This window comes from Ahaetulla prasina, chromosome 1, assembly GCF_028640845.1.
Source record: "Ahaetulla prasina isolate Xishuangbanna chromosome 1, ASM2864084v1, whole genome shotgun sequence".
In the NCBI taxonomy this organism is placed as follows: Eukaryota; Metazoa; Chordata; class Lepidosauria; order Squamata; family Colubridae; genus Ahaetulla; species Ahaetulla prasina.
Window position 1 is genome coordinate 153,841,412 of NC_080539.1, and position 65,156 is coordinate 153,906,567.

The following is a 65,156-nucleotide window of genomic DNA, read 5'->3' on the forward strand; positions in this document are numbered from 1 at the left end:
ATCATATGGCATCTTCTCATAGTGATGTGTTTTAAGCCAGCAGATCACAAGGATTGTCTGGCTGCCATTGTGGAAGAATTAGCCGACTCTATGTCGTTGCCCAGGAGATGTCCCAGTTTAGGATTCCTACACTCTTTAGGGAGGCATCTATCTTGTCTCCTGAGAGTACAGCAGACTCACTTAGATACAACTTTCTATTCCAATCTCCTGAAATCAGTACAGATGCCTATTCTGGCCACTGCTGGTAAAGGTGGGCGGAAGGTGGGGAATCTAGAAGCCATTTGCTGTCCCCTTTCCCTACTTTTGTGATAAGGCAAAAATAATCAGGGCTGGTGCCTGCCCTTGAAGAAGAGAGAACTAAATGAGATACCAGCATTGGATGTGGTTATTCACTAAACATTACTAGATTTCTATGGAGAATCTCAGTCATCCAGGTCATGGTTGTCCCAAAGGTCATTTTTCAAGAGGCCACTGGACTTCAGAAAGTCCAGTTGTCTCTTGAAAAAGCACCTTTGGGATAAACATTACTAAAGAATATACAGTAGGTGGATTTCAGGAAATCCTACTTTTATGGTATGCTGCTGTCTCTTTCTAATCCTGTGTTTCCCCGAAAATAAGACCCTGTCTTATATTTTTTTGAATCCTGAAATAAGCGCTTGGTCTTATTGTCATGCGCTCAAAAGCCTGATTGGGCTTATTATCAGGGAATGTCTTGTTTTGGGGGAAACAGGGCACGAAACCAATAATGGGAGTCCCTGACGGTTATTTAAGAAATTGTATGTTAGAGTGCGCATGAGCGTTGCATGTGTCAACTAACAAGTTGAAAATAAATCAGATTAGTCTTTTGCAGGCTTCACAGACATTTGCTTGTCATTTTAACTGTGACCCATGTCAATGGATGTTTTGGGGTTTAGTTTGCTTTGATTTTGCAAGATCTGGTGGCTCACAATCATTAAGGGAACAATGGATTCTGGATGGGAACAGTACATTCTACAGGAGAGTATAAGAATGTGCATAATTAAAGCTTAAACCAGTGTGAGACATACAGCATCCTAAACACACAAATGATTTTACAACAAAATTGCTGAAGTAGAAGAAACATTGCATCATGGAATAGCCAAATCAAAGCCCTCATTTGAATAAAAAAAAAAAGTGGCATCACCTGAAAAGCTCCTGCAAAGTAGCAAACTATTGTATTATCGTCAGGAAATGGGTTGAAAGTTTGTTTAACCAGAACCTCATTATTAAAAAATAGGATTTAGATAAAATTCAGAGACTATTGTAGGTATGTACTGCAAGGTTCTTTTCTTTTGCTAGAATAAACATTCATTTTAACATCATCGGTTGGGAAGAAGTGAAGCAAATGTTATCTTAATTGCTTGGTTGCCCAAATACCTATCAACTAGGCTGTGTACTATTGTTCATATACCATAAAAATATAGTAAAGTTTTCCAATCCTTAAGAATTAGAGCCATTTGAAGTATCACAATATTATTCATGTTTATTCATGTTCACATAGAATGTATACCTATCAGCCACCACACACAAAGGTTATACAATAACCAGCTGCTATCTCTTCAGAAACATTTCAGTAATGTGTCTGGTGCGAACAGGAGATCCACTATCCTTTCTCACAACGTAATTGGGCTATGGATTGTCTTCCTCTGTCACAATGGAGAACAATCCACTATTAAAACAAATTTCTGAGTCCCCAAAGGAAAAAAGCCAAAGTTCTCCATCAATGGAAGCGTCGCCTGTTTCCCTGTTTACTTCTGAGATGGCCAGCGGACCGCCTGAGTTTTCTCCTCTCTTCATGATGGAGTTTCTCTGCTTCTTGCTGCTTTTTATGGTGCTCGGACTGAAAAAAAAAATACAAAATGAAAGACAACACAGTAGTTAATATCCAATGGGGTCCATTCTACTTTTAGTGGAGGGAAGAGACAAAGTGGTGCCCTCCTCCTTCCATTTGTATCTTTCCCCTCCTCTATCTTCACTTATGGGTTGGGAGACATATGGAGAAAGGGAAGAGAAACCAAAAGCTTTGGGGATGCGAGTTCAATCATTAAATTTGCAAGTAGCTTCATATTCCCATAAAAGAGATATGAAGAAATAGTATAAAATGTGCCAAAATAAAAACAAAACTTAGTGAAAAGTTTATTAAGAAACATAAATGAGTGGATAACTTTTTTTAATCTGCTCATAATGTTAAGCTTATATCCTAAATGGTTTCCCCCCCCCCCCATGGTTTGGTCCATTATGGGAAAAACAACAGAACTGCTTTATTCTAGAGTGTCAAATGGGCCGGATGTGTCACGTGCTGGCCACGCCCATGACTGGTTTAGCGAAAGGGGAAAATATGTGATATATCACGTGACGACGCGAGTTTGAGACCCCTGTTCTAGAGATAGACAAAAGTGCAGTTTTCCCAGGCAGAAATACAGGTGTGGCTGGGGGAGAAAATGTGAAAATCTCAAAGAAATTGTGAAAACCATCTCCTCTTCCACTCTCTCAGAACTGACCAAAACCTTTCAAGATATCTACAACTGCAACTTAGCTGTAGGCTGAAAATTCCTAGGTTAGTTACCAAAATACTTCATAGAAGCTAGTTAATTCGCCAAACCATCTGGATAAAATTAATAGAAGCAAAATTTATTTTTTTGATGCAATACTTTAAAGTCTTTTTGGATACCTTTTTGATGCAGTACTTTAAAGCCCTTTTTAGTTTTCTAAACAAATCTAGCTTTTTAATTATGAAGTCAGTCCAAAAAGAGCATAAATTATGGCCTGGTTTCTAAGAAACTGCTAGTAGTTTCTATTTCCAATTCCTTCCTCCTGCCGCCTTGCCTATGTGCTTTCTGTGAGTGTGGGATGACACCTGCAACAATGACGAAAGCAAAGGTGGTGGGAAGGGCTGTAAGAAAATTGGAGAGCCCTACAGGCAATGTGTGTGGAGGGTGGTGGTGGTGGTAACATGAAAGAAAATAAGATCTATCCAATTCCCATTTCTGGTTTGGTTAGACTTCTCCAGCAGCCAAGTCAATACCCAGCAGAAGCATAATGCTATATGGATTTAGCTGTCACAACACAATCTGACAAAGATTTAGTCCCCCTTCCACAGATAGTGGCAGCAAATTCAAATGTGCAAAGCAAAAAGAGAGATGCAAGTCTGGCTGACCCAGCATAGACAATTCAGAAACAGTAGTCCATCTGCAGTACGCAGGAGTGAAGCAGTTTCATCCGAAGGGCCACTTAGTACTTCTGCTGCATTGGTCTTTAACAATTCTAAATTTAGGACTGATGTTTACCTTTTTTAATTTAAAAGTAACTTGTTTACTTCCTACAGTGGTATCATGTACACTAAGTGCACCGACTCTCTCTTCAAGTTGCAAGCGATCTCCAAGTGACTTTCTGCAAAAAAACCAAAACAAAATGAGAGTATAAACAGCATCTACTTTCATGATCAGCACATCATCTCCCACAGTAATTGCTTTGAGAGCAAATGAAACAGAAACGAGGAAGAGATGGAGGCAGGAATCAAGCTACTTAAAGTATCTTGAGAAAACTTTAAAATGATCTTTAGATTAGGATAGGCTAGTGGGCTGACTGGCTAGTAGACTACGGATCCTATAACATATCAACCTAAGACTATATCCAGATTTAAGGGTCCATGACACTGGCACAATGATGCCACATTGGTCTTGTGCCTCCCTATGCTCAGCCCATCAAAATTTCTAAGTAGTCAATGGAAATTGTAGTTGCACCTCCTTTTTCAAATTGGTATGCAAATGAATGGGTGAATTAAGAGAAACCTCTTCATTATATCTGCCCTATGAAATCAACTGCCTTTAGCAGAAATCTGAAATCATCACAACTTAATCATGAGCAATGAAAAAAAATGAGGACAAATCACTAGAATGGAATAAAATCGCGGTCTTACTTCATTAACTTTTGCTTTTGGGCAGTGTCTTGGAAACTTCTAAATTCTTCCCCAGCTTTAATCTCAAAAAACGTTGGTTCCAGGACTGTTTTCTGATCCTCCTTGAACCTTTCCTGCCGTTTTACTTTTTCCTCTTGGCGTAAAAGGCTGCGCTGTTTCCTGACCTCTTCAACCCATCCTTTTTCATCATCTGAAGACTCCGAACTTTCTGCATCACTTGGTTTTCCTTCTGGCTCTTCCTCTTCTTCCTGAAGATAAAAATAGTCAGTTAAAAAAAAGAGAGAAAAGCATTAACGAACCATTTACCTAATTAGGAGTACGTGACGCCTCACAGATGCACTGTTTGGAAAGGACTTTAACACAAGATCAGGCAAGATATTTTCAACAGAATGTCTTTACGGCTAATTACCATTGCCAATAATATGCTTCATATTCTTAATCTACAATTCTATCTGTAACTATTAAAATATCCTCCCCCCAAAAAAGGACAAAATATACCCAGTATCAATTAAATTTAATATTTCTATTGCTGAAAAGAGACAAAAAGGATCCAAGACTGATAGGAAGCAAAACATGTGCTACATATGTCCTCCATTTAAGAAGCCAACATTTGAAATTAGGAACCAACCTACCATGAAGCAGAGAAAGGGAAAATGGAAGAGGTCCACTCCTTGAACTTATAATAATTCAACAAAACAACAACAACCCTTTCCAAAGATAAAAAGTGGCAAGAGAAGACCAGGATAAAAATATGCATTCTTAAACAACACAAAAATTTTCAAGAGGTGGGGATCTGATGTACATAGGAGAGAAAACCATTCCACAGCATACCGGTACGTGCTATCAGTGAGTAACCCTGCCTCCATCATATCTCCCAGGATCAATATGCAAAATTATGACATAAACAACATGGCCTCATCCCAAGACTGCCTGATGTATCTGAAGATGCTTTTTAAAATAGTCTACTACTGAGCTTGGTGGCGAAGTGCCTGCCAATTCCAATCTTTTAACAGAGGGATGATTGCTTCATGTTGAGGCACTCTAGTCTTCAACCTAGCCATTGAATTCTGCACCAATGGTACCTTCTGCACTACTCAGAAGGCCAGTCCCATAAACAGCAATTATAGTGGACCACGCTTGAGGTTGCCTATGCAATGAATTGCTGTGATTAGGGAATTCTTCCTGAGGACAGAACAGAACTAATCTACCAGTTTAAATTGACTGTTGTGTCTCGTCCGATCTCACCACAGCCGGGGTCTTCTTATCTGCTTCCGAACACGGAGGAATGTTCTAGTATGCCTCCCGGCCCCAGCCCTGGCTCCATGCCCAGACAGGCTGAAGAGGAAGAAATACCTCCAGCCCCCAGCTCTGGCTCCATGCCCAGGCAAACGGAGCAACTAGACCCCTCCCCCTCCTCCACAGCATGTGAGCCTGAGGAAGGTCAATTACCAACAGCTGCAGACTGGAGTGACCCTTGCGTCAGAAGACTTGATAGGCGGAGGCAACAGAAGGAAGGGAGGGGCAGGCCTGGATAAGTGCTGAGTCATGGAGCCACACCCCATGGCCTATATAAAGGATCTGCTTTCTGGCATTCTCTGAGTCAGGCAAAGTCTAAACATATCTTGCTGAAGTCACTTTCTGGTCTCCTGCCTGCCCTAAGGACTTTGCTAGGACTTTGGCAGAGCTGCAGAGGCACGCCTGATTCGGATTTCCCTGACCCGGCCGTCAGCGGAGGAGTGGGACACGACATTGACAATATGCTTCCTAGCCATGAAGGTAATCATCGGTAGATCCAGAAACAATCCTAAACTGCATATTTGTTCCTTTGGGGGAAGCCAGTCTAATCTAGAACAAGACCCACTAGTTTCTATATGAATTATAATTGCCTTTATCCTTCTCATCTTTCCTATAACCTTCTCCTATTGGTATCTTATGATTTATCACTTTGTTTTTCTTATGTACACTGAGAGCTTATGAACCGGAGACAAATTCCTTATGTGTTCAATCACTTTTGGCCAATAATGAGCATTATATTCTATGAAGCAGATACTCCTAATGCTTTAAACTTATGATTCAACAATATTTTCACTCCTGGTAAAAAATTTAAGACCATCTCCTACTTGCATGTGATCAGAGTTCATGCTACATTCCCATTTGAAAAATCCCACTGCATTTTTCAAGGTTTTGTGCTCAAAGAACAAATACAGGATAAAAGGGAAAAGGGAAATGCCATTTGCCATGTTTTATTGGCTATCCATGTGTGCCTGTTATAATTATTGGCTATCCATGTGTACCTGTGATAATTATTTGGAATAATTATGTTGTGCAAAATGCACAACAGAATTATTCCAAATCTTGCTAGGGATTCTTAGCACCCAGTAGCTAAACAAGTGGTGGGGATAGAAAGGTTAAGAAAATATGGTTCTACTGAATCCTCCTGGGATCCTTCTCAAACAGTAGACGGGAATCGCATCTCCATTTTATAAACAGCTATTGGAGAACACTAAAAAAATCTCAAATTCTCAGGTTTTACCTCTCCCAAAGCTTCTTGGTATTCCAACATCTTTAACTTCTTCTTCCTTTTCTCACTTATTTTAGAAACAAGTGGATTAAGCAGCCTAAATTCTTCACTCTTCTCATCCACCTGGAAATCAGGATTCTCAAACATGACTTTGAAGCGGTCATCAGTAAGGATGTTGGGCATTTTCTGGAATAAAAATGAAAATGAAGTTGAGAAATGGTTCCCTTGCTTAACGTTTTCCAACTTTATCTGTTAAACACATTAGAAAGACTTTTTTGCACAGCAAGAAGCAGCTTTGTGAAAGAAACTTAATTTTTTTTCTCCAATTAGTTATCTATTTATACTATTTATTTAACAACCTGCTAAACCAACTTTTTCCTGCTTTTTAATAGTTTGCTTGGAGGACTATAATTCCTTTTTATATATTCGCTATCTGATGAGTTTTTATGTTTAGTTTTTCTTTTACTGTCAGTTGTCCTGAGTGTCATTTTTGGTAGAAAGGGAGGTTGTAAGTTAAATAAAGTAAAACAAATGCAATTTGCAGGTTTGCAGAGGAAGAAGGAAGCTGCCAGGCAGAATGATTTATGTGTTTTCTTCCAAATTCTTCAAAAGTCCTGAAATGTCCACATTACTTACCTAATATGCTGACTTAGACTTATTTATCTTACTTTAGTTTATTTTTATTTTATTTGTTTTCTTATTTAACTGGTTTTAATATACCTGTTTGCCCTTACACATAATTCAAGATAAAGGTTATTTTAAGATCACAGCGACAGAAAGGATGGGAGATTGCTGCATTAAATGTATGACTTACAGTTCTCAACAGAATCCTTTGGGGATGGAATAAATAGACATTTTCTGTCATAACTCCATTGCTTGGAGAACATCTTTCTGAGGAAATCCATACATCCCTTACTCAACTTGGAGAACATCTTTCTGAGGAAATCCATACATCCCTTACTCAAAATTGGCCTAAGGGCCTCTGGTGGCTCAACCAGAGTAATGCAGTCTGTTATTAACAGCAGCTGCTTGCAATTACTGCAGGTTCAAGTCCCACCAGGCCCAAGGTTGACTCAGCCTTCCATCCTTTAGGTAAAATGAGGACCCAGATTGTTGGGGGCAATAAGTTGACTTTATATATAATATACAAATGGATGAAGACTATTGCTTGACATAGTGTAAGCCGCCCTGAGTCTTCGGAGAAGGGCAGGATATAAATGCAAATTAAAATAAAAAAATAAAAATAAAAATAAAGAAATAGCTGGTGTTTGGTATGTAAGTGAGATTCTTCTAATATCATAAAGTGTCACACTTTTGATTTCATAGTGATTTCCTTGATAGTGTGGTTTTTATTGCTAGATTTTGAAAAATAGCATACATACATCAATTGTGTCTTGTTATATTACTCACAATAGCCCCTGTCTGCTTGATCAGCTTTAAGACTCCCACCTTTACCTTAAGTAGATTTTGTTAGAAAATCTGAAGCCCAGTCTATTGGTCGAGGTACTCAGGATTTAAGTTGAGGTTAGGGTTCACTGTCTCATTTACTAGGTAATTAAAAGGAAGTTTCACCTTTAAAGTGAACGATAATTTTGATTAAGATTACAATGTTCTGACAGAGCTATTTCATCACCATTTGCATTTTAGGAGTTAGAAAAAGGTCATTTGAGCCTGGCTGCTGGAAAAATACTAGCACCTGGGAACTAGTCTTGTCCAACAACTTATTTGGACAGCGGGCTAGAAAGGAAAATTCTCTGAGCCACTAAAATTGGTGTTCAGCGTAAAGCCCAATGTAAAATACTAAGAGGCAGGAGCACAGTATTCTGATCAAATAATTGTATTACCCTCTCCACCCACCTGTTTATTGTGTAGATGACTAACTTTTAGTTCATCTCGCTTAAAACAGTTTACATTAGCTTTACTATTGCTGTTACTATTACTACATCACTATTAAATTCAACTTTTCTATACAGGGATGTGCATTGTGCACTCTCATTCATTTCTGCTCATAATACAGATATATTTTGATTAGTAGAATTCAACTTAGTAAGTAAAGCTCTTTTAGTTCATCATCTAAGAACCATTTCCTGTCATGTTCTCCAAGAATTAAGGATGATATCAGTCTTAGCCCTATTGGCAGAGGCCCAATAACTGGAGATAGCATAAGTCAACATAGGACTTTCAGAGTTTCTGCTCTCTCATGAACTTATACCCTTCCATTACCCCACAGATACAAGCATTTTCGAAGTAGCACCGCTGGTCAATTTCATTCCATAGAACTAATATAACAGAAACAAGGAAGGGCAACTTACCTTCTGTTTCTTCTTTCGAGCATTTTGTCGTTCCTCTTCTCCCTCCTCAATCAATTTCAGTGCAAGTTCTTTATTAACTCTGGGAAGTTTCTAGTGAATAAAACAAGCATGGATCTCTTTAGCATGCACCTTCAATGCATCTGCTGATTTAATATATGAATCACAGTTCAGACAATAATTGTATGGGATCTAGAATGATTTGGAATATGTTAAATTGTATTTTAAGTGAAAAGCAAGCTCTAGTTACATTTACACAGATTTCTTGGATAATTTGACAAACCCCAAATCCCAAACTATATACCAGGGATTTCAATAGAAAACATCAGGGATCGCCTGAGATAGCCAAGGACTTCTGATTTTACCAGTGGCTTAAGAAAGAACAGGATCACACTTGTTTTCACAACAGAGCAATGCATGCTTTGGAAATAAGTTAAAAGAAAGGCTCTAGACTTTGCCACTGGTCTGAGGAATCCATTTATAAAAATTAAGGAGACTCTTAGGAAAGGTAAAGTTTCCCCTTGCATGTATGTGCTAATCGTCCCCGACTCTAGGGGGTGGTGCTCATCTCCGTTTCAAAGCCAAAGAGACAGCACTGTCCGAAGATGTCTCTGTGGTCATGTGGCCGGCATGACTAAACACGAAAGGCGCAGAGTGCTGTTACCTTCCCACCAAAGGTGGTCCCTATTTTTCTATTTGCATTTTTAACATGCTTTCAAACTGCTAGGTTGGCAGAAGCTGGGACAAGTAACGGGAGCTCACCCCGTTACACAGCAGCACTAGGGATCAGAACCGCTGAACTGCCGACGTTTCGATTGACAAGCGTCTTAGCAACTGAGCCACCGCATCTCCTCCTGAGAAGAGACTCTTAAGGAAACTCAAAAGGGCAGTTTGATGAACCACTGGATCTTTTTCTGCCATCAGTTTTCTATATTTCTATATTTCTTCAAGCAGCAGCGTCTTTTTTTCAGATTCACAAAGAAGCCTGAAAAAATCTTGGAATCTCTGCTCCGTGATGCAAAGTGAGCTCTAAGCACAATGCCCATTCATATTATAACCATCGACATTTTTCCAAGCGAACACAAAGTAAAATTCAGATAGCTGACTTATCACCTGGTTCAAATATCATTTCTCATCAGGAAAAAAACCATATACAGAGGGGCTAGCATAATTCTCCCCATCAAGAATGGCCTTTTTCAGAATCCTAAAAAGGGGAATGGAGAACATGGATTCCTGCCGATAGTCGAGTCAATGCCAGTAATGCCCTTTGAAATCTCACTACTTACACCAGCAAAGAGAAGAACTCTCTTTGCTGTCACTTTCCTTTCCTTTCAAATATAAGAACTCTAAAACTCTAAAGAACTCTGAAACACCCCAAATGTACTTTTCTATATGGGGACTCTCTCTTTCATTCTCTCTCTTTGATGAACCTATCCCAATGTTGGCGAATCTTTTTGGCAAGGGAACATGGAAGAGCAGCTCCCCGGAGCATACACGCGGGAGCTCCGGGAACCGGAAGAGCAGTTCCCTGGTGTGCATGCACATGCCGGGAAGCTGAGCTTCCAGTTTCCGACACGCACATGTGTGTCAGTCACCTGGTATTCCAGTTTCTGGCACACATGTGCGTGCAAAGAACTCAGCTTCCCGGTGTGCGCATGTGCATCAGGGAGCTGCTTTTCCACTTTCCTGCACCGGAATCCGGAAGAGCATCGGGTGACAGCTGACGTGCTCTGCCTGCCACTTCCGGCACCTGTGCCATAAGTTCGCCATCACAGACCTATCCTGAATGAACCAAACTTCATCTTTACCTTTAGCTGCACTCTTTGTGCACGCGTTTCTTCTATCTTCTGTCTAATTTTCTCCCTTCTGTATTCCTCATAGGCAAAAGGATTTACCATCATTTTAACCTGCAAGCACAAAGCAACCAGGGAGAAAAAGGAAGAAATCATAAATCATTACATAATTTTTCCATTTGATTTAAGATTCTTATTTGCTGGATTTATATTCAGCATTGCTAGCAAGAATGATAGTTCGAATAAAAAAAAATATCAGGCTATGTATTAATTAAACGTTGCTAAAAGATGGCAATAAAATGAATAAATAAAACTCACAGCAGCCAACTAATTAAAAGTCATCTTGTCCATTCAACCAAAAGTCTGCCTGAAAAATGGTGCTCTATAAGAAAGGGAGTTAGCCCTAATATTTTGTGCAAGCCCACATACCTTATGATACAATCGTATGTCCATGAAAAAGCCATGCATGTACGCCCGAAGAAGGGGTGATCCAATAAGATGAGCAAGCCCTGGAGATAAAATGGAGGTGGGGGGAGGCGAGAAGGAGATACATATATTGAGCATGACCTTAATATAACACAAAATAAAAAAAAAATATTTCAGGGTACTTTACAAAATCAAAGTTTGCATATATTATTTACACAGAGAAAAAAGTGAAGAGCTGGTCTGGAAACATCACCAGAATGTGTCAGCCCCCAAAGAGAATCATATATTATTTTCAAATGAGAAATACGTGGAGTATCCATGGCAAAAAAGTAATCTTGCGGTGCCAACATTACTATAGTCTTTTGATTCCAAGTCATTGTCACAGCTCTAAGATAACCACTTTATGTCTCTGTTACTTAGCTATAAATCTTAAGAAATGACAATTTTAAGTACCGTATATACTCGAGTATAAGCCGAGTTTTTCAGCACGTTTTTTGTGCTGAAAAACGTCCCCTCGGCTTATACTCGGGTCTATACGGCTTATACTCGAGTTTTTTTTTTAAGCCCTCGGCTTATACTCGAGTATATCTGGCTTATACTCGAGTTTTTTTTTCTTTTTCACATTTTACCGGACGGCGCGGGGAAGCCCTGCCGGTGCAGTGAGAGGGCGGGGCGGGGGAGCCGCCAGCCTTCTCAGCTGAGGGAGGGAGGGTTTCCCCAACCGGTAGGTGCCTCATTTCCCACCCTCGGCTTATACTCGAGTCCCTAGTTTACCCCAGTTTTTGGGGTAAAATTGGGGACCTCGGCTTATACTCGGATCGGCTTATATTCGAGTATATACGGTATTCCTAAAGGAACAAGGAACATGTAGATTTCAAAAAAAAATCTTAGGTTTAATATAAATGTTATGTTCTTTTAAGGTTGATTTTTTTAAAAAAGAATTCATATGCTTAACAGGTTTCTTCTAGGTAAAATATATTTATATAGAGTTTTAACAATTTAAATTAAACAAGTTTAATTTTCCTGAATTACTAATAATGAATTGAGTCTTTAGCAGGAATATTATTCCTGCAAAAATGCTAGTTGCATGTGTATTTTTTCCCATATTACCATAAAGTATTGAAACTGGGGGAATTAGTGATTTGACTCAACCAATATAAACTGTTCTCTGAATTTGGAGCAAGGTAGAAATCAAAGTTCTGAATTTGGACTAGGAAAACAAGGAAACCAAAACAGGAATCCTCCACCAAAGACCTGGTAGGTAGGGACAGGAATGCAAATGCATTTCATCCTGTAATGCTGTATATTGTAGTCACTAAAGCAGGGGTCTCCAACCTTGGCAGCTTTAAGACTTGTGGACTTCAACTCCCAGAATTCCTTAGCCAGCTTTGCTGAGGAATTCTGGGAGTTGAAATCCACAAGTCTTAAAGCTGCCAAGGTTGGAGACCCCCTGCACTAAGGTACATATAAGTAAAGATAATATCTGAGGTCGAAATCAAAGGAAAGAGGCAAGATGAAGTAAATCACGTCTACAGCAGTAGTACTTTACCAAGATTTTCAAGATCTTTTCTTGTTACAAATTTATAGTCATCATAAACTGTTGTCTCAGGGTTCTCCTCCAGCTCTTCTGTCAGATTATCAAGAAATGAGCACCACTTTGGAGCAGGACCTAAAACCTGTAGATGTATTATTAAAGTCAGTTGTGATCGCAAATTATTTTGGTGAAAACCCAATGACCTCAATAGGTCTCAAAATGATTGCTTCCGTTTCCTCCCAAATGAGGGTGGCTCATCCCTTTTCCACTGCTGATATCAATCTCTCTTCTGCTACCATGAGCACACAGGCACACACCCAGTGAACCAAGATTAACTGGGTAAACTTCAATATGTACAAAGCATTATCAAGGTGCACGTTGAAAGCTTTCTCTCTCTCTCTCTCCAGAGGAAAGGAAAAAGGAAATAATGGCACCCACAGAATGGAACTTTAGATGCCCCACTTCCTTTTCGAATCTATCAGCGACAATTACACAGAGGGAAGGTAAACAAGCCATTTCAAAAGAGAACAGCTGCCACCTAATCCCCTCGAGCAACCCTACTTCAGAGCAAAATATATTCCAGGGATGCTGGGCTTACATGCTCTTAATATAATGACTCTTGTCACTCTAACTGAGATCATGTCAACCTTACCTACCGCCTACACAACTCTGCTCAAGGATGAGAAAAATATTTGTGCAGGTCAATAAAAACTGCCAGTACCAATTATCTTAATACGCGTTCACTAGCAGGATACTCCCAAGTACTACTTTGGAATTGTTAATGTAAGTTTAATTTGTCAATACACACATGAAAAGTTGGGCAGGGGGAACTCTACAAATTATTAGTGATAAGTCTTGAATAAAAGAATGCTGTTTACAGAAACATTCAGCCTGTGTTATCAAGTGTATAAATGGTACATTTAGCAAGAAACCTAGCAAAGTGTAATTTTTCCTGATAAAATATTTTTGCTAGCTGGAGGTTTGAGTTCCAATAAAGATGTTACTTCGTATTACTATTAACTGTAGTTCTCCAGCTATTTTTTTTTCTGTTCCTCCACATTTCAAGACTCTGACTTGAAAAGTATAATTATAATTTTCCTCAAACACCCAGAGAAAACATTCTTTCAGAATTAGCCACTCAATTTTATCTTATAGTTGTGTTTGTCCAAACTACTGACAGCTTCCCCATTAACCTACTTTCTAGTTTACTGAGAATCAGGCTGTTAACTTGTTCACTTTCCTTTCAGTATAATTATGCCATGCTTTGTCACAGGCTTCCTTTCCTCCCTCACTAGATACACCCAAGGATAATCATTGCTACCATTTATTTTTTTCCTTTGCTCTAGACAAACACAACCCTAGCAGTCTCTTAGGTTCCCTTCCCCTATTTCTCCCTTGTTGCTCGTGAGCGCTTTCCCTATTGAGGGTGTCAGAACAAGTATATTTGCTCTTGCCACCAACAAATCTTCCTTAAAAAAATAACACGGGGACACTTTTTCTCAACAATAGTTACACCATCATCTATTCTTTCTTCATTTAGGCTTGCTAAATATGAGAAAAGAGCTTATACAGGATCATCCTGACTGCAGATTACAGTACAGAGATTGGCTCTGCGCATGCACAAGATGGCGGCGTAACAGGGGATCGGAGCCGGTGACTGAAGAGGGGATGGCGGCGCCCAGGTGGCCTGCCGAGCGGTCTGCGCCCCCCGGTCAGGCGTACCATCTCTCGGGCAGCCGTGGGAGGGGTCTGTGGACCTCCTCGGACTCACGGCTGCCGAGAACGAGACCGGGGAGGGTGAGCTGCGGACGGCGGTCATCTTGCCATCTCACCGGGCGCTAGGCGTGGCCACGGCTTGTATTTGGCTGCTGGAAGGCCGCGGCATGTTTTTCCTCCACGTTTGGATATCTGCCGTTTCTGGATTATTCCTGACTGTTCCGGCTCTTCCTGGTTTTCCCAGGTTTTCTCCCAGGTTTGGCTTGGGGTGAAGGGCTATGAAGGGCTATGAAGGGTCCTCCTTGTGGCCCCGCCTGAGACTTTCTGAGACTTTCTGTGGAAAGACGAGGGGAGGGGGCTGAGGTGTCCTGGCCTAGTTCGGCCTGATCTGGCCTAGCTGGGCCGGCTTCCTCCCGGGACTATAACGTTACATTGTCAATTGTAACATTTGTCATCTGCATTTTGTCATCATGCACTTTACATGGCCGGTTGAGACTCTCGGGTCATGATTATTCCTGGAATTTTGGGGAAGATGATTGGAGCCTGATTGGTGATCTACTGGGGGCCCTAACTTTGAAACATCTATTCTGAAACATCTATTTGGAAATGTCTGTGACGCCGCTGACGGGGAGAGAAGTACCATCTCTTTCAGGTCATGGATTTTAGGACTGTGCTTTGGGCAGAGTAGTAACAATTTTATCATCAGACTATATCTGCCTACTATTCCATCTTTTACCAACTTTAAGCCAGCCACCATCTGAAGATTTATCGGAGGATGGGTATCCATTTGGACTTGGCATTACACTCTGCCATCCTAGATATTATTACCTCTCGTCGGCCTCTATCTCCTATTTATGCCTTTAGTTATCATATATGCGATATTCTGCATTGGAACTCTTGCGCCTGCGAGGTGCCCCCGCCTCGCAGGAATGGCCCGCTTCTTTATCAAGGGCCGGCCTCAATGACGGGTCTTGGGATCCACAGAGGTGGCATGCGAAGAAAAAGAGCCTTTGGGGTTTTTTAGATAGGGCATTTTTAAGGGGTGGGAGGGTTAGGGCGGGTGTTGGGGGTAGCCCGTCGGGTGGGGAGCCAGTTCCTGCGTGTGCTCGCGGCGGTTATTTATTAGGTTCGGAGGTTATGGGGGGGAAGCGTGTTCCTTCTAGCGAGGGTGGTCCTATTTGTACGGTAAGTGGGAGGGGCAGATATGGCGGAAGTGGGGGATCATATCGTTTTGTGGGGGCGCGCGCTCGATGTTTACAGGCGACTGCGCGCCCCGATCCCTCTGACTTGTCCCGTTCCCCGGATGGTCAAGACCCTCAGAGCCTGGGCGTTCGGCTTATGTTATGCAACGCACGGTCTGTGGTCAATAAGGCCCCCCTAATACATGATCTTATTCAGGGGGGCGCCGCGGATCTTATAGGCGTTACGGAAACCTGGTTGGGCACCGAAGGGGGCGTGCCCCTTGTTGAAATGTGCCCTCCGGGTTTCCGTGCATTCCATCAGCCGAGGGCTCAGGGTAGGGGTGGGGGGGTGGCGATTGTGATTAGAGAGAGCCTGGAGCCGAGGGAGACCACTGTACCTCAGATTGCCGGGTGTGAATCCCTCTTTGTGAGATGGGGTCATAGGTGTCAGATGGGCTTGCTGGTCGCGTACCTGGCTCCTTGCTGCGTGACAGCTGCCCTGCCCGAGCTCCTGGAGGTGCTTGCTGGGGTGGCAGTTGAGACCCCCAGACTTTTAGTCATGGGGGACTTCAACTTGCCATCTGCCGGCTCGTCATCGACAGCAGCTCGGGAGTTCACGGCTTCCATGACGGCCTTGGACCTGAATCAAGTAGTTGATGGCCCTACTCACACTGGGGGTGGCACACTGGACTTTATTTTTATCTCTGGTCAGTGGTTGAGAGATCTGGACTTGAAGGAAATAGTCACTGAACCTTTGTCATGGTCAGATCACTCTCTCCTTCGCCTGGACTTTCTGACCACCATTCAACACCGCAGGGAGACGGAGCCAATACGTTGGTTCCGTCCCAGGCGCCTGATGGACCCGGAGAGGTTCCGGACGGAGCTTGGGCCACTTCCTGAGGGTCTGGCTCACGGCACGGCTGACGAACTTGTTGCGGCCTGGGAACGGGCCGCGGCGGGGGCCTTAGACCGTGTCGTGCCTTTGTGGCCTCTGACCCGGCGCAGGTCCCAACCGGCTCCTTGGTTCTCCGAGGAGCTGAGGGGGATGAAGCGCCGGAGAAGACCCCTAGAGAGCTCTTGGAGGTCTAGCCGTTCAGAGGCTGATCGGACACTAGTGAAGTCCTATAATAGGACCTACCTAGTGGCATTGAGGGAAGCGAGGCGTTGCTACGCCTCCTCCCTCATTGCGTCGGCAGATAACCGCCCAGCCGCCCTGTTTCGGGTGACTCGTTCCCTCCTTTACCGGGGGGAGCGGGATGACCCGTTGCAGGGATGTGCTGAGGAGTTTAACGGTTATCTATACGATAAAATCGTTCAGCTTCGGGACGGTCTGGACCAAAATTGCGGTGATTCAGGTGAGACGTCTGAGGGTGGTCTTGGTGACATTGTTTGGGATGAGTTTGACCCTGTGGCTCCCGAGGACATGGACAGGTTGTTGGGTAGGCTGAATGCCACCACGTGTTTACTGGACCCGTGCCCCTCCTGGTTGGTGCTGGCCGCTCAGGAGGTGAGCGCTTCTTTGTTGGAGGGAGTCTTTCCGGCCGCCTTGAAAGAGGCAGTGGTGAGGCCCCTCCTCAAGAAGCCTTCCCTGGACCCGGCTGTTTTAGGTAATTATCGTCCGGTCTCCAACCTTCGCTTCGCGGCGAAGGTTGTAGAGAGTATGGTGGCATATCAGTTTCCCTTACACCTGGATGAAACTGTCTATCTAGACCCGTTCCAGTCCGGTTTCCGGCCCGGTTACAGCACTGAGACGGCTTTGGTCGCGTTGGTGGATGATCTCTGGAGGGCCAGGGATAGGGGTTGTTCCTCTGCCCTGGTCCTATTAGACCTCTCAGCGGCTTTTGATACCATCGACCATGGTATCCTGCTGCGCCGGTTGGAGGGATTGGGAGTGGGAGGCACCGTTTATCGGTGGTTCTCCTCCTATCTCTCCGATCGGTCGCAGAGCAGTGTTGACAGGGGCAGAGGTCGGCCCCGAGGCGCCCCCCTTGTGGGGGGCCGCGGGGGTCGATTCTCTCGCCCCTTCTGTTCAACATCTATATGAAGCCGCTGGGTGAGATCATCAGTGGCTTCGGTGTGAGGTACCAGCTGTATGCGGATGACACCCAGCTGTACTTTTCCACGGGCCACCCCAACGAAGCTATCGAAGTGCTGTCCCGGTGTTTGGAAGCCGTACGGGTCTGGATGGGGAGAAACAGGCTCAAGCTCAATCCCTCCAAGACAGAGTGGCTGTGGATGCCGGCATCCCGGTACAGTCAGCTGGGTCCACGGCTGACTGGTGGGGGCGAGTCATTGGCCCCGATGGAGAGGGTGCGCAACTTGGGCGTCCTCCTGGATGAACGGCTGTCTTTTGAAGATCATTTGACGGCCGTCTCCAGGAGAGCTTTCTACCAGGTTCGCCTGGTGCGCCAGTTGCGCCCCTTTCTAGACCGGGATGCCCTATGCACGGTCACTCACGCCCTCGTGACGTCTCGTCTGGATTACTGCAACGCTCTCTACATGGGGCTCCCCTTGAAGGGCATCCAGAGGCTTCAGTTAGTTCAGAATGCGGCTGCGCGGGTGATAGAGGGAGCCCCTCGTGGCTCCCGTGTGACACCTATCCTGCGCAGACTGCACTGGCTACCTGGGCCTTCCGGGTGCGCTTCAAGGTTTTGGTAACCATCTTTAAAGTGCTCCATGGCATAGGGCCGGGTTACTTACGGGACCGCCTACTGCTACCGAATACCTCTCACCGACCCGTGCGCTCTCACAGAGAGGGACTCCTCAGGGTGCCGTCAGCTAGGCAGTGTCGTCTGGCGACACCCAGGGGAAGGGCCTTCTCTGTGGGGGCTCCCACCCTCTGGAACGAACTCCCCCCAGGACTTCGTCAACTTCCGGACCTCCGAACCTTCCGTCGCGAGCTTAAAACACATTTATTCATCTGCGCAGGACTGGATTAGATTTTAAATTTATATTGGTTTTAAATGGTTTTTATTATTTATATTGTTTTTTAATAATTCGGCCTTGTAGAATAAGTTTTTTAATTGTTATTTTAGTCTGTATTTATATGTGCTTTTTATTTGCCTGTGAACCGCCCTGAGTCCCTCGGGAGATAGGGCGGTATATAAATGTGATTAATAAATAAATAAATAAATAAATAAATATTGCCAGATAAGTTCACCATCACATGTTGGTTTTCTACCATTTTATCTGCAAGCAAAGACAGAAAGCAGAGGATATTATTTTATCAAATGCACCAATTTGAGTCATTGGAACAGCTTCAGGTAGACGATTCTGTTAAAATGGCATCGGAGCAGGAGAAAGTTTAAACTCCTCTTCACCACCACCTACCCTGATGCTCCTTCTGCCTTCCTTCACTTTTTAAAAGGATGCATGTTAAAAGACAAGCCACACTTGAATAACATTTACGGTAATCAAACTGACAGAGCAAATCCATGTTTCTCTTCCTCTCCTCTATGAAATCAGAAGCAAAGAAGGGAAGCGTTACTGGATTTTAAACAGAAAAGAGTGTTCAGCACTAACTAAAATGCTCTGTTCTACACAACTATCAAAGGACCTCTATTCTTCTTCATGACTGACCGTCCTCTTTGGTCTCTACTTTTTCTTTCACGTCCTTTTCTTCAAAAAGAAATTCAAAGGAAGGGAGGAAAACAAAAATAAATAAATAAAGCTTTTTCTTTTCTTTTAGGTCACCAGAGGTCTGGAGATGAATCCATTGCTAGCCTTTACACCCCACCAAGTGGAATATCATAGCAGCCTTCTCCAATCACTTGTGGTCACACACCATGCTGGGAGTTGCACTGCAATACCCTGGGAAGTCTGTACTACACATCCAACGGAAAGCCAGCAGGCCGTAATGAACTGTGGTACGGAGACTATGAGCACAATCTTTAAAATATTGAATCCTACGGATCCTCCCATGGACAAGCAGTTTTTCTCCATGGATGTCCTGCTGAGAGATGCCGCCCAAGCAAAGTATAATAATGCATTATTATGTTTCTGCGCTAATGTTATCTGTGAACCAGCCGAGGGATTTCTAACATCATCCACAACCCAGAACAATTCAGCATTGTGCTTCATGTGTCATCCTTCGACATCTCACAGTCTTGTTTTGATTTCTTTCCTCTCAAGCATTGTTAATCACTATGAGGATTGGGGATATACTTGCTTAAGTCTTGTGAGCAAGTTGCCCCAAGGAAAAGAATCCACGAGAATTCCAAAAAAACAAGAAAGCTCTGCCAGAAATAGTTTTCACTCATTTCCTTCTTGCTGAGCCCCCCCCTTTTTAATTTCACTTCCCTTTAGGTGGCCAAAGGTGGGCCTTTGTGGCAAGATCAGGCTTATCTCTTATTCTGAACCTTGCTTGTTTCTAGGGCAGATATTTAATACAGTTTGAGTCATCTGTATTGTAAGAGGGAACAAATGGCAAGGTTGTTCAAACATACAGCGGCGAAAGAAATTACATGGAAATTTAGAACATTCATAACCTTGCAATGCTGTGACCTGCAATGTGATGCGAGTTTCATCAAAGCCTCATTAAGAGATCAAGAGAGTCTGGTTAAATAAACAACAAAAGAAGGTAATGTCAAAAGCTTTTAGCGAACACACTGAGCCAACGTTCACTGCCCTTGTTGGGAAAAAAAAAACCTGGTGCCACCTCTTTTGGCAATGATAACTTCAATCTAATGCAGTGGTTCTCAACCTTTATAGTGCTGTGACCTCTTTAATACAATTCCCCACGATGTGGCGACCCCAACCATAAAATTCTTTTCGTTTTGAATTTATCGCGCCTGAAGCCAGATTAGGCTAGCGATTGGGAGTGATTGCAGCTGGCTTGAGAGGGAGACATCAGAGCAAAGATTTCTCTCTTTTTTAATTCATCGCGCCTGAAGCTGAATTCGGCTAGTGATTTGAAGAGCCTGTAGCTGGCTTGTGGAGTCAACCATTGGAGCACGATTCTTCGACTCGCAAGTATACTTCCCATATTTCCGATGGTCTTAGGCGACCCCGGCAAATCGTCATTCAACCCCCAACAGGGCCCCGACCCACAGGTTGAGAACCGCTGATCTAATGTCTCCTGCACCTATTGATCAATCCTTAACGTCGACGTCGAGGTATTTTGGTTCATTCTTCTTTATAGAAACTGCTTCAACTCAACTCACTTCAGATTATGACACATTTCAGATGGATTCTGAGCAGGACTCTGACTTCACCATTCCAAAATCTAGCTTCATTTACCCCCTTAAGAGAGATGATTAACTCAGGTCTTCACATACATTTCTACTAATGAAGTAAATCTTAGCTGGTACAGTCATATAAGGGATGACTGTTTGGGCATATAAGGGATGACTGTTTAGTTTCTTTAAGCAGAATTTCTTTTCTATTAATTGGATTTAGATGAAGTGGGCCAGAGTACTGTTGGGTTACAGACAAACTAAAGATTCAGAAGTTTTCTGGTACTACCCCAAAATCATCCTGCTGCACATTTGTCCACAATAATCAACTATCACAGAACTGAGGTGCAGGTCAATAGAAGCTACAGTGTTTCCTCAAAAATAAGACCTTCCCAGATAATAAGCCCAATTGGGCTTTTGAGCGCATGAGCTAAAATAAGCACACCCACCGAAATAAGCCTCCCCGAAAATATTTAACTGCATGCGTAGCCAGTCCCCGCCATTTCTTCTGGTTAGTGTTAGGAAGAGCTGAAAATCAGGTAAGACAGCAAGAGGAACCCCGTCTTGCTCCACGTGCCCCAAAATAATAATAATACCTCCCTGAAAATAAGGCCAAGCGCTTATTTTGGGGTTCAAAAAAATATAAGACAGGGTCTTATTTTTGGGGAAACACGGTAACACAGCCAAACAAAATACATGTTGCTTCTCTGTCTTCTGGTCAAACAAAATCTTGTATAAGTAGACTAAACAGTGCTCTTCATTATTTGACAAGCTTACTAGTCCATCAATTTGGAGAAAGCATCTCTTCCTAGATTTTTCCAAGCTTGCATTATATTAAAGGAGTACGCTAGCTTTTCCTAAAAGTTTGAATGCAAAAGCAGTTGCTTATAATTTCCAAATATTCCCAAAAATCCTTCCTGTACCTAAGTCTACAATTACTTTGTAAAGTAGCAGAAATGGTCTATTTAAATGTCCTTTTGGCCAAGCAATGATATGCTACTAAATTAGATTTCATATTTGTCATGACAGCATCCTTTGGCTATATAAGAGTTAATATCTGCCCTTCTCATTAGGTATAACTATCCAATGCCCTCTATAGCTTCTAAAATATAGAAGTGGAGGTATAATTCCATCAGTTCAAGGGCTTTCCATGACACAGTGAGGACCATACTTCTCATAGTGAATGGGGTCAGGCTCTCTTGTAATGCTCATGGTACCTATAGAAATTTAAATCTTTCCAACTACATAGACGCACAAGCACACACACACCCACACACCAAAGGTGGGGAAATTGGCTTGAAAATTTTTGGTCTTTCCAACTCCAGGACCACAGAATAGCAAACCACATCTAGTTTTTTTGCTCCCCAGCAAAGATATTCCTGACTGGAAGGATTATAGTTCAACCAAATGTGATGGGAATCCCAAAGCTGCACTGGTTAACTACTAAAGCGATGTTTGTTTTCACATCTCTGCAGAGCTTCCTATTCTATTTTGGCATAAAAATTCACATTTAAAATAAGGATGTTGCAAACAGATGGGGCAGGATTAAGAACTGAATACATTTTTTATTTTAAATGAAAGACTAGAAAACACACATCATGCCAAGTTTTGGTATCAATCTTCTTGTGTTACTAATGTTGTAGTCTTCTCTCCACATAGGCAATATTCATCAACTGAAGCTATATCTAATAATATAAATGCCACATCTTCTTCACGCCCAGTTCCCAACCTACTCAATGGTGTGTCAGATTTGAGAAGTAAATCAAAGGAATAATAGTATCACTCCTATTTCTACCCCCCTCAAAATTTTAAAGCGTGCGTGCAAAATCTGAGATCGCTGAACAGAAATCCCAAAAGTGGGTGTGGTGTGGTTCATGACTCCCCCACTTCCTTCCCCAAAGCCTCCTGTCCTGGTGTGGCTCTCCTGCTCCCACCTACCGCTCTCTATTTTTCTCATAGCCATTTCCCCTATGGGCGGGTGGGGTCCTGGCACCCATTGTGCTGAAGGCCACATGCAGGGCTCAAAGTCTTGATACCTATCTCTAGACTACCTCCCCATCCTGCCAATCAACATTAATGTTCTATGTGTCGGTGGGATGGAAATTCCTAATTCAATGAAGTATAATCATATTAACTAGTCAAGTATAATTTAGTAAAATAATTCAGTTAAATCACAGTTGTGTTTCCCTCACTCTACTCTCTTCTTTGTTTTAATCTTGCCTATGTTGTGAAGTGCAGTCCACAACATACTACCTAAAGCATTTCATGGAATATTTTATGCTCCCAGAAATACCCTCTCCCACCCAGACCCACCTTGGTCCACAATCTACGACCGTCCTTTAACTGAAGTATCTGACTTTCACATCTGCGTATCCAGCTGCTTATCAGGCCCACAGGGTCTCCCCCCGCCCACACCCGACACAGAGGTCCAAATGTGTTAAAAGATTCTACAGGATGGCCACAAAATTACTTCCTGAGAGTCGCACATGGGATGGTTTCCGCACCTATGCCCACACACGCGCATTTCCTTTGAGGCAACATGTTATGATGGGAAGTAGAGGATTTCCTTTGTTGTGAATAAGCTCAACGTGCTACTTTTTAGATTGAAAGTACTTATCCAAAAACAGATAGGAAGCCCATGTTTCCTGTTTTGTGGAGACTCAACAATTGTCTGGCAGATCGTACTTAAAAAATATTGGCAGACGAACTGCAGTATTTCACTACATTACCATAAGAAGACCCAGGAAAGGAAATATGAGATTTCTAGGGAAAAAGTTAATGCTGGGTGTGCAATGTACAAGTAAAGCAACAAGCGTGTTCCTTTCAAATTTATTTTTTAAAATTTTATTTAGTGCTACATCTACAGTTATAATCACATTGGTGAAAAAAGTTGGTATCTGATGATCAACTATTTTATGTTTCACTGTGACAGCATAAGAGAGAAAAAGTCTCATTGATAACTTTGTCCACAGTGTTCTACATATAAGAAGTGGAAATCATAGGAAACTACCAGTTAATTTCATGTGATTGTAGCAATTTTTGCAAATAATCTGTGCTATAAACAAGCATGAGTCTAAGAAAAGATGCGGAACTAGAGTGCAAGAGCAGAAAATCAAAGCAAAGAATTCTCCTTCATAGCATCACAAGCTTCTCTGCCCTTTCAAATACATGCTTTATTTAGTATTCAAGCACAAGTCCACAGACCCATGGCAATTTTTTCCATATAGTCTGGCAGAGATGGGTCTGAGTTATTATCCTAATATCTAAGGATGATATTTTATCCTAGCCACATTTTATTTATGAAAAAGCAATGTATTCAAGCAATGTATTCATGGGAACAGGTTGCTTCTAATGACAGCCTGCTTCCAACTCCCTTATTAAAAGTGTAAGAAGCCCATGTGAACAAAATTTGGAGCATGTATAGGGTAGAAGAGATGAGAATGAAATTCCTTTGATATATAAGTGATGGTCCTCTTATGTAAGAGGTGCTACACATAAATCTAAAATCAACCTGGCCTTTTCTTCAGCCTTACAGGCTGTCTTAATTCAAAATGCTGAGGCTAAAATTGTTCATTTATTTACCGTATTTTTTGGTGTATAAGACACACCTTTTTACCCCCAAAAAGAGGGTGAAAATCTGGGTGCGTCTTATACACCGAATGTAGCCCCACCCACCTGCTGCTTCCTACCCTTCGGAGGTTGTTGGCCTCTGTGTGTTGCACAGCCGTGCGTCCTCATGAAAACGGTCTTGCATCTGCTGCGGCACTTCAAAGGGCCGCACTACAGCTGATCAGCGCTGTAGGCGGCTAGTAGACCGGTGCCTCTATTTTTAAAGAAGGTAGACCGGTGCACTCCCAAAAAAAGGCAATTAGTAGACTGGTGTCTCTATTTTTAAAGAAGGTAGACCGGTGCACTCCCAAAAAAGGCAAGTAGACCAGTATGGCTCTGTTAGACTGAAGCAAGCCTGGTAGACCAGTATGTTTCCTGATTAGAAAAAAGAAATTTTTTGGTCAAAAAACTCAGTGACTCTGAAAGAATCGAACAGAAATGGGCTGGAAGCCAGATCTGCTAGAGATGTTTCTCTCAGGCCAACTGAGTCGAAACTGGGCCCAACAGGAAGGAGGAAGGGGCTTGGTCAAAAAACTATGACTCCGTCTCTAAGCAGATCCGGCTGTAGCAACCCATGTCTGACCGATGCCTCAGCCTTAGTGGAGAACTGGTGGCTTGCTGGGCGCTGCGCAGGAGATGTAAGGCAAGGCGCTGCCACCCGAAAACTGTTGCCGCGATCTCTGCTGCCTGGAATCGTCCAAAAACGCAATGCTCTTTCTTTGCCTCTGCACACCCCATTTTTGGAACTGGGTCGGCAACGGAGATCTCCAGGCAGCGGAGATTGCGGCAACAGTGTTTTTGGGAGGCAGTGCCTTGCCTTTTGCCCCCTGCGCAGCACCTGCTTTTCCAAGCAAGTCCCGACCTCCGCGCTTCCCCAGGCCGCTCCTGTTATCAAAATCTGAATGGAAGTGAGGACGCCGCTGCTCCTGATGCTGGTAGGCAGAGGCAGAATTCTTTTTTTTTGTTTGTTTTCCTCCCCCAAAATTAAAGTTTGTCTTATACTCCGGTGCGTCTTATACACTGAAAAATACGGTACTTAAATTTGTTATGGCTGCCCACTTGAACTGCTTCTGGGCAGCTTAAAAATTCAAAACACGGTTTTAAAAAGTTAAAAACATAAACAAGGCAGCCTGGACTAAAGCAGCAGGAATAAAAATAGAACAACTCTCCCCCCTTACATTAACCCCAGACCTGGAAACAAAGCAGGTTTTAAGGACTTTCCGGAACCCCAGGATAGGGGGCACCCTTTGTAGCTCTGGGGGCGTGTGGTGGATATTATTTCAAAGGATAGGGGCAGCAACTGGGAAAACACACTTCTTTTGACCCACACAATGACAATCTTTAATACAGGAGCCCTGGAGCACATCCACTCTTCTGAAAGTATTGGATGGACAGAAACAATTTAAGACAGTTGGTCCCTCAGATAACCAACCCATAAAATGATTTGATAGTGGTCTCACTAGATCACTGTGAAAAGCTCCGGGATCTTCTAGTGATTTCCCATTGCAGTATGAACTAAATACCACCTTGCTTAGATTGGCCAATGGAGGTACTTCCATCATGAAATGACAACTTCAATGAAATAAAGTAACCTGTGTAATTTCGATGGGATGGAAATAAAAAACAGGCATGAAGAACTATGGTTGTTTCTTTTTCAATAGCAATGTAACTCATGCGTTGAAATATGTACAGTATAACCCTTGTGGATACCGGCGTCCCGGCACAGTCAGCTGGTTCCATCGCTGACTGTGGGGGGGCGAGTCGTTGGCCCCCAGGGAGTTGGTTTGCAACTTAGGCGTTCTCCTGGATGTGTCTTTAGAAGAACATTTGACGGCCGTCGCCAGGGGAGCTTTTTATCAGGTACGCCTGATTCGCCAGTTGCGTCCCTTCCTGGACCGGGATTCTTTATGCACGGTCACTCATGCCCTCGTTACCTCCCGCCTGGATTACTGCAATGCTCTCTACATGGGGCTCCCCTTGAAGAGCACCCAGAGGCTCCAACTGGTACAGAATGCGGCTGCACAGGGGATAGAGGGAGCATCTCGTAGCTCCCATATAACACCTCTCCTGCGCAGGCTGCACTGGTTGCCGGTAGTCTTCCGGGTGCAGTTCAAGGTGTTGGTTATCACCTTTAAAGCGCTCCATGGCTTGGGACCGGGATATTTATGGGACCGCCTACTGCCACCAGCAGCCTCCCATCGACCTATGCCCTCTAACAGGGAAGGCCTCCTTAGGGTGCCGTCAGCCAAACAATGTTGGCTGGCGGCTCCCAGGGGAAGAGCATTCTCGGTGGGGGCACCTGCCCTGTGGAATGAACTACCTGTGAGGCTACGCATACTCCCTGACCTCCGGACATTTAAGCGCGAGCTCAAGACTTTCTTATTTCATCGAGCAGGGCTGGCCTAATGGGAATTTAATGGGGTTTTATAGGGTCTTTTATAATTTTTATCTTATAATTTTTAACTTTTAGCCAAATCGAATTAGATTTTTATTGATATATTGTTTTTAACTGTTGTGTTACTGTTTTATTCTGGCTGTACACCGCCCTGAGTCTTCGGAGAAGGGCGGTATAAAAATATAAATAATAAATAAATAAATAAATAAATAAATAATTGAATTAAATACAAAGAGTTCAGGTCTATTTCATCATGCCTAGAGACAAAACAGCAAAGATCACTGAACAACCCATGTTACTTACTGGAATGTAGTAGATGTTCATTTTAGGGGCTTCATTGGCTGTGAACAGCATTCCTGTGAATCGAAAAAAAAATTAAGATTGTTGATTTCAAATTCAGAACTTTTCCTCCATTTTAAAATTTGAGGAGATTGTTTATTAGTGGGGGGGAAAGTTGAAATATCATACAGTCTGAAGTAATTTTCAAAAAGAAATTAACAGATCTCTGATATAGTAGCACCTCTAACTCAGACAGAATGTTTAACCCAAAGCAACCAGAAGCAACCTTTTCTCCCTTCTTCCAAGATGTACTTTGCACTCAATTAAATACACTGCAGATTAATTAAGAGAAAAACATAAGTCAGACCAACACTGATGTTTTGACGAAGAAGAAATTGTTCTTCTATAATATTGATAGTATTGGAGAAGGAGGCAACATCTTGTTTGACTTTAATTGTCAGCAATGTCCATTATTTTTTATCTGGGATATTATATTGAGAACCAGATTCTAACAACCAAGAAACTTAGAATAAATCTGGATTTTTGAATTTTTACATTATCCCATATAATTGGTTTCTAACAATAGTAAGAGATATGTTCTAATTAATATCTCTAATTTAATCCTTGAACACGGGGGAAGGAAGTGTCATCCTATAGCCAGATGGGACTAAGACAATCTTTGCAGGAATTAAGTTGTTTTTTTTTAATCCAACATTTCTTTTCATATTTCTACCCTCCTTACTCCTGGACAAGAAAGTTAATAACATAAAACAAAAACACTAATCAAAGAACAGTGATCAGAAATAATTTTTAAACATGACCATCCATAATAACTTCCATATGTTGCAGTAAAAGATACAAGCATTAAAAACCCATAGCTTCCTGTAAGCACTCTAATTAAACTCAGCCAATCCCATCAAATGGTATCAACTTCCTGCAGAGTTACAGATTTAGTGTGACAAAACAGCAGGATCCTGGCTCCCGTGAAAATCAACATGTATACAACTGTGTGCAGCTTCCAGCAGGAAGCCAAGATTGTCTGAGTGACTTTGGGGGGGGGGGGAAGGGAGGGGGAAGGCTTAACTAGAGCACAAGGACTTTCAAAACATATGAATGGAACTCAAGGGATACTTTATTTAAAGCAGGTAAGTCTTGTATTTTTATTTTCCCATTCGAAAAATAACAGGCATCCAATAAAGATGTCCCCCCTCCCTTTGACACCAAAAAGAATATAATGGGGTCCTTGATTAATCTCTACTGTTCCCCACTCCAATATAAACTTATATTCAGAACAATTCATTAATCAGGGAAAAATGTGTACTTATGTTGTGAAGGGACCTTTTCTGTATGATAGTGGAAGGGTATTTCCAGAGAAGCACTATAAGGACATGACATCATAAAACACTTTCCTAGTTAGATGCCCATCAAACTGCAAGCTTCAAACTTTCTGAGTGATACTTGTAATAAATCAGGAAGGCATCATGCTCAAACATGAAAAAAAAATTCCTGACTGCTTTGAATAATCACATTAGTAGATTCACAAAAGAGAATCTATGTTAATTGTTAAGACATCATAGACATCCGACAGTGAAATTTTGTAATGGGGCAATAAAATGACCCAGTTCTAATATGACATTTTCAATGAGAGATGAAGATTTTGGAATTTAGGAATGAACTGATTTAAAACCTCTATGAAGTACATGGCTATCTTTAAATCTCAAACTCATCACCCCTTGAACTGAACTCATTTTTAGAAAATCGCAACCTGTTCTCTATCCAATCTTCATGGAGGATTCAATATACAGTATAGCCCAGTGCTTCTCACCCTTGGCATCTATGAGATATGTGGACTTCAACTCCCAGAATTCTTCAGCCAACATGGCTGGCTGAGGTATTCTGAGAGTTAAAATTCACATATTTTAAAATGGCTAAGGTGAGAAACATTGTGATAGCCTGAAAGAGTGAAAGTGCTCCAATGCTGTTGAAAATCGTTAAGAATTCTGAAATGCTCAACAGGTGATTCAATTGTTACAACTGTCAGAGGAAAAGTGAAAAAGGTCACCTCCTTCCAAATTCTCAAGAGGTTATCTAACATTGGGCTGTCAGGAAAGCTATGAGTCTGTATGACCAGAAAATCCAGATTATTTTGTACTTTACCTGAATTGGGGTACAGGCAAACATCATTAATATTATGTTCAGGTTCTATAGAGGTGAATATTTTCCCCTGAAAAAGAAAGTCACATAATTCTTAATAAAAGCACACAAAGGATGTAAGGAATTACTATACTATACTATACTATACTATACTATACTATACTATACTATACTATACTATACTATACTATACTATACTATACTATACTATACTATACTATACTATACTATACTATACTATACTATACTATACTAAGCAGATTCTTTGGACAGTGAGATGAATGGCATATAAATTCAATAAATAAATTATTCAGACAATAAATGTTATTATCTGAAGAAATATTGTTATTGCCTTCATATTGCTAATATTAATCTGGAAGTATATGCAGTTAAATAGAACAATTCATTACTGTTTCAGGAAGGAATTAGTTCAGTTTTGAATTCCACTATTTTATGTAGAGCCATATTTTATAGCTGTTGCATTCTGAAATTTATAGTACTTTTTAAGAGTGTAAAATTAATCTATCATCTATCTATCTATCTATCTATCTATCTATCTATCTATCTATCTATCTATCTATCTATCTATCTATCTATCTATCCATCCATCCAGTTGTTACCTGAACCATGCAAAGAACATCTAGCAGCAAATTTCCATGTCCAAATTACATTTCCTTTTAATAATTAACATGCACCAAATTATAAAGCTAGTCAAATGGCACAGTCCAGTCTAATTCTATTGATTTAAATGGTTGTCAAGTTTATCAAAATCTCTTCTTCAGAAAAAGGCAGAATTTCTTAGCTCCGGCTAGACTAGACTCATCTTTATTGCCAACAAGCTCTTCTCTGTAGCACCTAGCTCTTCACTTCTGCAATGTGTCTAGTTCAGTAGATAATCCATAATTGAGGCACAAGGTCCTCTTTTTTTATGCTTTGTGATCATGATGCTGGTGATTGTAGCAAGCTCCATTCTCTATCATTTGAAGGCAGATTCTGTAGCCATTTAGGTACCCTACATTCCTTGGCAGCCAATTCCACCTACTTCCAAAGAATTTAGAAGAGGTCAATCAGACAACTCTATTGCTAGGTATGAAGAAAGCAAAGCAATGAATGCAGTGAAAGGAAATGACTCTTCTGGTATTTTTCTAGTGGTTGGATTGCAAAACCAAAAAATCGGCAAGCATTTTGGGGACATGGATGTTGAAGATTTTAACAGGACAAACACACCGGCAAGGCTCATACACTGGAGACGTCTTCCTTGAGTAAGTGTTAATTAAACAGAGTACTACAAACATTTGACAATCCAGAATTCCTATCTGCCTGCTGGATCAGTCATTGCCCTATGCTTTTCATCCAGCGTGTATGAACATAGTTTTTCTGAGCCTTCAAAGAAAGTATTTTCTCCCTTTCCACGGGAAGTGTGTGGATTTTCCGTTCCACTGTAATATTTTCCACACCCTATTCCAACATTTTCATGTAGAGGAAAAAGATGTTTGGCCAGAACCAGATTTAATTTAGAAGGGAGTCTATGTGTAGGGAGGTATGAAAGAGGAAAGATCTATTGCTTTGAAGAGAGCAATACATTGTATTAATGACCGCAAGTTGTTTGAGGAAGCCTCAGCCCCTTTCCTCTTTACCATAAAAACAACTCCCTCACCCTCAAAACAAGTGAAATGTTAAAATTCTTTTTGTTCCACAACATGCTGGGATCAGAACACTGGGATAATATTGTGTAAAGTCTGGGCTATGGCAAAAGTGGCTTGTGGTATGCTGGGAAAAAGGTGAGGAGTCCACATTTCTGGTCTTACACAGAAGGTCCCTTTGTATGGATATACCTATCTTCCTAATCTGGTAGCCTTCAAATATGGGCTTCGTTGATTAATATCAATCAAATTTATGGTGGAGTCACAGGATTCTTGGCAGCTCACAAAACGTGCAGTATAAATGTACAATATAAAAACACTAGCCGGACACCCGTGCTTCGCTATGAAACTATGTGATCAGGCGTGATAAATTGACACTTAGAGTCTGAAACTTTATGTAGAATAAGGCAACTGGCAGTTGGAACAGAGGGGAAAGGGGAGTAGAATGTCTAACTCCTTAGCATCAGAGCGTGTTAATATAAAGCAACTGGCAGTTGGGACAGAGTTCCTTTCGGGTGGGGAGGGGGAATAGAACGTCTAACTCCTTAGCATTAGAGCATGTGAATATAATATTGCATATTGTATGTATTGTATATGAAATACTAATGATCTGATGGTCATTTTGAAAAATCCTTTCTTAGCGAGGATCTAGAGGTCAAGAGGAACATACGTGCCAAATTTCAAGTTTGTAGGCTTTACCGTTCTGGATATTTCGTGATGAGTGAATGATATTCACAGGCTCTGCGCATGCGCAAGATGGCGGCTCGCTAGGTGATCGGAGCCGCCGACGGGATGTTCGGCGTGGGATGGCATCGTCCAGGCGGCTAGCCGAGCTGCGTATACCCCCCGGCCCGCTTTGTCATCTTCTCGGCAGCCGTGGGAGAGCTCTGCAGGCCTTCTCGGTGTCACGGTTGCCGAGAACGAGGCCGGGTGAGGGCGAGTGGCGAACGGCGGCCATTTCCTGGGCGCGCGGTGCGAGGTGAGGCCGCAGCCGCGGCTCATAGGCCTGTCGGCTCATCATGGCCTGTTTATCGCGACTGCTGAGCATTGGACTACCTTTGGTATGTTTACCTCCCCCCAGCCTGGTTTTCTCGGGATGAAGGGGGTTGAGAATTCCCACCGGCTTTTCCACTACCTTCCCTGTTTGGAGGCTCTCTGAGGACGTTTTACCCCGCTTCTGCCACGTTTGGGACCTGCGGCCTATTACATCTTACCGGCCTTCCTCAGAGATGCCTGGCCCGGTTTTTGGGAAAGGCCTTGGATCTGAGGAGTGGTCAGGCCTCTGGCCTACGGCCAGCTTCTAGACTAACTTGAATGTGGGGCTTGCCTGGAGCGATCTTCACCTTTGGACCATCTTAGTGGAGGGAATTGGCGTGGTGGTTATTGGAGGTGTCCCGGCCTTTGTGGGCCCGCTTCTTCCATTATTACCCATGTGCAGTGTCATTGACACTTATATGGCCTTTTGGGACCTTTTGGCCAGGATTGTTCCTAGGAACTGTGATGGAAGAGGCTTGGAGACCGATTTGAGATCTGCCGGAGGACGTACCCAAAAACAGCTGTAGACATTGCTGATGGTGGTAGAAGACCCACCCACCTCGTTTCCCCATGGATTTTAGGACTGGGCTATTTTTTCCACCTTCTCCATCTTTAGCCTATTCGTCATCATGTGTCAGCCACCATCAGACGATGGGTATCCATGTGAAGAACTATTGACTAATATCCTGCCACCCCGGACAATTATCATCTCTCGTCGACTTCTATCCCCTAGCGGAGTGTTATTTCTACGATTCGTTTACACTATTCGGTACAGGAACTCTTACGCCTGCGAGGTGCCCCCGCCTCGCAGGAATGGCCCATTTTATTACCAAGGGCCGGCCTCAATGACGGGTCTTGGGACCCACAGAGGTGGCATGCGAAGAGGAAGAGCCTTTGGGGGTTTTTAGATAGGGCATTTTTAAGGGGTGGGAGGGGAAGGGCGGGTGTTGGGGGAAACCCGCCGGGTGGGGTATCAGTTCCTGCGCATGCTCGTGGCGGTGAGTTAATAGGTCCGAGGGTTACGGGGGGAGTTCATGTTCCACTGGTTGAGGGTGATGCTATTTGCACGGTATGGGGGAGGGTCAGATTTGGCGGAAGTGGGGGCTCGGATCGTGTTAAGGGGGTGCGCGCTCGATGCTTGCAGACGATCGCGCGCCCCGAGCCCTCAGACTTTTCCCGTTCCCCGGATGGTCAAGACCCTCAGAGCCCGGGTCTTCGGCTGATGTTGTGTAATGCACGGTCCGTGGCCAATAAGGCCCCCCTAATCTACGATCTTATTCAGGGGGGTGCTGCGGATTTTATAGGCATTACGGAGACCTGGTTGGGCGCAGAAGGGGGCGTGCCCCTGGTACAGATGTGCCCGCCAGGTTTCCGTGTATTCCATCAGCCGAGAGCCCAGGGTAGGGGTGGGGGGGTGGCGGTTGTGATTAGAGAGAGTCTGGAGCCGAGGGAGACCACTGTGCCTCAGATTGCCGGGTGTGAATCCCTCTGTGTGAAGTGGGGCCATAGATGTCAGATGGGCTTGCTGGTCGCGTACCTGGCTCCTTGCTGCGTGACAGCTGCCCTGCCCGAGCTCCTGGAGGTGCTTGCTGGGGTGGCAGTTGAGACCCCCAGACTTTTAGTCATGGGGGATTTTAACTTGCCATCTTCCGGCTCGTCATCGACAGCAGCTCGGGAGTTCACGGCTTCCATGATGGCCTTGGACATGACTCAAGTAGTTGATGGCCCCACTCACACGGGGGGTGGTACACTGGATCTGATTTTTGTCTCTGGTCAGTGGTTGAGAGATCTGGACTTAAAGGAAATAGTCATTGAACCTTTGTCATGGTCAGATCACTCTCTCCTTCGCCTGGACTTTCTGACCGCCATCCAACACCGCAGGGAGACGGAGCCGATGCGTTGGTTCCGTCCCAGGCGCCTGATGGACCCGGAGAGGTTCCGGACGGAGCTTGGGCCACTTCCTGAGGGTCTGGCTCACGGCACGTCTGAGGAACTTGTTGTGGCCTGGGAACGGGCCGCGGCGGGGGCCTTAGACCGTGTCGTGCCTTTGTGGCCTCTGACCCGGCGCAGGTCCCAACCGGTTCCTTGGTTCTCCGAGGAGCTGAGGGGGATGAAGCGCCGGAGAAGACCCCTAGAGAGCTCTTGGAGGTCTAGCCGTTCAGAGGCTGATCGGACACTAGTGAAGTCCTATACTAGGGCTTACCTAGTGGCATTGAGGGAAGCGAGGCGTTCCTACGCCTCCTCCCTCATTGCGTCGGCAGATAACCGCCCAGCCGCCCTGTTTCGGGTGACTCGTTCCCTCCTTCACCAGGGGGAGCGGGATGACCCGCTGCAGGGACGTGCTGAGGAGTTTAACGGTTATCTATACGATAAAATCGTTCAGCTTCGGGACGGGTTGGACCAAAATTGCGATGACTCAGGTGAGATGTCCGAGGGTGGTCTTGGTGACGTTGTTTGGGATGAGTTTGACCCTGTGGCTCCCGAGGACATGGACAGGTTGTTGGGTAGGTTGAATGCCACCACGTGTTTACTGGACCCGTGCCCCTCCTGGCTGGTGTTGGCCACTCAGGAGGTGACACGACGCTGGCTCCAGGCGATTACGACTGCTTCTCTGGTGGAGGGTGTCTTTCCGGCCGCCTTGAAAGAGGCGGTGGTGAGGCCCCTCCTCAAGAAGCCTTCCCTGGACCCGGCTGTTCTAGCTAATTATCGTCCGGTCTCCAACCTTCGCTTTGCGGCGAAGGTTGTAGAGAGTATGGTGGCATATCAGTTTCCCTTACACCTGGATGAAACTGTCTATCTAGACCCATTCCAGTCCGGTTTCCGGCCTGGTTACAGCACGGAGACGGCTTTGGTCGCGTTGGTGGATGATCTCTGGAGGGCCAGGGATAGGGGTTGTTCCTCTGCCCTGGTCCTATTAGACCTCTCAGCGGCTTTTGATACCATCGACCATGGTATCCTGCTGCGCCGGTTAGAGGGATTGGGAGTGGGAGGCTCCGTTTATCGGTGGTTCTCCTCCTATCTCTCCGACCGGTCGCAGACGGTGTTGACAGGAGGGCAGAGGTCGGCCCCGAGGCGCCTCACTTGTGGGGTGCCGCAGGGGTCGATCCTCTCGCCCCTTCTGTTCAACATCTACATGAAGCCGCTGGGTGAGATCATCAGTGGTTTCGGTGTGAGGTACCAGCTGTACGCTGATGACACCCAGCTGTACTTTTCCACACCGGACCACCCCAACGGTTATCAAGTGCTGCCCGGGTGTCTGGAAGCCGTACGGGTCTGGATGGGGAGAAACAGGCTCAAGCTCAATCCCTCCAAGACAGAGTGGCTGTGGATGCCGGCATCCTGGTACAGTCAGCTGAGTCCGCGGCTGACTGTCGGTGGCGAGTCATTGGCCCCGATGGAGAGGGTGTGCAACTTAGGCGTCCTCCTGGATGAACAGCTTTCTCTAGAAGATCATTTGACGGCCGTCTCCAGGAGAGCGTTCTACCAGGTTCGCCTGGTGCGCCAGTTGCGCCCCTTTCTAGACCGGGATGCCCTATGCACGGTCACTCACGCACTCGTGACGTCTCGCCTGGATTACTGCAATGCTCTCTACATGGGGCTCCTTGAAGGGCATCCGGAGGCTGCAGTTAGTCCAGAATGCGGCTGCGCGGGTGATAGAGGGAGCCCCCCGTGGCTCCCGCATGACACCTATCCTGCGCAGACTGCACTGGCTACCTGTGGCCTTCCGGGTGCGCTTCAAGGTTTTGGTGACCATCTTTAAAGCGCTCCATGGCATAGGGCCGGGCTACTTACGGGACCGCCTGCTGCTATCGAATACCTCTCTCCGACCCGTGCGCTCTCATAGAGAGGGACTCCTCAGGGTGCCGTCAGCAAGGCAATGTCGTCTGGCGGCGCCCAGGGGAAGGGCCTTCTCTGTGGGGGCTCCCACCCTTTGGAACGAACTACCCCCAGGACTTCGTCAGCTTCCGGACCTTCGGACCTTCCGCCGCGAGCTTAAAACACACTTATTTATTTGCGCAGGACTGAGTTAGATTTTAAATTTACGGGTTTTAAACTGGGTTTTATTTTTTATATTTTTAAATATTTGGCGTTTAGAATAAGTTTTTTAATTGTTTTTTACTCTGTATTTATGTGTTTTTAAGTGCCTGTTAACCGCCCTGAGTCCCTCGGGAGATAGGGCGGTATATAAATATGATTAAATAAATAAATAAATAAATATTTGGCTTTTATATATATATATAACACATAAAATAATTAAAACTCAGAGACAACATATGGCATCAGACCCCTAAACTCTTCAAGAAAAACTCAGCCTTCAGCTTTTTTCAGAAGGCAGACACAATGTCAGAGATAAAGAAAACTCCAATGGAAGGGCTACTCCTATCTCCCTGAAAAGCATTGCTTCCAGATTGTGGACACCCTGGTTTCTAAGGATGAAAGACAACCAGTTGTTTCTCCCAGCATGATCAAAGAGGCCAGGCCAACTCTAGTGAGGAGATGCAATCCTCCAAGCAACCTACCACCACACCCTAATTGGAAGTTGAAACCAGCACGTTAAATTGCAGCCAGACTTCAACCTGCTATCACAGTGGCCCCTGCTGAGAATTCTGGAGCATGTGGACATCTGGAAAGTGAAATAGTTGTACTAGAACAGCTCCCCAGAAGCCAGAGATGTGGAGATTAGTGTGTAGAGGTGCCATGGCCTAGACTAGGGGTCTGCAAACTTGGCTCTTTTAAGACTTGTGGACTTCAACTCCCAGAGTTCCTCAGCCAGCTGCTGGCTGAGGAACTCTGGGAGTTGAAGTCCACAAGTCTTAAAAGAGCCAAGTTTGCAGACCCCTGGCCTAGACTAAGAGTAGGGTAAAAGGTAACCATCTTAACATTAGTTTTCACTGAATGCAGGATGAGTCAGCTAAATAAACAAAGGATACGAATAGTCGTGACCACAAGTCTGACTCTGAAATAGGACTCGCCCCCCCCCCGCCCCCGACATTGTGGATTCCTCCCTTCTTCGCTTGTGTCAGCCTCCACTCCAATCTTCATATAGTTTTGAATGATTATATCAGTAGATAGATGTAAAATGTTTATTTCTGTATTATAAACTGTTAAGGAAATGAGATGTATCATGCCTCCGTCCAGGGTGAGGGAAAGGAGCCTATTATGTGTGTCGGCTGACATAACAGGGGGGAGGGATGATTAACTATTGAGTGTTATCAGCGCGCGCTTTTCTAACCGACACTTCATTCCTAAGTTGACTGACATCCAGAGACCTGTGGAAGAAGATTACCACGAGGGGCCGTGAAGGAGTTGGCATTGGACCAGACCAGCCTGACCTCCTGGAGGAGGAGGGACAATTGGGGGGATATGATATGTTAGCCATATTTTGTCTCAGTTCCAGCTTTGCTTGGCTGCCACCAAGACTGTAAAAGTAAAAGTACTTGTTTTCATTCCAAATGGAGTCAAGGTGATTTCTTTCCTATTTACTGTCGGAGGTAGCCTGACATTAAGCTGGAACTCACATCATGTCTACCAACCAGGATTGCAATTGCAATACCGGGGGGGGAGAAAACCCAAATGTGATGGAAGGCCTGCTGCCGGCTGAGCTGGGGGAGGCGTCCAGAGGAATTTTTGCTGACACTTTTAACCCTGAGCTGGAAGATTGCAGAGATCGGTGGATTGAGCAATTAAGGCTGGAAGAGGAGAAGTGGAAGCCAAGTGCCGAAAAGTTTCAGTCTGGAGTAACAAAGAGAAAAAAAAAGGGCACGGTGAGACTTTCGGATTGGAAAGAAGAGAGAGAGTTAACAGACGACCGCCAGTTGGAGGAGGCATTTCGTCTTTTCCGTGAGGTGAAAGTAAGACAAACAGCTCGTCAAAGGTATGAATCCCCTATTCGGTCCTCCAGGTGGGAGGGAGAAGAGGAGGAAGAGAATACAAAGGGGCCAGCTAAGGGTGATTTCCAGGGTGGTGAGATTTCGGAAGAGCCAGGGCTGGAAACTCTTTCCCCAGAGGAGGCTGAATTGGATGAGGGCCGGGCGCCACCTGCTGACCAAGCAAGGCCACGCAGGGGAAGGAAAAAACCAAAAATTCCCCCCATATCAGAGAAATTTGATGGAAATGCGAAGGAGTTGGGACTGTTCCTGGCGAAAGTGAATGACCACATGATAGACTGGGGGGAAGATTATTGGTCACAGGCAGCACAAGTGAGAGCTGTGACTCATAATTTGACCGGAAGAGCAGCTGCGTGGTATGTGTCGTTACATACAAACCACTCCCCCTTACTGCAAAACTACGAGCATTTTATGACTGCACTGAGGAGGAGGTTTGAGGACCCCCTGGCAGAGCAAAAGGCCAAAGGTCGGATAAAAACCATCAGGCAAGGGAGGAGGCCGGTGGCTGATTATAACCAGGAGTTCAGTGATTTAGTTCCCTTGATGAGAGGGTGGTCGGAGGTGACCCTTGTAGACATTTTCAAAGATGGTCTGAATGGAGATCTCTATGAACTGTGTCGAGCACGAGCCTCTCCAACTACGCTGTATGGCTGGTACACCCTGGCAGCAGAGATGGAAATCGAGTTAGTGAAGGACCGCGGCAGAAGACAGCGCATTGGAGGGCCATCCCTTGGCCGTTTTCCAGGAGGAACTTATAGGGACGTCCCTAGATTGGAGGGAGGAAGACCACGTTCGTCTGCGTGCTACAGATGTGGAAAAGAAGGCCACCGAGCAGCCGACTGTAGGGTTAAGTTGATGCCAAGCGCGACCTCTGGTGGTGAAATGGAACCAGTGAAGCCAGCGGCTAAGGCGCGTAAACCAGCAAAAGTGGGGGAGGCCGTTGCCAAGAAGGGCACGCCCATCAAGGAGGAGGGCGAAGTGTCGACCGATACTGATGACAGCAAAACCACGTCAGAGTCCGATGAAGACCTTCTGGTGAGTTGGGCTCGGGGCCCTTTGGACATTCCAGTTAATCTACACGTACCCTCTTCAGGTAATAAGGGGGAACTGCTAGCACTACTCGATTCTGGATGCACTAGATGTATGGTCAGTCCCGAACTAGTAGAAAAAATGGAACTAAGGTTGAGAACCTTAAGTAGGCCCATAGCGTTTGCACAGTTAGATGGCTCTGTGGCAGGGGAGGCCCGCCCATTTCGTAACGGAACCCATAGAAATGATAATAGGAGACCACCGAAATTCTGAACTTCATAGTAGCCCCAGGAATGGACCAACCCCTGTTGTTAGGCTTGTCATGGTTGGAAATGGAACCCCATATTAACTGGAGAACGGAGTCCCACGTTTCCGTTCCAAAACCTTAAAAGGGAAAAGGAAACCCAAGAAGGACCTACCGTGACCTTGCACCAGGATAAGTTAGGGCAATGATTGAGCGGATAGACGGGAAGAGAGAATACCCAAGGAATACTGGGACTTGCGAAGTCTTTAGTGAGAAAGCATCAGACGTACTTCCTCCCCATAGGCCTATTGACTGTGCCATAGACATCCTTCCGGGGGTAAAGCTTCCAAAGCCAAAAGCTTATCCCATGACCCAAAAGGAATTGGGAGAACTACGTAAATTCATAGACAAAAACCTAGAGCGGGGCTTTATCCAACCGGCTAGGCCTCGTGTGGCGGCGCCAGTGATGTTCCGGGAAAAGAAAGATGGCTCCTTTCGTCTTATAGTTGACTATAGGAACCTAAACGCAGTGTGCGCCGAAAACATATATCCCATGCCACTCATGAAAGATATGTTAGCACATTTAGCGAAGGGAAAATTCTTCACCAAACTGGACCTGCGAGAAGCCTACTACAGAGTTCGTATAAAAGAGGGGGATGAATGGAAAACCGCTTTCAACTGTCCACTAGGATGTTTCCAGTTTCGAGTACTGCCATTTGGACTGCAGGGGGCGCCCGCAGTTTTTATGCAACTAATAAATGAAATACTCCATCAGCATTTATTCAAATGAGTTCTTGTCTACCTTGACGACATACTTATCTATACAGAAACAATGGAAGAACATATTAAACTAGTAAGAGCTGTACTCAAAAAATTATTATCTGCAGAACTATATTGCAAGCTATCCAAATGTGATTTCCATCAAACCAAAATAGACTACTTAGGGTATCGCATTTCGGCTGATGGGTTAGAAATGGATCCAGAAAAAGTGAAAGCTGTCTTGGAATGGGCCCCCCCACGCACACGCAAACAACTCCAAAGTTTTTTGGGATTCGCAAATTTCTATCGTCAATTCATCCCCTCCTTTGCTCAAATTGCTTTACCAATAACTAACCTCTTAAAAACTAAAGGAGACACGAAACCCAAACCATCGTTACCCCTCGAATGGACAATGGAATGTCAGGCAGCATTTGAAAAATTGAAATGACTTTTTGCCGCTGAACCTATTTTAAAGCACCCTGACATGGATGTTCCTTTTGTAATACAAGCTGATGCAAGTGATGTAGCAGTCGGAGCCGTCCTACTCCAAAACAATGCTGATGGTAATTTACAACCCTGTGCTTTCACTTCTCGAAAATTGACTGAAACTGAAAGACGATGGGCTATTTGGGAAAAGGAAGCATTTGCAGTTCATTGGGCTCTACGCACATGGAGACAATTCTTAGAAGGTTCAAATCATCCTTTTGAAGTTTGGACTGATCACAAAAATCTAGAAGCTCTAAAGACTCCTAGAAAACTTTCACCTAAACAAGCCCGCTGGGCTCAATATTTTAACCGCTTTAATTTTACTTTACATTATATTCCTGGGGGAAAAAACTTCTTAGCGGATGCTCTCACGTTTACCCCAATACAATTGCACTCGCTCCGAGGTGGTTCAACCAATACTTCCCGTACAACAGTTGGCGGCCCCAGCAATAACTAGAAGCCACTCCAAAGCTGACCCCTCACTCCCAGATGAACTAACCAAGTCGTTTAAAGAAGCTTTAAACACCGATGACTGGTACTTAACCCATTCCATGAATGCACACTCCGTGATGGACTAGCTTGGATTGGAACAAAACTATATGTTCCTCTATCACTCAGAGAAACCATCCTACAACGATGCCATGATGCCAAAATGGCAGGGCATTTTGGATTTGTAAAAACTTTGCATCTTCTTAAAAGACAGTTTTGGTGGCCAAGTCTTAAAAAAGACATTCAAGCATATGTAGCAAGTTGCCCTATTTGTGCATCATCCAAAAGGCCTCCAGGAAAACCTCCTGGACTACTTCAAACTGTAGCCAGGCCAGGAACCCCATGGAAAGAAATATCCATGGATTTCATAGTGGAATTACCTGAAAGTTCAGGCAATACTGTTATATGGGTTGTGACTGACCTTTTCTCCAAACAAGTCCATTTTATTCCATGTTCAAAATACCCTCCTCAAAGACTCTAGCAAAGTTGTTTGTACAACACATTTATAGACTTCACGGAGTTCCTGATCGCATCATTTCAGATCGAGGAGTTCAATTCACTTCTCAATTTTGGAAAGAATTTTACGACTCATTGGCTCCGCCCAAGGATTAAGCTCCTCCCATCATCCTCAAACTAATGGAAGCTGTGAACGTCAACTCTGTACTAGAACAATATCTGCGATGTTATGTTAACTACCAGCAAGACAATTGGTCTGATCTCTTACCTTTTGCTGAAGTTGCCTACAACAACTCAATTCATAGTAGCACAGGATTTACTCCTTTAAAATAGCTTCAGGTCAAGATTTTGTTCCTATCTCGAACTCCCAAAGGAAGAAACTACTGTTTCCTCTTTGTCAGAATGGATAGATCAAATACAAAGCACATGGAAAATGACTAAAGCGATCGACGACGCTCACCGTGCGCGCATAAAAACAAGCAGATAAAAAAGGTCCCTGAGAATAAATATCAAGTGGGCGATAAGGTTTATCTTTCCACCAAATATCTTCAAACCACTCAGAAATCTAAGAAACTTGGACCCAAATATGTGGGACCTTTCCCCATAGTAAAATCATCAACCCGTGACGGTACAACTAGATTTACCAAAAACACTTAGAAGAATCCACCCCGTTTTCCATGTCAGTTTGCTGAAACCTGAACACACGTCTACTTTCCGTCCTAACCATACACCCCCTCCTATACCAATTCTCATAGAGGGAGAACAACACTTTGAAATAAAAGAAATTTTAGACTCAAGAAAACATAGGAATAAAATTCAATATCTTATTTCCTGGAAACATTTCCGTTATCCCAAGCTGAATGGGTGAACAAAGAAGATGTTCGTGCATCGGAAAAGATAGCACAATTCTATAAAAATATCCTGACAAACCCTAACTTCTTTTTTCTTTCTAGGACTGACGTCCTTGTTGCAGGAGGGCCGGATGTCAGCCTCCACTCCAATCTTCATATAGTTTTGAATGATTATATCAGTAGATAGAATGTAAAATGTTTATTTCTGTATTATAAACTGTTAAGGAAATGAGATGTATCATGCCTCCGTCCAGGGTGAGGGAAAGGAGCCTATTATGTGTGTCGGCTGACATAACAGGGGGGAGGGATGATTAACTATTGAGTGTTATCAGCGCGCGCTTTTCTAACCGACACTTCATTCCTAAGTTGACTGACATCCAGAGACCTGTGGAAGAAGATTACCACGAGGGGCCGTGAAGGAGTTGGCATTGGACCAGACCAGCCTGACCTCCTGGAGGAGGAGGGACAATTGGGGGGATATGATATGTTAGCCATATTTTGTCTCAGTTCCAGCTTTGCTTGGCTGCCACCAAGACTGTAAAAGTAAAAGTACTTGTTTTCATTCCAAATGGAGTCAAGGTGATTTCTTTCCTATTTACTGCCGGAGGTAGCCTGACAGCTTGTTTCTTTAATAGTTTCATTTTGCCTCTAGGTACAATACTCTTCCTTTCCCTCCCTGTTTAATTCTGGACCTCACCCACTTCTGCTGCTTCTTTCTTAATAATAAAGGAAAAGGTTTTCCTCCAACCTCATCTCTGAAAACAAAAGAGGAGATACTTTCCAGCTCCAGGTAAAGTGCACGAAGCTGCTTCCTACCTTACTACCTTCCTCTTTTGTCCAATGACACACAATCAGAGGTGATCAGGGAGCAGCTGAGATGGAGCCCAGGAAGAATGATTAGATCTGCTTTGTAATAAGAAGACTTACTTTCTCATTTTGAGACTCATCACTGAGAAGCAGAAGAACTGTAGGTGGAAAAGCATCTCCTCTCTTGAAGTTCCATTTACAGAAATGGATAACGGTGTCTGCCCAAGGTTCGATCAACCCTATTTAAAGCAGTGACTGAACCTTATTTTACGATTGTATAAATATGTTTAAATCCTGGGACATATCCTTTGGTGTCTCGGTGGGCAATGTTTGTCTATTATTTTGTGAACAGAGAAAGGTCATTTCTGGACATCTGTGACAACAGAGAGTTGGGGAGGAGAAATGCCCTATGGTTGGATAATGGGCAGGAACACTAGGAGAAGGAGAGATGATCAGCAGTTGTATCATTCCTGCAACTGACCTTGTTGAATTAGAAGGACAATACGAAATATGGCTTATCTCACAAATTAAGCATTTGGGGATTGTAGCAATACCAGTAGGACTTTCAGCTTTTGCAAAATCCAAGACATGCAAACACATTTACTTTGACGGACTGAAGCACTTCTACTTAACTAAAGAGAGTTATCGTTATGATTTATCCAGCACGCTAAATACAAATCAATAAAACACTATTCTTATCTCGAATGGGGTACGACCGAAAATAAACACACTATTTATGATTTCGCTATAACACTAGAAAGTAGAAAGTGCTCAGAAAGAAGACATGAATCATTATCCTTACCGTGTCCTGGTTCCATAGTTTTATAATTCGTGAATCAGCAGAAATAATCAGATCCAATGCATTGTGGAACTGGATTGATTTGACTGGTAGACCATATTGGTGATCCTTCATTATTAATGGATTACTCGACCGAAGATCATAAAGTAAGACCTGGTACCCAGAAAAGATAGGTCAATTTTTATGGTCAGGCATTGTTTAAAATTCATTCTTGACAAATGCATCTTTTCTTTTATATACACTGAGAGCATATGCACCAAGAAAAATTCCTTGTATGTCCAATCACAATTGGCCAATAAAGAATTCTATTCTATTCTATTCTATTCTATTCTATTCTATTCTATTCTATTCTATTCTATTCTATTCTATTCTATTCTAATACAGGTACAAATCTAAGATATCATTTATATTTTCAAATTGAGAAAAATAAAAAAGATATTTCGGTTTACTGAATATTCTGTAAATCCACCCCATGGACTTTTAAGTAACAAAATCTCTTAAAATAGTATTGGTCTGCAAATCAAGCAGTATTAAGCATTATTTTATTTAGCATAACTATTACATACTTTTATTAAAACACTATGGAGCAGAACAGCTGCTGCAGATTAGTTCAACCCTCATCCACTGTATGGTTGACAAATCTCTATTTATATGTTGCAAAACACAGGAAGTTGTGATCACGTTGTATCATCCAGCCATTAGTTTGATTGGGCTACAGTAGGGGTCTGCAAACTTGGCTTTTTTAAGACTTGTGGACTTCAACTCCCAGGGTTCCTCAGCCAGCAAACTGGCTGAGGAACCACAAGTCTTAAAGCTAAAGTCTTTAAGCCACAAGTCTTAAAACAGCCAAGTTTGCAGACCCCTGGGCTACAGTAATCTATTTACATTCAAGAGCAGTGTTTTGTTTACCCTGTAAAACTTTAGAGGAGCTATCACAATAATCATCTGCACAATAATTCTCTGGCCTATGAATTATACTAATAATTATAATTAGACTTCCATTCAGTCTGGTTTTGTTTGGTTGTTTTTACAGGAAAGCACCACAAGAAGCTCTCATCAATAACCCAACTTAACATGCAACATATCAACTAACCCTTCTGAAGAATTCACAAGTGTCTTAGACTTGAATTAAGCAATGTGAATTACAATACTTCCAGCACACATTCCCTTCACAAGCTCATCTATCGAATTAACATTCATTCATTCATTTGTTCAATTTATATGCCATGTGCCTCTCTCTGCAAAGTGACTCTGGGCGGCTTAGAATTAAAATCATAAATATTAAAATATTAAAAACACTGGGTACAAAGGCTAAGAAACAAAAGGCAAGAGCGATGCAGTGGTGGCATCTGTTAGTCCATTAGCCACCCTTAACATACAGCAGCCCTGTAGAAACTCCAAGCCACCAAAGCCAGTTTTTAATGTCCTTCTAGAAGGCCAAATGGGTGGGGGCTACCTCACCACAGTCAGGACGAAAGTTTACATCCCTCAAGGGATTGCAATAAGAAGGTGCACAGCATACCTGCCCTGTCGACGTTCCAACAGCCATTTTCAAGCTTCCATCAAACTTCAGGGCGGAAACAGCAGGCAGGCCACCTACCCTGGGAAAATTCAAATACATTTCATTCAGATGCAGTAAAGGTCATCATAACCTGCACTCAAGCTGATCATCCCACATCTGCATCTGACAGCATATTATTTCTTTTAGAAACATGACACGGGAGAGAGATTTAGAAAGAGTATCAAGAAATGTCCATACTCTTGATCAGCAGTCACGCTGTTTAAAGCACAATCCAGTACTCCAACTCGATTTCTCACTCTAGGATCCCAGCATTCCACCTTTCCCTGAGGGAAAAAAAACCCAAAGAAAAACGCCACTCAGTGTTCTGAATAATTCACCACGGTTCACCTGCTTCCTGATCTGCTTTGTACAGAAATCACTGAATTACTATTCAAGGGGTCTTTGGAATAATGAACATTTCTTCCTCCAGTTTAAATATTTTGCTGCATTCAAATCTGACATGATTTCCCCCCAATTCTGAACAACAGCTCAGGAGATTCCAAAGGCAGAATAACACAGAGCTTTTGCGGAACATCAGCCAGCTGAATTATTTGGAGTACCTGAGCTCTATTAGGGAAGAAAGGACCATAAGAACCAATTAGTATAAACTGTGACGGTCTGTTTGAGCATTTAATTGGTAAAATTGTTTGCTCACTTCAAGCTGAAGCTGGATAGAAACCCATAATATTATAGAGGCAATATCTACTAGTACAGGTATTCTTCAAGTTACAACCACAATTGGGAATAGATTAATTTCTAAGCAAGACAGCTGTTAAGTAAGTCTTGCCCTATTTTCTGACCTTTTTCCCATGTGCGTTAAGTGAATCACTGCAGTTAAGTGAATCAGGTGGTCGCTAAGCAAACCCAGCTTCCCCCCCTGATGTTGCTTGTTGAAAGCCAGCTGGGAAGGTTGCAAATAATGATCACATGACCCCAAGATGCTGCCACTGTCATAAATACGTGCTGGTTGCCAAATACTCAAATTTTAATCACATGACTGTGGGGATGCTAAAAGGGTCATAAGTGCAAGAATTGGTTGTAAGTCAGTTTTTTTTTTAGTGCCGCTGTAACTTTGAACATGAATTGATACATGAATGGTTGCATATCAAGGACTACTTGTATTACCTAAGAGGCGTTTGGGCTTCAGAAAGTGGAAGAGGGTTTTCGATTATGGTAACTGCCATATGTGGACCCTGCCTCACATGGCTGTTCATGATGGCCAGTTGAATAAGAATAAGCAGCTGAATCTAAGCAATGGCCAACTCCCCTTTGAGGGAAAGGAGTTTCCAACAGCCCTGAAACAGGTGCTGGTCTGCTGACTCCTCAAGAGGAAAGCCAGGGATCCAACTTTGATGGATAACTATTATTCAAACTTGTTCTAGAGAAGATTGTAGTGAAAGCAGAAGGTCAATAATTAGAAAGGTCTAGAAGATGCTGATTACCCAAATCCATGGCAGTGCGGATTAAGGCCTACTCAGGAATAAACCTTGTTGAATTCAATAAACTGTATCTATTTACTCTTAGATAAAAGAGTAGGTAAAAGGGTATAGAAATGAAGCTTCAAATAACTTATTATTTAACTTTTTCTAATAGAATGCCTCGAGCCAAAACATATCTAATAAAAAAGAACTGCCTGCAACAGGTTACGTTTTTCCATTTATCAGTAATCTTTTCTTATTTCCAAAAATCAATATCCTCTGCTCAGAATTTAATAATATTTGTAGAGATTCTCCTGCCATCATTTTCCATTAAAATTTTGAGATGATTTTTTAAAATATATTTCTAGAAATGTTATATTTTCTTTACATCTTCTATCTATTCCTGTGTGAGTGATGCTGTTCTAACCAAAAAATTGAACCATCTCTGGAGAATGAACACACTGTTAATTTTAAACTCACTTACCTCAATTGTCCCAGTAGCAAATAAACCATGTACAGGATTTATGTCACATACATGATTCTCTCTAGAAAACAACAATAATAAGTATTTAATACAGACAGGGAATAAAATCCTCAAGAATCATGTTTGTGAGAAACATTAAAACCAATCAAAATATATAGAAAGCAAAAATATTATAGGACAAATTGAAGTCAGTGGCTTGCATCCGGATTACTGTATTTTCTTTCTGATGCAAAATATGCATTGTAATATAAATACAAAACCAGAAATTATCACAGAAGAAACAATCAAACATTTGCTTTTTCCATAAAGCATCTCAAATAGAAATGTCTTAATTCTTAATAGGTCATCCTGGCCCAATCTGCAGGTGATTTAAACAAATGCTTTATAATCTGAGTACAAACCAGGCAGGGCATGTGTATATTTAAAGTAACTCCTCTCAGGGAGGAGCAAACCCTCAGCACTCAACTATTATTCCTAATTCAAATTAGGATTGGGATGATCCAAGCGAGGGAGAGGAGACACGTCTTGTTGAGTCCATTTGGGATGAGTTTGACCCTGTGGCTCCCGAGGACGTGGACAGGCTGTTGGGGAGGCTTCACGCCACTACATGTTTACTGGACCCGTGTCCTTCCTGGTTGGTACTGGCCACTCAGGAGGTGACATGAGGCTGGCTCCAGGAGATTATCAACGCTTCTTTGTTGGAAGGGGTTTTCCCTGCCGCCTTGAAAGAGGCGGTGGTGAGACCCCTCCTCAAGAAGCCCTCCCTGGACCCAGCTATTTTGGGTAATTATCGTCCAGTCTCCAACCTTCGCTTTGTTGCGAAGGTTGTAGAGAGTGCTGTGGCGCGACAGCTACCCCAATACCTGGATGAAGCCGTCTATCTAGACCCGTTCCAGTCCGGCTTCCGACCCGGGTATAGCACGGAGACAGCTTTGGTCGCATTGGTGGATGATCTCTGGAGGGCCAGGGACAGGGGTTATTCCTCTGCCCTGGTCCTATTAGACCTCTCAGCGGCTTTTGATACCATCGACCATGGTATCCTGCTGCGCCGGTTGGGGGGATTGGGAGTGGGAGGCACCGTGTATCGGTGGTTCTCCTCCTATCTCTCTGACCGGTCGCAGACGGTGTTGACAGGGGGGCAGAGGTCGACCGCGAGGGGCCTCACTTGTGGGGTGCCGCAGGGGTCGATTCTCTCGCCCCTTCTGTTCAACATCTATATGAAGCCGTTGGGTGAGATCATCAGTGGCTTTGGGGTGAGATACCAGCTGTACGCTGATGACACCCAGCTGTACTTCTCCACCCCAGGCCACCCCAATGAAGCTGTTGAAGTGCTGTCCCGGTGCGTGGAAGCCGTATGGGTCTGGATGGGGAGAAACAGGCTCAAGCTTAATCCCTCCAAGACGGAGTGGCTGTGGATGCCAGCACCCGATTCAGTCAGCTGCAGCCGCGGCTGACTGTTGGAGGCGAGTTATTGGCCCCAAAGGATAGGGTGCGCAACTTAGGTGTCCTCCTGGATGAACGGCTGTCGTTTGAAGATCATTTGACGGCCGTCTCCAGGGGGGCCTTCCACCAGGTTCGCCTGGTTCGGCAGTTGCGCCCCTTCCTTGATCGGGATGCCTTGTGCACGGTCACTCATGCGCTCGTTACCTCTCGCTTGGATTATTGTAATGCTCTCTACATGGGGCTCCCCTTGAAGTGCACTCGGAGGCTTCAGTTAGTCCAGAATGCAGCTGCGCGGGTGATAGAGGGAGCTCCGCGTAGCTCCCATATAACACCGCTCCTGCGCAGACTGCACTGGCTGCCTGTGGCCTTTCGAGTGCACTTTAAGGTGCTGGTTACGACCTTTAAAGCGCTCCATGGCTTAGGGCCTGGGTACTTACGGGACCGCCTGCTGTTACCACATGCCTCCCACCGACCCGTACGCTCTCACAGAGAGGGACTTCTCAGGGTGCCGTCCGCCAAGCAATGTCGGCTGGGGGCCCCAGGAAGGTCCTTCTCTGTGGGGCTCCACACTCTGGAACGAACTTCCCCTGGGTTTACGCCAAATACCTGACCTTCGGACATTCCGTCGCGAACTGAAGACGCATCTTTTTATTCGCGCGGGGCTGTCTTAAATTGAATTTTATCAAATTTTTAAAAAAATTTTATTAATTAATTTTAAATGGGGTTTTTAGCTTACTGTATATTTTAATTTTCAGGCCAATTTTAAAATAAGTTTTTTAATTGCATTTTAAATTATATATTGCACTGTTTGTTTTATTTTTGCCTGTACACCGCCCTGAGTCCTTTGGGAGAAGGGCGGTATAGAAATCAAATAAATAAATAAATAAATAAATGTAATAAGAAGCTATGTTAGCATAGTGAATCAAGGCTTATTTTACAACCTGTGGAAAGAAAATACCAAAGCTAAAAAGAAAGCGAGGGCTGCAGGCAGAAAGATTCCTTCTGCTTTTGCTGGACTATTCAGCTGATTTTAGAATTCGTGTAATGAGCAAATGTTGATCATGAATAAGGTTCAACATTTACATTGTACATATATACTGGTAGTATCTATATGTACAGAGTACAGACACAAACACACAGACAAGACAGACACATATAAATACCAACACCAGATTGTTTAGAAATTAGCTTGTGATCCATCTGTGGTGTTTTCACAGACAGATCTTACATAGTTTGGCTCCACCTACTGGAAAAAAAGGTTCTTAGATTAAAAAGCAGAAGATATACTTACGAAGCATCTGTTTGTAGAGAATTCAAATACCTTCCTTGTTCCAGATTTAGCCTGTATATTTCAGAACTGTAATAAGAAAGATAACATTCACTTTGCTTTTGATTCCTGAGTCTTACAAAAAGAGGGGGGAGGGAAATCATGCAAGCAAGAAATGATGAATTAAAGACAGCTCTGCTAAAGATAAAGAAGATGACTGTGGTGGAATGAAGAGCCAGTGAGTAGACTGGCTCTTCGCTATTCTTCTCTGGACAAGAAAAGGACTTGTGATAGCCCTCAAGTGCTCCACACAGCCGTTCGTCACAAGGAGTCAGCAAGACAAAAGTTAATTGCAGGTTTAGAGCTCTTGGAGACAAGGAAACAACCATCCTGCTCAAACCACAATCAGCAACTTTAAGGACACTGAGTTTTCATACTTCCTTTTCTAGTAATTTTTGGCAATTGCTTGTGAACTGCTTTTTAGGCATTAAGAACATCTGAATCGACAAATCTGAAAACACCAGATGAGTGACAAAAATCCCAGTACTGAACAATACTTCTGTAATTTTGTAACGTAAACAACATGGACCTGTTTATGAAGTTAATGGGAGATCAGTTTGCCTTCAAGGAGAGTTTAAAATAATACATTATAAATATAAAAATTAAACTATATAATTATAAATATAAATATAGTTATACTGTATAATAAAGGTTTTTAGATATTGCTATTTGAGAGTCAGAAACTAAATAGTATCGCCCAAAGAACCATTAAGACTACCTGCTCATAGTTACTCTGAAATTTTGCACCAGACTCTCTACAGTGTTCAGAGGTACTGGTAGATGTACAGATTTCTCACCAAATAACAATGGGGGGAAAATGTAACTTCAGTATGAATTCTGAATATAATTCCACTTTCTCTTTTTTTATACAAGTCAAGAAAAAAATTGTTTTATTGTTTGTAAAGAATTAGGCCTGGCCTGTGTAAAAAGGGAGGAATGTCCAGAACAACTAGACACAAGAACAGTTTTTTCCCGAACGCCATCACTCTGCTAAACAAATAATTCCCTCAACACTGTCAAACTAGTTACTAAGTCTGCATTACTATTAATCTTCTCATCATTCCTAGCACCCATCTCCTCCCATTTATGACTGTATGACTGTATGATACCTTGTTGCTGGTATCCTTAAGGTTTATATTGACTGTTTCCCTATGACTATCATTAAGTGTTGTACCTTATGATTCTTGATGAATGTATCTTTTCTTTTATGTACACCGAGAGTGTATGCACCAAGACAAATTCTTTGGCTGTCCAATCACACTTGGCCAATAAAGAATTCTATTCTATTCTATGAGTACTCCATTAAGGAGGGATTTTCAAAAATGATTACTTAATTTTGAGAAACAAAAAAGCATGAAAAAGAAACTCAAGATTCTGTAATTCTCTTGGACAACAGTAAGGAATATTTCAGCAATCTCAACTGTGCCTGTTTCTTGACCTTGCCAATTTCAAAGGCTGACAATTCTTACATTTCCGTGGAAAGGACTGGATTATGTTTCAAAGTTGTAATTAAACATAAAAAAAGCTTTTTAAAATGTCATTTAATCTTCCAAGATTACAAGTTATGATTTTTGCATTTTTACAAAACTTTTAAAAATGAATTTAGATCCTCAGTTATTCACGGAATTGAGATGTGCCACAAATATATTTAGAAAACTATTTGGTTTCTGAAAAGCACTGCGACAATTCTGCTTGATGTATATAGAAATGCTTATTAAATAATTTTATCACTTTACTCAGGGACAGAAAGAAAATGATTTTTTTTATGAAAAAAAGAACTAGTCAAAACTATTTCCCATGTAGAAAAATAACAGTAGAATTTAATGATGATTCAAAACACCACAAATACCTCGCTCCTACAAAGTACAAGTCACAGGATGGATAATGATAGGAGAAATCTCTTCCAAATTTTGGTATTCTTGTCCTGTAATAACGACCATGTTGTGAATGAAATTCCACATATCTGTCATTGTGCAAGAAAACGATCTGAAAAACACAAGGCGCAAAACTGCATTGGAGAGGATTACTTTTCCCAACTGACACTCTTACAAAGCAGTTGTTTAAAACAAAGACTTCTGTCATTGAAAAAAACTGTGTCACTGGGCTCAAAGTGATGTCATACCAGACTTATTTTTTTACTGAAACAAAGGGGCTCTATTTCTGCATACAAACAGTTTCTCCCTGGTCACAGTGGCTACAGTTTGTACTGCCGTCCCCTGAGGCAGATCACACCCTGGCTCATCTCTGTCAAGGTGGACCAATGCATATCCAGGAAGTGCTGTTTCTCACTGAGTCATAGCAAGGACTGTGACTCCAAAACTGATGCTCCTCAAGCAGCTCCTTATCTGGGGTGATCTGATTTCTCCCGTGTGGGCAAGGAGTTGGACTAGAAGATCCCCTCCCCCCCAAGGTCCTCTCCGGCCTTATGATTCTATGACAAGGTAAAGAGCAGGCTGCCTACATCCTATGACAGGGGTCTCCAACCTTGGCAACTTGAAGACTTGTGGACTTCAAGTCCCAGAATTCCTCAGCCAGCTTTGAGGGATTTTTGAGGGATTCTGGGACTTGAAGTCCACAAGTCTTCAAGTTGCCAAGGTTGGAGACCCCTGTCCTATGAAGCATGTGAAGCCTGTTTCAGAAACAGAGAAGATACAACGAGGGACAGGGGCATCACATTAGTTCAATTTGGTTATTTCTTTCGTAAAGGTGTATGGCAGGAGTTACAAAAAATGCATTATGAGTTTTACTTTATTAGCTTCACACACATATACGAGAGCCAAGTAAGTGTAATGGTTGGAACCGGGATCCCTTGAGTTCTGTCCCACCTTGGGCACAAAGCCAATATAGGTGACCTTGGGCCAGTCCCTCTCCCTCAACCCTAGGAAGGAGGCAAAGACAAACCAAGTCTGAAAAGCCTTGCCAAGAAAACTGAAGAGATGTCCCCAGGCAGACTCCGACACTAGGACATAATTGAGCAAAAGAAGAGAAAAGGTTCACACAGCAGACTAAGCCATAATATTTTTTAGCTGTAGTCCCAAATTTACTATTTACAGATATAATTTAAAAATAAAGAGTTGACATACCTTTGAGTAATCATCTGATAAAATATCAAACGTGACCACTGGGGAGATGAAAAGTAGATTACAAATAGCAGTCAATCATATGTAGCAACTATTCCATCCCACTTTCTCAAAACTTAATTACATTATCTGCCAAACACTCTCTGATCTTACAGCCAGAATCAGGGGCCAGAGCTGGACCAGGCATGACCATTACAGCTCTCCATTTGCCTTCTCAGCCAAACTTTTCTCTCTTGGGCTTTTGATCCATGGTACTGCCGCATCTTGAACCAAGAACCTCCACAAGGAGAACAGCAACTTGTGTTTCAGTCTAGGCTCTTACTATTGTAAAAAAGTTTCAACTCCTCCCATTAGGATCAAGGGCTCAAGAGACGCAAGGGCAAGATTTATTTATGTATGACATTTGTACACTGCCTGATTCTCTTTTACCCTGAAACCCCTCCAAAGTTACTTTCACAGCTCTCTATAGGCTATCTGCTTTAGAATCAGTTATATGTAAGCCAAGAGGGAGCAGCTGTGCAATCATCCTGGATGAGCAATAAATGATTGGAAGACTACATATTGTTTAAATATCCTGCCCAAAACAGATCAGTATCAGTTGTTACAGAACGGTATATCTTCTAATGTTATACTAGCAGATAATCCACCAAAAATCCCCAAGAGATCATTCCCTCAAGAACAGGGGTCTCCAACCTTGCCAACTTTAAGACTTGTGGACTTCAACTCCCAGAATTCCTCAGCCAGTGGAAGAACTCTGGGAGTTGAAGTCCACAAGTCTTAAAAGTTGGCAAGGTTGGAGACCCCTGTTCTAGAATGAAGAGGAGGATCCATTAATTACATTATCTGCCAAACACTCTCTGATCTTACAGCCAGAATCAGGGGCCAGAGCTGGACCAGGCATGACCATTACAGCTCTCCATTTGCAAGCTTTCTCTTCCAATGATAATTTGTTTAAAATCAGGAATCTTTCAATGTGCTGCCCAAACAGAGTGAAATTTTAAAACATTCCAGTTTGCCACAGTCACATATTATTAAAGAATGAAAACAATTCAGTTTTCTACACTATATTTTCCAAAGAACAAAAATAGCATACATTGAAACTGTGCTACACTTCATTCTTGAAGACCTAGCTTTTCCCCTTGGCACTGCGGCCAAGATGTTAGCTAAGCCTGATCAGTATGAATGTTTTATTATGTGTTATAGTTAAGTTTTGAAGCCTTGTTTATATTATATTATTCTGTATTTTATTGGTCTTATTTTGCTTCATATTGGGTCTTTCATATATTAGCTTCCCAGAGTATTGTTAGGCTGAGATAGAATACTTTATAAATTGCACAAAAAAACCATAGTACAATTATTACATTAATAAGAAAAAAAATGATCACTTAAGGTGCGGCCCCTATCTGCTCCACAAGAAAACACAGACCAGAGGTGTACTTTTTTCCAAATAAACATGGGCTGATTTACACTTCGAGATTTTTTTTCCTTTGTGCCTAATTTATCCATATTGATTTCCATCATAATTAAGATTACTAACCTTCAGCATCCAAGCATCTTTCAAATTTCATGGATAACTGATATGTATCAAAACATCGGACCCGTGGCTTGTATGTGCCTGTTAAAAATATATTTAACATCAAAGTGAAAAGAAAGATTCAGAGATTAAAAGATTTTGATCTAGAAATTAATGGTTGGGCAAAACAAAAATAGTCTAAAATTTCTTAGTGAAATTCAATAATGAAAATAGTCCTAGTTTACACAGTATAAGTTCATGTTCCATATGCAAATGCAGTTTCTTGAAGGCCAAATATGTACATTTATGCACATGTATACATGTTTATAAAAACTGCCATCCATGGTTTCCATAGTAGCCATTGTAACAGTGCCCATATTTTATTTTATTTTTGTTTACATTTATACCCCGCCCTTCTCCGAAGACTCAGGGCGGCTTACAGTGTATAAGGCAATAGTCTCATTCTATTTGTATATTTTTACAAAGTCAACTTATTGCCCCCCCAACATTCTGGGTCCTCATTTTACCTACCTTATAAAGGATGGAAGGCTGAGTCAACCTTGGGCCGGGCTTGAACCTGCAGTAATTGCAGGCTTTGTGTTCTTAATAACAGGCCTTACCAGCCTGAGCTATCCGGCCCCTATTGTCTAAATGTGTCCTTGTTTAAAAACCCACATCATTACATTACACCCATTACATCAAAATTCTTTTTGATACTGTAATATAAAAGAAAATTGAAACATTAATGCATCACATATGATCTCTAATCACACTATCTTTTTTAAGACTCCCAAATACACAATGTTCTACTATCCCAGAGGTCAGCAACCCATGGCTCTGGAGTCACCTGTGGCTCTTTCACCCCTCTACTGCAGGTCCCCGTCACTCAAAATATGTGTCACAACTGCTAATGTGTGACACCCACTGGCACGCGATTTATTGAACTTTTTGACCTCTTGGATAAATCCAAGAAAAGAAAAGTTTCAGAAGAAAGCAGAATGTTTAATGGTACATGGGCAGATTCATTTGCTTTCACTGCTGACAAGACTGATTTAAATTGGATATATGCAGTGTTATCTTCATTTTAGATGTCAAAAGGGTTTTGTGGCTCCTGGTGTTTTCTTTTCTGTGGGAAACCGGTCCAAACGGCTCTTTGAGTGTTTAATGTTGCTGACCCCTGTACTATCCTAACCTTTGCAAGATTTGGTGCTAGGAAACACTGTATTTGATTTGTGTGTAATCTCCAGAACTCAGTCTAGCTATTCCTCAGTCACAATTTGCAGGTTTATTAACTGGACTTGGTTTTAGCCAAACTTACCTGTTGCCATTACGTATTGCCCATCTTGTGACACTTTGATCTTGGTGCTAACAGCAGGCATATCAAAATCTTGGATAAGTTCAATTCTTCTGTGAATATCTTTAAAATATGAAATAAAATTTGAAGAAAGACTGCATAGTAAACGCATCACGACTATAGGACATTAATGGCAACAGCACTGATCAACATTGCCCCACTTAGTCCTAAATACCTTGCTTATGCAATCTGTTCTGTAAAATGTTATTGCATAAACACACATGCCTTTGCTTTTATCATACAGCACTAGGAGCCTTGTATCTTTTTCCTCAAATGTGCTTCTAACACTAACAAAAGGAAAGAAAATGTATCCTTCAAATTATTATCAATGCCTGCTAGCCACATAGAACATATCTATGTGGGTTTTTTTTTAACAATAAAGATTTCCCATCTCTTTTTCCTACAACTATTTTTCCAATTCTCAGTCTAGCCTAAAGCCCTTGGATTTGCTGATGATCTCTCATTCAAATATTATTAACCAGGTCCAATTCTGCCTAGCTTTTTCAAGAACCAACTCAGAAGTGTCACCTGCTATGACAATGAAATAAAGAACAAATTTTATCTTTTGTTGATCAATTTTTCTTAATCAGTTTCAGAGTTTCCAGTGTTCCCATCACAACACTGAAATATTGCTGTTTATGTCTTTTGGGTAAATGTTTCAGGGAATTATCTCTTTTTCCCCCCACATGGAAAATATTTTTTTCATTTTAATCTCGCTTCATGTATACTATGCTATTTTGGAAAACATGTATGTTCTGCTATTTAAAACACTTCTCATTACTTCTTTTGTGCTCCTAAGCATTTAATCAAACATAGTAAGTTCAGAATGTACTGTTCTGGACTAACACAACATGCCAACTCCCAGAACAAGACTAACTAGAATTGAAAAAGGAAGAAGTTATAAAGGAACTAGAATTACACTCCTACCAGCCATTTGTGCACTAAGACCTCACTTGCTGAACATGAAAAAAAAAAAGCTTTCAAATCTAGATGCTGCATAAATCTCCATAGCAACCATTCAAACAACCAACTAAATTTCACAAGAAATTCACTGTATTTTTTTTTTAAAAAATATTTTCCTGATTTAAACACAGACAAACAAATACAAAGAGAAAAGGCGGGGAATGTTCTTCCTTCAAACATTAATGAAATACAGAAGCTATGATTAATAGGAACATGTCTTCAGCTTGGTATCATGAAACAATTTGTGGGAATCAGAAATAGTATTAACATGCATGAATGAGCATAAGAATTCTTTTTAGAATAAAATAAGGACAACTCACCAACATTTTTCTTTTGCAGTGCTCTTTTTTTCCTATCAGAAAGCCACTATAAAACAAACACAAAAATGTGATTTGTGGAAAAGACTAAAGAAAGGTTGTTCAAAAAGACCAGCTAATATTTTAAAAAATCTTCAGCTAAACACTTTCATCTTACAGAGGATTATATATTAAAAATATAATAAAATGAAATAAAATAATAATTGCAGTAGGATCCAACACGGCAACTGAGTATCACAAGTGCTGAACAGGCACCTGATTCTGTAACCAAGCATACCTTTACCATTACAAGTAGCATATTACAAAATTAAGGACTCGGGAAATATATAAGCAGTTGATTAGAAATTTTCATTACTACTGTGCAGGTGATTCACTGCAATCCCTGTAGCTTTGTTCTTCAAGAAGCTGAAGACACTGTATTTGCCTTATTAGCTTACAAATCTTAGATCATGCAGTAAAGATCAAGTGAACTTGGTAGTATGGTCAGAGAAGTGCTTTTTCAAAAAAAAACCAAAACCTTCAACTTTCACACAAAGGAAGTATAAAATTTGCAAAAGAACATGTTAAATACATAAAAACACCCTTTGCCAGTTTTGTATCCGCCAGTTATGGTAGATTTTAATTTCTAGCCAGTGTTTCAGCAAAAAACTTGACTCTTAAATAGTCCAAATGTTCACAAAAACAAGAACGGGCAAGGGTGCATTTTTTTTCTACTTGTCCTAAGAATTAGTTCAAGGAAGGTACATTTCTAAATACCTGTACTTAAACCTTGCAGAATTGAGTATTAGACATACATAGGACCACACTGTGAGCGATATTACTGGTAGTCCTTGCTTACCAACCACTCATTCAGCAATCATTCAAAGCTACAATGGGCTGAACGAGGAGATTTAAGACCCAACCTTGAAGCTGAGGCCTGGCAACCTGCCCATGTAATTGTGGTTTAGGTGCTTGGCAACTGGTGCATATTTACTTGGTTGCCATCTCCAAGTAATCATATAATTACCATTGGTGGTCTTCACATCCAGATTCCAATAGTCTCATGATCTTTTATTTTGCAATTGTGTCACTTAGCAGTTGATGAGAACTACCTGTATGTCCACAGATTATAGTACTAAAACGCACATCTTGTTGAATAAAAATAATCACCTTTTCTAAATTGCAGTATTCTAAAACAGAAGATGAATAGAAAGGACCTCTTCTGATTGTTTACAGGTATGAGAGGGTATCAAACAAAGCCACCAATATGGCATTGTCAAGCAATATTTTGCAGCTCACTACAAATTCCTCCAAGGCTCATTGAATTAGGTCTTCATTCTCACAGTCAGAGGTAGAATTATAAAAAGGAAATGATGTCTGCAGCACACTTTAAAACGAACTTCTCAAACCTAGAAGTGTGAACTGCAACTTCCAGATTTTTTAACGCTGGCCACAAAATAAAGTTATGGAATGTGGCCTTCAAGATTAATACGATATGCGTTCATAGTAAATATTAAACATTAATGATCTCAAAGCAGCTTATTTCTAAGTAAGTATAAAGAAGACGACAACCTAACCTGTTCTAAAAGCATGAGATTTTATGTATTGCCCATTTTCATCAGAGAGTCCAATAGATTTTAAAAGGCAACAAATTTGAAAATGAACTGCCTTAGGGAAACTAATAAAGGAGAATATTTGTACCTCAGGAATGAAATGAGGAGTCCTTGGTGCTCTCTGGGCTTGGTTTCCTTGCAGATGTTTCATTACCCAACTAGGTAACATCAGCAGCACTAGGTGCATCACTAGCACTGATGATGTTACCCAGTTTGGGTAATGAAAGGTCCGAGAGAAAACACTCAAGCTCAGAGAACACCAGGGAAACTTCATCCAGCCAGTCTACAGAAGTTCTTGCAATATTCCTTTCTCATTGTCTTGAAACATTGGTCATGCAGGCTCTGGGATGCGAAGGTGGCTCTCCTGTAACAATATTTGATTTTAGAATGAATGAGCTGGAAGGGAGCTTGGAGGTCTTCTAGTCCAGCCCCCTGCTCAAGCAGGAGAACCTATACCATTTCATACTAGTGGCTGCCCAGTCTTTTCTTAAAAACCTCCAGTGATGGAGCGGCCAGGATTTCTGAAGGCCATTTCACTGGTTATTTGTCCTCACTGTTCGGAAGTTTCTCCTTAATTCCAGGTTTCTTCTCTCTTTGATTGGTTTCCAACCATTGTTTCTTGCCTTGCCTTCTGGTGCTTTGGAGAATAATTTGACACACACACCCTCTTCTTTGTGGCAGCCCCTCAAGTACGGGAACACTGCCATCATGTCACCCCTGGTTTTTCTTTTCTCTAGAGCAGGGGTCTCCAACCTTGGTCCCTTTAAGACTTGTGGACTTCAACTCCCAGAGTCCCTTAGCCAGCAAAGCTGAAGTCCACAAGTCTTAAAGGGACCAAGGTTGGAGACCCCTGCTCTAGACCAGCCAAACCCAAATCCTGCAGCCGTTTCAGTCTCCAGGCCTTTGATCATCTTAGTCGCTCTTCTCTGCGCTTTTGCCGAGGTCTCAACCGTCGTTTTTTGCAGTATGGTGACACCCAAATTGGTTGCATTATTCCAGGCGAGAATACTTGTCAGAAATATTGTTACATTGGTTAGAAATATTATCCAGAAATACTCTTTCCCCACTGTAACGACCGGCTCTTTCGACGCGTATTACATAGGGGACCGAAGCGCACGATCCGCCTTCGGGCACCGCGCAGAGCGTAAGGCGCGCGCTCTACCAGGCAGCACAGCGCGCGGGGGTTGGCGCTCCCGCGTTCTCACCTCCGGCAGGCTCCGGCCGACGCTTAAGCTGTAGATCTTCACCTCGTTGAGGCTGGAGACCTGCATGTCGCCCTTCTTCCCGAACGAGACCTGGCTTCACTTCCGGGAGCGGGAGGGAACTCTTCCGGCCATAGAGTGCGGAAAACCGCTCGAAAAGGCGGTGAGCTGTGACGTCACGGACGGCGGGGTGACGTCGACGGTGTCCTTCAATTGTACTTCGTACTTTTGGGGTGGACTTTCTTCTTCTTCTTCTTCTTCTTCTTCTTCTTCCTTTGCCCCAAAAGGGGAGGATGGAAAAGAAGGTTGCCATCAACTCTGAAGTTGGTTATGGGTTTGGTGGGAAACAATAGTTTTGTTTTGTTTTGTTTTATTTCTTTTGTCACAACAGTTTACACAAACAATTGTCATAGATAAAACAACATGTCTTGAAGAAAATATATAAGTAAAAAATATGCATCAACTATATTAATTTGATATAATGAAGGGAACAATAGGACAGGAACGGTAGGCACTATTGTGAAGATGATCAAAGAGAGAAGGAACCTGGAATTAAGGAGAAACTTCCTAATAGTGAGAACGATTAACCACTGGAACAGCTTGTCTCCAGAAGTTGTAGGGTTCAACACTTAAGGAAAGACTGGACAGCCACTTGCCTGATATGATATAGGGCAGAGGTGGGTTTCAGCAGGTTCTGACCAGTTCTGGAGAACCGGTAGTAAAAATTCTGACTGCCCCCTCCCCCATCTATTCTTTGCCTCCCAAGTCCCAGCTGATCGGGAGGAAATGGGGAGTTTGCAGTAACCTTCCCCTGGAATGGGGAGGGAATGAAGATTTTAAAGTATCCTCCTGCCATGCCCACTATGCCATGTCACGCCCACCAAGCCACACCCACAGAACCAGTAGTAAAAAATGTTGAAGCCCACCCCTGGTAGAGGGTCTCCTGCTTGAGCAGGGGCTGGACTAGAAGACCTCCAAAGTCCCTTCCAGCTCTATTCTGATTCTGATTCCCTTCCCGAAGTGCATGCTTGAAAATCAGAATCCTGACTCCCCTTCTCCAAAGCAGGGGCAAAATTCCCACTCTTCCTTCTTCCCAGCTGTATGTGGCCTCTGATGTGTTCTTTCCTGCCAGTTTGGTTTCATGCCCAAGTTTTTGTTTGATCTGAATGAGGGCTTGGCATCCCCCATCCCAAAAAATGACCAAGAAAGAAAGCCGGAGGCACTTGGTCTGATCCCTTAGTTGCCATGCTGTTCCTTGGAAATGGTTTTTCCCCAGGATATCCTATTTCATTCTGAAGGAGCATAGTGGTGACTTTCTCCTCCATTGCACCTCCTCCTTATTAATTTCCCCAGAGGTACAGGGGTAAAACTGCCTTTTCTAAAGATGTGAAAGACCATGTCTGAAAAATATAGACTGGTGTTTAACTCAGAGAGCTTTCATCTGTCATTTCGACTAGCCAGCTGCAAATGACAGATTTGAAGTCTGCCTTTACAATGGTAATCAAAGAAACTTCTACAATAGACAATAACAGCAGCAGCCAGGGTAGTTTTGTAAGTAGTTTTGTAAAATTTGTGAGTATATAAAGTTAATTCTCGACTTATGAAAACAATTGAGCCCAAAATTTATGTTGCTAAGCAAGGCAGTAGTTAAGTGCCTGATTTTACAACCTTTTTTGCCACGGTTGCTAAGCGAATCACTGCAGTTGTTAAGTGAATCATGTCATTAAGCAAATCCGATTTGCCCTATTGACTTCACCTGTTGGAAGCCAGCTGGGAAGATTACAAATGTGATCACATGACCCTGGGACAGTGCAACTGACATAAATACCTACAGGTTGCCAAGTTCCCAAATTTTGATCACCCTAGCATGGGGATGCTGCAATGGTCGTTAGTATGAAAATCAGTCATAAATAACTTTTCTCAGTGCTATCATAACTTCAAACGATCAATAAATAAATGGTTGTAAGTCAACAACTACATGTACCTTTGAAATTAACTGAAATTTATTATAAACTTTAGAAGAATATACTGTAACATCTTTGCTGGCTGCTAGGCATGTCTTTCTGGAAAGCCATTCTGGAATAGGAGGGGCTACCATTGAAATGCCCCTCCACCTGCCATCTTCAACACCCAGAGCAAAACTCTGAAATGAAATTAGGGTGCATGTAGAAGAAAGAGAAGTAGAAAAAGGCGTTTCTCCCCGTACTGTGATTCCAAGCTACAAAGAGCTTGATGGGTTAAAATCAGCACTAGAATTGTGACCGTAAATGAAATAGGAACTAGTGAAAATCATACTAAACTGGCCAATTATGTTGTTACTATCTTGTTACAATCAGTTTCCTTGTTGCAATGCATGCCTGTTTCTCCGTAAATGTATTTCATATATGAAAGAGAATAGTTAGGAAATATATTTGGGGAGATTGATTTTGTAAATAGGGCACCTAAGCAGTTAACGTTGATCAGTACTTATTCAATTAATTTTTCCTTTTTTAATTTGCGGTTTGTGAGTTGCATGTGGACACATACACATACATGACATCCCATTTATATGTTTAACCTGAAATGAAGAAATATCTAAATTCACATTATGGACTTAGATATACTAACAGAAGTTAAAAACTGATTTTAACTGATGTTTTTAATTGATGTGGGGAGCTAACTCTGGACAGGTTCTTTATCTACATTTAAATTGTTGACAATTGATTTAAATTGATTACAATTAAAATCAGAATATAACTGGAAGGGACCTTGGAGGTTTTCTAGTCCAAGCCCCTGCTCAAGCAGGAGATCTTCTACCAGTGAAGGCTAACCTTTTCCGGACCAAATGCCCAAAGCGCTCGCACATATGAATGCACACAAACAAACAGCCAAACCCCCAAAATGCAATGCGTGTGGCCCCCCCCCCACGCATGCGCGCCCCCCTGCACGTGTACCTCCCTGCACATGTCCTGTCCCCTGCGCATGCGCGCATGCCCCATGCACGAGTCTCGCCCCCATGCGTGCACACATGCCCCCCCCTGCAAAAGCGTGGCAGAGACGAAACGACCAGCTGGCTGGGGGGAGGCACGCACGCATGCGTGGCAGAATTGAACTGGGGCAATGGCTCACGTACCCACAGAGAAGGCGCTGTGTGTCACCTGTGGCACACGTGCCATAGGTTCACCATCACGGCCCTTTACCATTTCAGACAAATGGCTGTTCAATCTCTTCTTTAAAATATACAGTGATGGGGCACATACAACTTCTGAAGGCAAGCTGTTAATTGTTTTCACTGTTAGGAAGTTTCTTCTTAATTCCAAATTGCTTCTCTCCTTGATTAGTTTTCATCCACCACTGGGCCGCGGTGTGGCTCAGGCTGTAAGAAGCCTGTTATTAAAACACAGTTGCCTGCAATTACTGCAGGTTCGAATCCCACCAGGCCCAAGGTTGACTCAGCCTTCCATCCTTTATAAGGTAGGTAAAATGAGGACCCAGATTGTTGGGGGGGCAATAAGTTGACTTTGTAAATATACAAATAGAATGAGACTATTGCCTTATACACTGTAAGCCACCCTGAGTCTTCGGAGAAGGGCGGGATATAAATGTAAATAATAAAAAAATAATTGTTTCTTGTCCTGCCTTCTGGTGCTTTGGAAAATAACTTGAACCCCTCTTCTTTATGGCAGCCTATCAAATACCAGAATACTGCTATCATATTCCCTCTAGTCTAGTTCTTCTTTTCTCTAGACTAGTTATACCCAATTCCTGCAGCCATTCTTCATGTTTTTCTCTCCAGGCTTTTAATCATCTTAATTGCTCTTATTTTTGTTCCTTTCCAATACTATAAATACAATAAATGAAATTTCTAGACTAAAGCATCTTAAAGGTAACTACACAAAAATTACATTGCAATAAACTGAAACATCCAGGCAAATCAACAAGGCTGTATTATAGGCAAAGATAATTCTGCAGGACAACCACTACAGTTTAAGTACCAAGACAAGCCTAATCCCTTGTTGAAATAAATGGTGAAATAGTGTAACTAAATGGTGAAATAGGTAACTAAATATTTGTGTAAGAACTGAAATTGGTGAATTGGGAACAATTGTTTTTCAGACTAGACTGAATCTTTATTAAATAGGTATCTCCCAGCTTCAAGGCCACAAAAAGGAGATCCAAATTTCACTTTACTTGAAACGGTGAAAAAAATGACCTAGAATTTAAATATTGGATGAGACATATAGACAGAGCTTGATTTTATATACAGATCTACTTCTGTTTCACTAGCCATGCTGCTCACTTCTTGAGAGTGGAAGTGGATACAAACTGAACAGCATCTGCATCATAAAAAGAATTTTATAATTTTATAATCTCATATTCAACGGAGTGCAGTGACCCCTCATTTCCCAGACAATTAGACCATTCTCTCCATTTTAAATTTCCAAAGTGCCAAATATGGCTCGTCAGGAAGGCATTCAGAGATAAAAAGACCATGCCCCCCACCACAAATGGTAGCTCTTTGGTTTGGCTGTACTCTAATTATACATTAGCCCTGATGCTAATTTTAATCCACCTTGTGCCAGTGTGGTAAACTGCTGAGAATCTTTGGACATGGAGCGGTTTATCAACTGAAATCAAAACAGGAATACAATTAAACCAATTGCTGGTTACTGTCTAGAGACAATTGATATTCTTTCTCCCTGTTAAAATCTTGTGCTACTTTAAAAATTAAAGGATCCAGATTGATGGGGGCAATATGCTGACTCTGTAAACTGCTTAGAGAGGACTGAAAAAGTACCGTGAAGCATGGTCATTTTAAAATGGACTATAATTCATATCATATGATACAATTTTAATTATCAGCTAGAGTAAGCAAAGCTAATTTCTTTGAGAAGAGAAACCTTATTTGAAGGAGGCAATAGTTATCTATGGAAAGTCTGTCTCCCTTAGGAGCAGGGATGAGATGAAGGTCACCTTTTGGAAATGGGATAGAGAAGAGAGGCTGCCAGGGTACATTTCGGCCCTGTAGGAGAAAGTAGAAGAGGCACTAGGTGAATTATTATATAGGGCTGAAAGTTTTCATAATTCTATTTCCATGTACAAACTCAATGTTTATTATTATCTCAGTATCTCTTTTCAAAGACAGAGAACTGTGGCTACAGAAAGATAGATAGGATTTAGTCCAACGCTTATTTTTTAATATGCAATTTAGAAAAATCTAGATGAATACCTCATATGTGCCTCAGATCTTTTCAACATTTGCAAGAAGTAAGCAATTTCAGCCATGTACGAAAGCAGCTTGGTGGCACCTCCGAGACTGGCAGTGGTGGTAAGCGAAAGGAAAGGAAAGAGAAGGGAAGGGAGGGAGGGAAGGAAGGAAGGAAGGAAGGAAGGAAGGAAGGAAGGAAG

At 42.6% G+C, this 65,156-nt stretch overlaps 1 protein-coding gene across 1 annotated transcript; it reads right to left on the reverse strand.

The window, feature by feature from the left end:
- Nucleotides 1-1,481: 1,481 nt before the first annotated feature.
- NOL10 (nucleolar protein 10) lies at nt 1,482-59,885 on the reverse strand. The gene is made up of 21 exons (XM_058178421.1): nt 59,772-59,885; nt 56,978-57,023; nt 55,659-55,757; nt 54,365-54,442; nt 52,831-52,868; nt 51,597-51,733; nt 49,712-49,777; nt 46,978-47,038; nt 45,274-45,359; nt 45,037-45,115; nt 43,518-43,667; nt 29,032-29,098; nt 26,899-26,951; nt 12,536-12,662; nt 10,990-11,069; nt 10,576-10,674; nt 8,771-8,860; nt 6,471-6,644; nt 3,938-4,185; nt 3,306-3,408; nt 1,482-1,858 (listed from the first exon to the last, which is right to left on the reverse strand). The coding sequence occupies exons 1-21, from the start codon at nt 59,835-59,837 to the stop codon at nt 1,739-1,741; spliced, it is 2,067 nt and encodes a 688-aa protein (XP_058034404.1). The 5' UTR covers nt 59,838-59,885; the 3' UTR covers nt 1,482-1,738.
- Between the last annotated feature and the right edge of the window lie 5,271 nt (nt 59,886-65,156).

Bases quoted from the DNA above. Each gene is read 5' to 3' on its own strand.
- NOL10 (XM_058178421.1), bottom strand. From the start codon at position 59,837: ATGCAGGTCTCCAGCCTCAACGAGGTGAAGATCTACAGCTTAAGCGTC. The intron at 51,734-52,830 runs GTATGTCAACTC...TGTGTTTTTCAG, and splicing joins TATCAGATGATTACTCAAAG to ATCGTTTTCTTGCACAATGA. The intron at 45,116-45,273 runs GTATGGACATTT...GAATTTTCCCAG, and splicing joins AGCGTGACTGCTGATCAAGA to GGTAGGTGGCCTGCCTGCTG.